The sequence below is a fragment of the Chenopodium album genome, chromosome 2 (genome assembly GCF_948465745.1).
Source record: "Chenopodium album chromosome 2, dcCheAlbu1.1, whole genome shotgun sequence".
Taxonomy (NCBI): Eukaryota; Viridiplantae; Streptophyta; class Magnoliopsida; order Caryophyllales; family Amaranthaceae; genus Chenopodium; species Chenopodium album.
The window spans coordinates 16,034,438-16,106,526 of NC_137835.1; the positions used below are offsets into that span (position 1 = coordinate 16,034,438).

General features: G+C 34.2%; 4 protein-coding genes and 1 pseudogene across 4 annotated transcripts; 3 read left to right on the plus strand and 2 right to left on the minus strand.

Moving 5' to 3' along the window:
* Nucleotides 1–14,556: 14,556 nt before the first annotated feature.
* LOC145569391 (secreted RxLR effector protein 161 pseudogene) lies at nucleotides 14,557–15,114 on the plus strand (annotated as a pseudogene).
* A 14,980-nt stretch (nucleotides 15,115–30,094) lies between these two features.
* LOC145569412 (fatty acyl-CoA reductase 2, chloroplastic-like) lies at nucleotides 30,095–35,130 on the minus strand. The gene is made up of 5 exons (XM_081628759.1): nucleotides 35,094–35,130; nucleotides 34,080–34,183; nucleotides 33,657–33,856; nucleotides 30,433–30,533; nucleotides 30,095–30,366 (listed from the first exon to the last, which is right to left on the minus strand). Exons 1-5 carry the CDS (start codon nucleotides 35,128–35,130, stop codon nucleotides 30,095–30,097), a joined length of 714 nt encoding a protein of 237 aa, XP_081484885.1.
* Nucleotides 35,131–45,262: 10,132 nt separating this feature from the next.
* Nucleotides 45,263–48,312, plus strand: LOC145583785 (uncharacterized). Its single transcript, XM_081640761.1, has one exon. The coding sequence runs from the start codon at nucleotides 45,788–45,790 to the stop codon at nucleotides 47,738–47,740; it is 1,953 nt and encodes a 650-aa protein (XP_081496887.1). The 5' UTR covers nucleotides 45,263–45,787; the 3' UTR covers nucleotides 47,741–48,312.
* Nucleotides 48,106–51,579, plus strand: LOC145569422 (serine/threonine-protein phosphatase 7 long form homolog). Its single transcript, XM_081628769.1, has 5 exons — nucleotides 48,106–48,202; nucleotides 48,443–48,543; nucleotides 48,706–49,513; nucleotides 50,341–50,661; nucleotides 50,749–51,579. The coding sequence occupies exons 1-3, from the start codon at nucleotides 48,106–48,108 to the stop codon at nucleotides 49,366–49,368; spliced, it is 861 nt and encodes a 286-aa protein (XP_081484895.1). The 3' UTR covers nucleotides 49,369–49,513; nucleotides 50,341–50,661; nucleotides 50,749–51,579.
* A 3,934-nt stretch (nucleotides 51,580–55,513) lies between these two features.
* Nucleotides 55,514–56,153, minus strand: LOC145569433 (uncharacterized). The gene is made up of 2 exons (XM_081628777.1): nucleotides 55,851–56,153; nucleotides 55,514–55,741 (listed from the first exon to the last, which is right to left on the minus strand). The coding sequence occupies exons 1-2, from the start codon at nucleotides 56,151–56,153 to the stop codon at nucleotides 55,514–55,516; spliced, it is 531 nt and encodes a 176-aa protein (XP_081484903.1).
* Nucleotides 56,154–72,089: the final 15,936 nt, after the last annotated feature.

Sequence of the window (72,089 nt, forward strand, 5' to 3'; positions counted from 1 at the left end):
ATCTAGATCCTCCTCCATCTTCTTGTCCTCCTTCTCCTCATCCAATCCTTCATCAGCCAGTTCCTCTAACTGTTTTTCAAGTTTCTTGGCTATCTTTTTAACAGGTTCCCCCTCAGAAGGTGATTTGGGGTTTGAAGAAACGGTTTCAGTTATTTGAGTGAGGGTTTCGATGGATTTCTCTTTTGGGGCCTTTTTGGATTTGGATTTTTGTGGAGAAGGGGTTAAGGTTTTAGTCTTTGATGGTGAAGCAGGTTTTTCCTTCAAGACATTCTCTTTTGAAGGAGTTTGTCTCAAGGGAACGGCCTTGATGGGTTCAGTTTCAGAGGGGTTGATTTCTGGTGTTGCTTGTGAAGGAGTCTGCTCAGAAACGTTCATAAGAACACCCTTGATTGTTTCTTGAGATTTTGACGAGGGGGAACTAGCCAAACTTGCTTTGGAACCTCCTTTCCTTCCTCCTTTCCTTCCAGTTCCAGCCTTTCTCACCATTGTTGCTTGTCTAAGCTTCGAAGAATTGATCTTGTGAAGAGAGAGAAGTTGAGAATTTTTGATGAATGATGAATAATCACGGAGCAAGGAAAGGGAAGCAAATATATAGCAAGAGGAATTATAGAGGCAATCAGGAATAAAATCAGAGGATCAGAAGATATTTGGAAGTTATTTTAATTTGGAAATAACTTCCATAAATGAACAACTGCCCATAATTGCAACTGTCAGAACAAATTGCCGTTGGAGGAAAATAACTGCCATATTTTAAAGATTTTAAAATCAAATGAGAATAAAAAAAATATTTTCTCACGGTTTAATTTGAAATTAATTTCAAAATTAATCCGTTTGAATGTGCTGCTGTTTCCTCTGCTGGTAGGGTTACTGAAACAGTTGCTTATCTGTTCAATATGGCCTTCAATCCTGAAAGTGATTAGCTGCAATATTGCTCACATAGAGATAAGCAATTAACATTGAGATAATAGACAGATTGCAAAGGTATGATGCACGCACACATTTAAAGAATACTTAATTAGCCAATCATTGGGGAAAACAACTGAGAGAGGTCTCTTAGATTGACCTAGTCAGACCTAACATGACTCTAAACTTGCAGAAAGACTCTTTACCCAATGGCTTAGTGAAGATATCTGCAATTTGTTCTTCACTGTTGCAAAAACTCAGCTCTACAAGACCTTTCTCAACATTATCTCTTAGGAAATGATGTCTTATCTCAATATGCTTTGTCCTGGAATGCTGCACAGGATTCTTAGAAATGTTAATAGCACTTGTATTATCACATAAAATAGGTAAATTTTCATAGAAAATACCAAAATCTTTCAACTGGTTCCTTATCCACAACAGCTGGGAGCAGCAAGCTGCAGCAGCTATGTATTCAGATTCTGCTGTGGATAAAGCAACAGAATTTTGTTTCTTTGATCCCCATGAAATCAAGCAGGGACCTAAGAAATGTGCCATACCAGATGTGCTCTTTCTGTCTACTAGGAATCCAGCATAATCTGCATCTGTGTATCCTAATAGTTCAATTGAACCACCTTTGGGGTACCACAAGTACAGATCATCTGTTCCTACTAAGTATCTAAATATTCTCTTGACAGCTTTTAGGTGAGATTCTTTGGGATTGCTTTGAAAACGTGCACACAATCCCACAGAAAACACTATATCTGGCCTACTAGCTGTCAAGTAGAGAAGAGAACCAATCATACCTCTAAACAGTGTACCTTCCACACTCTCTCCTTTATCATCACTGTCTAGCTTTGCATTTGTAGGAATTGGAGTTGCATATGATTTACTGTCTTGCAATCCATACTTCTTGATTAGTTCCTTTAGATACTTCTGTTGATGTATCATGATCCCATCAACTGTTTGCTTGATCTGCAATCCTAGGAAGAATCCTAGTTCTCCCATCATGCTCATCTCAAATTCACTTTGCATCAGATCTGCAAACTCACTACACAAAATTTGATTAGTAGCACCAAATATTATATCATCTACATATATCTGTACTACAATCAAATCAAAATTCCTGGTTTTGATAAAGAGGGTCTTATCAACCGTTCCTCTTCTATAGTCATGTTCCATCAGAAAGTTGGACAGCCTTTCATACCAAGCTCTAGGAGCTTGTTTAAGACCATAGAGTGCCTTGTCCAGCTTATATACATGATTTGGGAATTGACTATCAGCAAAGCCAGGGGGCTGCTCAACATATACTTCTTCTTTCAAATAACCATTAAGAAATGCTGTCTTAACATCCATTTGAAAGAGCTTGATGTTCTTATGAGCAGCAAAGGCAATCAAGATCCTTATTGCCTCAAGTCTAGCTACTGGGGCAAAGGTTTCATCATAATCAATGCCTTCTTGCTGATTATAACCTTGCACGACCAGTCTAGCTTTGTTTCTGACTATAGTACCCAGATCATCCAATTTGTTTCTGAAGACCCACCTGGTACCTATGACTGACCTGTTCTCAGGTCTTGGCTCAAGATGCCACACTTTATTTCTTTCAAATTGATTTAATTCATCTTGCATAGCCAAAACCCAATCAGGATCTTTTAAAGCCATCTTGTAGTCAGTTGGTTCTATATTAGATAAAAATGAGAAAAATGCACAAAAGTTTTCATAAACTGCTCTCCTAGTCTGAATGCCTTTACTGATATCACTCAGAATTTGTTCAGTAGGATGAGAAGATTTATATTTAAAAATGCTAGATCTAGGTGCATTCTCATTTAATCCATCAGAACCATCATGCATCCCTGGTTCATTTGTGCCATCAAATTGGTTTTGCACAGATGGACCAGTATGCTGAGATGTTCCCCCTACCTCCCTTACCTGGGTGGAAAACTTGTCCTGAAAGTTTTCTGTTCCCCCTGAGGTGTTGCTTTCTCCATTTACTTGGGGGCCTTCATCTCCATCCTCATGAGTATCCACTTGTTGAGGATCTCCTTCATTGTGACCAAGTCCTTCACCGGCAGCATCTGGTGAACCAGTATGTGAACCTGGTTTTTCTAAGGAAACATCAGTTGATTCTCCTGTAAAATACAAAAGTCCTATCTCATCTAAGTCATCAACCTGCACATTCTCACAACACATATTAAATTCATCAAAGACTACATGAACACTTTCTTCAACACACAAAGTTTTCTTATTGAATACTTTATATGCCTTACTGTGAGAAGAATAACCAAGGAAAACAGCTTCATCACTTCTTGGATCAAATTTATCCAAGTTGTTCTTACCATTATTATGCACATAACACTTACAACCAAAGGTTCTGAAGTATGCTATGTTTGGTTTCCTTCCTCTAAGAAGTTCGTATGGAGTCTTCTTCATTTGAGGCCTTAACATCAACCTATTTAACATGTGACAAGCTGTATTTACAGCTTCTGCCCAAAAAGACTTGGGAAGACAACTCTCAATGAGCATTGTTCTTGCCATTTCTTCCAAAGTCCTGTTCTTCCTCTCAACTACTCCATTTTGTTGAGGAGTTCTTGGGGCAGAGAAATTGTGAGAAACTCCATGTTCCCTGCAGAACTCTATGAAGCTAGAGTTATCAAACTCTGATCCATGATCAGATCTTATGGCAGCCAGTTGATGATTGATCTTGTTCTGAACCTGCTTTACTAATACAATAAACTCATCAAAAGTTTCATCTTTAGAAGACAGAAATAGAGTCCATGTGTATCTGGAATAATCATCAACAATGACACACACATATCTAGAACCATTTCTACTTTGGACTCTCATGGGTCCACATAAATCAATATGAATAAGTTCTAGAGGTCTGCTGGTACTGATAGTTTTCTTTGGCTTAAAAAAGGATTTGACTTGTTTCCCTTTAACACATTCTTCACAAACTTTATCTGCTTCAAACTTGATGTTAGGCAGGCCTATCACCAATTCTTGAGACCTGAGTTTGTTAAGAAGTCTAAAGCTGACATGTCCCATCCTTTTATGCCAAAGCCACTGGTCCCTATCAGAAACAGCACTCAAACAGATGGACTTGTTCTCAGGGATTTGGTTTAAATAAGTAATGTAAACGTTTTCATGTCTGAATCCCTGGCAGACAAGTTCATTTGTTTGCAAATTCACTATGTGACAAAGGTTGTCTTTGAACTCAACTTTATTACCTTTATCACATAATTGTGAAATACTCAAGAGATTATGTTGTAAACCATCAACATAATATACATCACTAATAGCATGGGAAAGTGACTTACCAACCTTACCAATTCCAAGAATGGTACCTTTGCTGTTATCACCAAAAGTCACCTTTCCCCCTTCATGAGCTGTAAGTGAGAGAAACTGTTTCCTATCCCCTGACATGTGTCTTGAGCAGCCACTGTCCAAATACCAGTAGGTATTGTCTCTCACTTCAGCCTGCACAGGAAAAATTCAAACGTTAGCTTTAGGAACCCAAATCTTTTTGGGTCCCTTTCCAACAACAGATTCAAGCAAGTCTTTTCTAACCCAAATCTGTTTAACATTTTTCTCATTTTTATCCAATCTACTTTTCCTGTTTTTACACTCATATTTCTTATGGCCATTCTTGCCACAATGATAGCACACATGCATGTCTTTCGCTAAGACATACTTACCTTTCTTATACTCCTGTAACCATGTAGTATCTCTGGGAGACCAGTTCCTCCTGTTCCCCTTCCCAGTATAACCAAGTCCCCTTCTACCGCTGTTTCCAGCAGTTAAGGTTAACTGGTTCAATGAGTTCTGGGATTGGAGGACTTTATCCATTCTCTTCTTAAATTCTATGAACTCTCTGTCCTTTAAGTTCATTTTCTCATGCAGGGATAAATTCTGGTCAACAACTATCTCAAAGTCAAGCTTAGCTCTTTCAAGCTCAGCTTGCAATTTTGAAATACTTGAATCATGCAAAACTACAGAATCACATGAATTAGTCTTTCTAAGCTGGGCTAACTCAACCTGCAAGCTATAAATTTTAGCTTCACATTCATCATGCATATTACTAGAAACAGTTTCAGAACCAGTACTTTTGCTGTCCTTAACTAGGACATATGCTTTATATAGTTTCTCTACATCATCAACTAACAAGTTGAATCCTTCTAACAGTTTAGACCTATTTAGAACACTTGCCCTAGATTTTATACTATCAAAGTAGTACAAGTCATCATCACTATAATCAAGCACGTTAATGACACAACTTGTAAACTGTTTCTCACATTCATCATCACTGTCATCACACAAACCCATATCAGATTTTATTCTCTGAATTTCAAGTTTGCTTTGATCTAAAGCAATCTCTAGTTCAGCCACTTCCTGCTTCAAGTTAGCACAGACACTTTCCAACAAATCACAACTTGAATTAGCAATATCATATTCTTTAGACTTTTCTTTAAACTTTCTCTTAAAATCATGATAAGCAATTCCAAGTTCTAAACATTGATCTAAAGCACTACTAGCACATTCCATCAAGTTTTCTCTATCATAAAAGAGCATATCCTTTTTGATCTGATCAATGTTTACCTGATGTTGATCCAAGGGGTGCTTCTTTGCCATGAGGCAGTGGACATCTGAGCTAGTTCCTCTGCTGTTCCTGGTACCTTCTTCTGAACTCTGATTCAGTATTGCTGTCATACATACATCTGACTGACTTGAATCATCTCCCTCTTCATCACTGTCTGTATCTCCCCAGACGGCAGCAACCATGGCCTTTTTGTAGGCCATCTTGTCTGCTTCCTTGGACTGGTTGTCCTTCCATTGAGGACAATTCTTCACAAGGTGTCCCTTCTCACCACACTTAAAGCATCCTGTTGCAGAGAAGTTGTTAGATTTTTTATTTGATGCATTATTAAACTTACCCCTGATGAATTTTCCCTTCTGGTTTCTGAAACTTCTTTCAAACCTTCTAGCCATCATTCCTATCTCATCATCCTCATCTTCGACTGTTCCCTTTAGAGCAATTCCTTTTGCTGGTACCTTCTCTGACTTAGATCCAACCAGCATTTCATGGGTCATGAGGGAGCCTATCAACTGTTCAACTGAAAGAATTGAAAGATCCTTTGCTTCATAAATGGCTGTAACCTTGGGAGTCCATTCACCTGTCAAACTTCTCAAAATCTTTCTAACAAGATCTTCATCAGTAAAGCTTTTACCAAGAGATTTTAAATCATTTACAATAGTCATGAATCTACCAAAACAAGTATTAATATCTTCATCCTTAAACATATTAAAAGATTCATATTTTGACATAAGTAAATCAATTTTAGACCTCTTTACCTCACTGGTACCCTCAAAGGCAAGTTCAAGGGTATCCCAGATCTCCTTGGCAGTGGTGCATGCTGAGATCCTGTTTGTCTCATTCTCAGCAATGGCCTGTTGCAGTATCGACATAGCCTTAGCATTTTTCTCCAGCTTTTTGTAATCAGTGGAGATGTATTCATCTTCAGTCTTTGGGACTAGCTTCCCTTCTGGATCAGACTTCTCAATGGTCAAGGGACCATTCTTAACAACCAACCAGCATTCATAATCAATGCCAATGATGATGTTCTTGATTCTGTTCTTCCACCATGCATAGTTCTTCCCATTGAACTTTGGTGTCTTGTTGTCATATCCCATAGCATTCATTTCCTGAGTACTCATGATCTACTTCTCTAGGTGTTACCCTTACAAGAAGCCGAGGCTCTGATACCAATTGAAAGTGCAGCTGGTACTCAAGAAGGGGGGGGTTGAATTGAGTACAGGGCAGTGTTAATAATTATTGGATTTTCTTCTCTATTTATGTAGGGGGACCAGGTGATGAACTGGTCCTGCAGCGGAAACAGAAAATTCAATAAATAATCAACACAAAGATTTAACGAGGTTCAGCTCAACTCTGAGCCTACGTCCTCCACTACCCTAATTACTTTTATTAATCAACTCTGAAAAACAAAAGCAATTACAAATGATCACACTCGTGATCCCCACACCTAACTCTAGGTGTCACTTCGCACTTGAACTCACAAGCACTTGCACTCACACTCGTAAATGCTACCCAATCACTAACCTCTTAGTGATTCAATACAAACCCTTTGTTTCCCTTTAAATGCTTCCACTCAAAGCTTACAAGAGATAATTACAAAACAATCCTTACTGTGTGCATAAATAGTTTGTAAGAGATGAACTAACTATTTCCCTTAGAGTGTATTTCGAGCTTTCAAAGATAGAGAAGTTTTTCAGAAAAGCTCACTCGAAATTCTGATCGAGTTTATGCTTTTATAAGGTTGGGAGATGAATTCTTTCGTGATCTTTTCAGATCATAACTTAGGTAAATAGAATATCTTTTATTTTGTAAATAAGAGATATTCTAAGATATTATTCTACTTTCCATAAATGGGTAGAATAATATATTCTAAGTTATATGCGAAATAATTCATCTCCAACTCTGCATAAACTGAACCAATTAGTTTAGTAAATATTCTCTAAGGATAGGAAATATATATTCAGAGAATATTTACTGAACTAATGTCCAGGTTCATGAAACAAGCTACGAAGCAGCTGTTTCCTAACCTGTTAGTGTCCTAGAGATCAGGTCAACTTTTCCTGATCTCTACAACACTAAATATTCTAAGTAAGGGATACAGATAGCTTACGTACAAACATCCATGCACACTTAACATTATAAAGACTACAAAGATTAACTATCCTAATCTGAGAGACTTCATAATCTTCAAGTCTTGACGGCCTTCCTTGATAGAACATTCTGATACATATTTCTTGAATGCTTTGATTCAAAAGGGCTTCATATTGCCTCAAGTACTTGGGATAGCTGTTCCTGTTCAAAATGTCAATTGATATGATATAAAACCAACAAGAACCAGCTAGTCAGCTGTTTGTCATCACTCAAAACCTTAAGTGACTCAACACCTTTTAATTTTCAAACTTATTATGTATTTACTTGATAAATGGTTATACTTTGCACTTATATTTATAGTATTCTAAATCAAATAATATTGTTTCCATGATTGGTAAAGGAAATCTTTGAGTATGGTTCTCAAAGAAAAGTACAGCATTTCTAAAATAGAATTTTCATAAATGACTTTTATAACAAAGTCCGAAAGGACGGTTGGACATCATGTATTCAAAATACTAGGTATTTTTGATAAAACATGAAGTATTGAGTTGCAAACTCAAATTGTCAATATTGACAACCAACATATCTTTTCGCTTAATACATAGATGAGTAGGACTCATTGATGTAGTAATTCAAGCGTGAGTTAAAGGAAAAGATGGAACTTTGTTTTACGGCGCATTAGATGCTTAATTATGCCTAACAAAGTATAAAAGTCAAAGACTCTTAAAGAAATGGTTCTTAAAAGATTATGAGATAAAGTATGATAAGAAATATAGGAAACGAGGAACAAAGAAAAGGAATGAGATTCCATTTTACTAAAGAATTCATGTTATTAAAGTTAACTTAGCAATTCATTATCTTCACAAAGTATCGGGTACTGCTTGAGTGTTCCACTTTGAAAGTAACCTCAAACTATTGAAGATAAGCTAAGTTATTGACTTACAAGTTAAGAATGAAGCAAGTGGTGCTACATCAGTTGTAAGGTCGTATGCTTTGTTTAAAGACCTTTAAGCTAAGGCTGGAACAAATAAATGGTTATTGTGTTCCATAATCAGCAATTGATCCGTTTACACACGGAAAGACTCACATTCAAAGTAAAAGCAACAGTTGCGAATTTATTTGAATTGCATGGTTATCCAAGCGTTGAGTCAAGAATGCTTGATTATAAACAAACATTTCCCTAACATGATAAACTCATTAAGTTCAAGTCATGGGCATGATTTGCGTTCCAAACATCTTTAGCAATGTCACATCGAAAAGAACGTACTCAAGGCTCTATTAGATAGGCTCTTGATAGTTGATAGATTCGGAATCGTTCTAAGACAAGCAAGTCTTACTTGTTGAAACCGACAAAGTAAAGAGCTATTGTTCTTGGTATAGACAATTGACTCTAAAAGCTAAAGAGGATTCATTTACTTCAACGTCTCACAAAGAATTTGAAAGAATATGGCTATATTCATCCAACGTAAACAAACTTGACCTTGAATAGTTCAAGAGTTCAGTGAAGTACAGAATCGACTTGGCAAGATATCAAAACATCTAGATTAGACCGAGCGATGTTTGCTTGAGCCAAGCGTGACCATCACAAAGTTATGAAATTAAATTTTCATAAATAACTCCACAAAGAACATAGTGTGACTTCACGGAGACCTCGATGCCATTTAAAAATGACTCGAACAATGATGGATCACATCCCTTCCTATAAATTTCTTAAGATTTGCACGAAGGACTAATGTTACACTAAACAAAATGCCGAAGCTAAGAAAGGACGCCATATTCAGTTATGGATAGAATTATCTTCTAAATGTCTTTTCAAGTATATGTCTAAAACTCTTAGCCACAGTGCGAGTTCATTGGCTCAGTGGGAGCTAAGTGACTCAGTGGGAGTTCACCAGCTTAGCAAGAGCTAGGTGGTTGAGTGGGAGCTTAATGGCTCATTAAAGGCTAATATAGCTCAAGTGGGAGCTAAGTATTTGTTTCATCACAACGAACTTTTACCCAAAGACAATATACATGTCTCTTTGTAAGCATTCAAGTGAGACCATGGGCATTACCTCCACAACCTAATTGAGAACATAGTGTTTGTTGCTCTAAGTGGTGTCTTTCTAGAAAGTAACACGTTTCCAAAACGACAAGTGGGAGGAAAATGAACTCGATGACAATCGAGCTTAGCAACAAACTAGAACTGAGAATCTCGGAAGACCTTAAAAGGGCTTCGTGAGAATGCTTGATCAAGAATACTCAAAAGGACTTTAAAAGTGCCTTAAAAGAAAATTCATTACTCACAAAACTTTTGAAAAGTTGGAGTAAGATCAATATAATAAAAGGGCTTTGGAAGCGCCTTGAAACTCAGTGGTTGATGCAATTGCCCCGTATAGTTATAGAATTCACCAAAGGATTGGATTGAATCCTATAAATTTCTATTAAGTTAGAAATAAACCTAAGACTTACAAGCATACTATTTACTTTTAGATAGTAAAGGAATAATGTCTTGTAACATAGCTACGAAAAATCCAAATTCCGAATAATGGTTAGAGGCCATAAAAAAAATCCGAGATAGACTCCATATTTGAAAATCATGTTTGAAACTTGATTAATCTGCATAAAGGGTGAAAGACCCATCGATTGCAAATAAGTTTTCAAGGAGAAAACTAACAAATGTGGAAATGTATATGCATACATAGCTTGATTGGATGAAAAGGATACAATTAAATTCACGGAGTTGATTTTAATAAAAACCTATTCACCAATTGGAATGCTAAAGTCTTTTCGTGATTGTTTTAGCAAAATTGCTCATATGAAATATGGCAAAATAGATACCAAAACCGCCTTCCCAAAATAGGATTTTGGAAGTGACTATGGAATAGTCTAAGGGTTTTGAAAATCTAAATAATGCTAGATTTGAAAGTAAGCTTAAGGAATCCGTCATGGGATTAAAGGAAGCATTGTATATAGGAATTGGAACCTGTTTTCTCATGAAGTTAATAAAAGGATTGACTCATGGAGCAACATAGAAAATCTTATGAATAAGAAGTTTAGTGGGAGCAAAAGTAAATTATATAAAGGTCCAATAAGAAGTCTATTAACTATGTTGTGAAATAACTATCACATGCTAAATGCTTAGATTTGAAAGTATTTTTGACAATGGACCAAACAAAAGACGATACTTAGTACGTATTGGGTATTAAGTTCTATTGTATAGACTTGATAAAATGTTTGAACGTGTAATGGAGTTTACCGTGTTAAACATGAATTGAAGGACTTTGAAAGACTTTCGACCCATATGTATAAAACAAAGTAAATGTTTGAACTAAGTATAAACTAGGCTAAATACTAAGTTAAACATGAAAGACTCTAATAGAGACTTTCAACCATATCACATAGCAAACAATTTAGCAAAGACTCTGTGAAACTGAATGAGCTAAAATGACAAATTGATGGAATAAGATTGAGAATTACTCTGCAATTTAATCCATCATGTATGCTGTGATATGGAATCGTCGCACGACTTACTTGCTTAGAGCATGTGAAGTATGTATGTAGTACCAATCAGCCTGAATCTAAGTAATAGATCGTTAGATTATAGCCAAGAACATCTAAAGTACTTGGATAAGTAACTGGATGAGTTCTTGACTTGTGTAAACAAATAAAATTTGAGAATTAATGTTGCAAGCACAAACCTTAACAAGGATTAGATCCTTAACAAGGAAGTCGTTTATAAGCACGAGCTAACAATAAGTCCTGGCTTGAGAATGGTAACATGGACGTGCATCCATGTTTAATGTGCATGAATTTAAAGAAAATTTCCATGATCACAAGTGATTAGGGTATCCCAAATCATTGTGATCCGTTTGGAATGAAACCCAAGCAAAACATCATCAGGAAGTCTACTAAAATATATGTTGAGAACATTGTTGCCTTAATGGCGGTAATAAAGAAGATGTTCTATGGAAAGTTCGTTGTTGAACGTTAATGATTGTAGGTTGTCAAGTTGAAAGTATCAATCATGAAAATGAGTGGGAGCCATCACTTGGACAATAAATCCTAAATCACATATAATCCATGACACTCTCAAATTTTATCATCTTATTATGAAAGTGATCAGTAATGAAGATGCTAAGATTAGCAAAGTAGTTATAACTAAACCTATGCAATAAGTGAACGACAACATTCACAATTGCATGAAAGAAATCAAGCATATTAGATATGGGTGTGATTTCTATAGATGTTTTATAAAGAGTGATACTCTTAAAACATTCGGAAAAACCATTTATCATAAGATGAACCATTCAGGTTTTGGAGTAATTTAAAATTTCATGCAATTTTTATCACTCCGTTTGCTATTTAATTATGGTTTAGAATTAAATAATGAGTCCATTCGATTCTTGGTTCAAAATAGGGTATCAAGACCAGTCTTGGTAAGGAAACACCTATTAAGTGAACGTTAAATATTATAATCGAAAATTATCTCTAATCGAGGTCATTTAAACGATGGGCGATTAATGACCAATTGAGATTAGTGTGTAGTCTGATTTATAGCACCGTTTCTTGTGCTACAAGGACATGAATGTCATAAATCATTTGCACAGGTATTGGTTTAGAACCATACTGGATCGACCTATGAGAATACTTTAAGAGATTAAAAATCGTCATAAGTATACTTCTCATTATGGATATCGGAACCTATTTCCTCGACCATGAGTATTGTGAGTTCTTTTGTTTGAGTACTAGTCCGCTTTGATGTTGTCAAACGTCTGCCGTAATAGGGGATTATAACGACAACACTCGGGCGGCTAGGTCCTTTCATTAAGAGGAGCTACATTACAAGACTGGGAATGTCCCCCTACTAAAATAAGGAAGATGTCTTTGTTGTATACAAGGCCTCTCGTAGAGCGAGACTGTAATAATGCATGGTCGTGCTCGGATGAATTTTAGAAATCATCTGTTTATTGACAGTCGGACTCGAAATCGAGAAACACTTCTGGACGTAATAAGGATGACGAAATAATCTAACCTTATAGTTCATGAAGAGACATTAAGCGACATAGGAAAAAGGTTGTACACTAAATGCGCACTTGTCCGGAAGGACAAGTGGGAGATTGAAAGGAATGGTGTCCTTCGAACAAGTGTACTATTCCGTTAGTGGGTTCAGAATTATTAGAGCTAATATATTCAGTAAGGTCAAGTGATCGGAATGCCTGGGTGGAGGCCGCTTCCAATCAGTAATATTAATGCATAATTAATATCACGGCTTAATCTTGACTGAACCCTTCGGGTCACACCCAAGCAACTAACGAACCGAAGCGACGAATTAATTATGAATTAATTAATAATTCAACCGAGTAATTAATATTTAGGCGTCGGGAATTCGAGCTTAGAGCGTCAAAACCGAACGTCGGAAGTCGAGTCGAAAAATGGTAAAAGAAGAGACATGAAAATAATAATAAATCAACAAAGACAAAAATACCCCTAGCATCGGAACACCGAGTGCTAGGGGGTATATCCGAGCTAGTATCCCGCACCTAGTGCGTGGCGTGCTGGCATGCTGCAGCTAGCAGCCCACACTAGGTGTGCGGCATGCTAGCAGCAACTCTCGGCAGCAGCAGCCCGCACGCAAGTGCATGGGTGCTGGCCGAGAGAATGCGAGCAGCAGCCCGCATTTGTGTTGCGGGGATGGCTGGGCCAAGAGAAGGGCAACAGAAAAATTGGAAGCCCACTTGGGTGCCTTGGTGCCCAAGTGGGAGTTGCCAAGTGGCGCAAGGTGAGGGAGAGAGTGGGGAGCAAGTTTGGTCCCCCCCTCCTCCAAATGGTCCTCACCTAACCTCTCACATGAGCTTGCCACTTGTTGATTTATTATTAGTTTGATTATTGATTTTATTTTAGCTTTAAAAATAAAATGGAAAAATCAAATTCTCCCACATTGATGGGAGAGCTTTTCACTCTCTTATTTTTCCTATAAATACCCAAGTTGGGGTATTGGAAAAATTACTTGAGTGAGAGTTGGAAAAGGCATCACCATTGTGAAAACCTTTGAACTCACTAATCACTCGGGTTTTGGTCGGGCCTTGCTAACTCCAAGGAATTGGACCGTTTTCGGTGGTCGAGTTGTGGGTGGACTATCGTCGGAGGCCGTCGTATTTTCGAGGCTAGCTTTCGAAGTAAGAGCCCCTTCCGTTTGGGCGAAGCACGCTCCAAATGTAATCATCTTATCTTAATCTCGTGATTAATTTATTTATGTTTATGGTTTTATTTATTGCGAGTGCGGTCTTGGTTTTGGGTTTGTTTTCGCGGTGAGTTAGACTCACTTAACCCCAACAGAGTTATGGAATATCTTCCACCAGGCAAGAAAGCATTGGGCTATAGATGGGTGTACAAGATCAAGTATAGGTCAGATGGTAGCATTGAGAGGTTGAAGGCTCGATTGGTGGTCTTTGGCAATCATCAGGTAGAAGGAATAGATTATGATGAGACTTTTGCCCAAGTGGCAAAAATGGTTACAATACGGGCTTTCCTTGCTATTGCGGCTTCAAAGAACTGGGAGTTACATCAGATGGATGTGCATAATGCATTCTTGCATGGCGACCTTGACGAAGAACTATACATGAAGCTTCCTCCCGGTTTTCATTCCAATTAACCTGGTATGGGTGTCGTTTAAAAAATCCCTTTATGGTTTAAAACAGGCACCACGTTTTTGGTTTGCAAAATTGGTCGCTGCTTTAAAAAGGTACGGATTTCTGCACTCCTATTCTGATTACTCTCTCTTCACTTACACTAAGGGGGATGTGCAATTGAATGTGTTAATATATGTTGATGACTTGATTATTTCGGGTAATGATTCCGCTGCAATTAAGTTGTTTAAGGGATATCTCAGTTCGTGCTTTCATATGAAAGATCTTGGTGTTATGAAATTTTTTCTTGGTATTGAGGTTGCTCGTAGCTCTGCAAGGCTATTTCTTTCGCAACGAAAATATACGATGGACATTGTCACCGACGCAGGGCTGCTTGGTAGTCCTGCATTTTCCCCAATCGAGCAGAACATCCAACTTGGACGTGTATCTAGGACAGTTTTGCATGACCTCGCTCCGTATCGTCGGTTGGTAGGTCGTCTCATTTATCTAGCAGTGACTCGTCCAGACCTTACATATGTCGTGCATATATTGTCTCAATTTATGAATGTGCCATGGAAAGAGCATTGGGAGGGTGATTTGAGAGTCGTTCGATATATGAAGGGTACTCCGGGACAAGGTATTCTTCTCCGTTCAGATAGTGAGTTATCTTTGACTGGTTGGTGTGACTCAGATTGGGCAGCCTGTCCACTCACTCGGCGTAGTCTCACCGGTTGGTTAGTTTTTCTAGGACAGTCTCCGATTTCATGGAAGTCTAAAAAGCAGCCCACGTTTGCTAAATCGTCCTCCGGAGCAGAATATCACTCTATGTCAGCGGTTACTTGTGAATTGAAGTGGCTCAAAGGGTTGTTGTTGAGCTTGGGTGTGCATCATCCAAAGGATATTCCTCTTTATTGTGATGGTTAGTATGCGTTGATATTGCGCATAATTCGGTTTTTCATGAGCGTACAAAACACATCACGGTCGATTGTCGCTTTGTATGTGATGCTATTCGTGATGGTTTGATTGCACCCGCTAACATGTCGACTAGGGAAAAACTAGCCGATGTTTTTACAAAGGCATTGGGAAAGCAACAATTTGACTATTTACTTGGCAAGTTGGGCATTCTAGACTTACATGCTCTTACTTGAGGGGGGTATTAGGAGAGAATATTGGGGATATATGATATGTATATTATAGTTAGGAAAAGATCTTAGCATATTTTTCCTAATCGTATCTTTAGGAACTAGACTTGTATATATGCTTTGCCTTGGATGTGAATGAATACACAAGATTATTCTGCCTACCTTTACAGTGAAACTTTGGAATATTTTATATCTCACAAATAATACTCCAAAGTTGCACATAACATTTAACGGAGGTAGTATATAACAAATTATTCCGATCCATTTATGAAGATTTATGCGGAATTGATATAGATGTCAATGTTTCGACTACAATCAAATGAATTAGAAGGAAATCATCTTCACAATTTCAATAGAGTGATATATCCACCCGTTGAATGAAACAATAAGGGTATAAAAGAGGGAATGAACAAATGCTCAACATACAACGATTATAGCTTTGTCAGTTAAAGGAGTTTTTGTATGTACTTTGAATTTGTTAGATTCGTTTATCTTTTGTATATGTTGTATATTGAATTAAGTTTAGAATTACAAAATTCTAAAGTGGTGTATATATAACTAATGAGTGTATTTGAGAAACAATTCAATTAGATGTTTCCTAAATTGGTGTATGTATGATGTACCATTATTATATGATTTCAAAATTAGTGTGCAATACATTAAAGAAAAATGATATGTAATCCACCTAGGATTAATGGGTACCACGCATATAAGAATTTAAAAGTGAAAATATTTGGTTATATTAATCATACTTAAATTATAAGATTCAACATGTGATTTTGTCATGTATTATATGCAAACCATATAAAATAATCATTACATTACTTAATACTCATTATAAATAAATAAATAAATATCTTATATACATACATTAGGAAACAAGATTCCATCTATCTATCTATCTATTAACCTATACAAAAAGTGAATTCATCCATAACACTTGTCATTACCTTGTAAAAAATGTTCCTGCCATTTTGACTTTTTTTTTTTTTTTTTTTTTATGCAAAATCTAAAAGTAAACTATTTATACTTTATGATTTTTTTTTTCCAGTTTAACAATCATATTCCATATACACCCAAATATTTCTGAATATCTTTAATATACTTTATGTAGTATTTTGTAATATTACTAGATTAGGTCCCGTGCCACGGATTAGGTCCTGTGCCACACACGGTAATTATATTTTTAAAGAATAATATTAACTTTTAAATATAATTGGTTATTTTACAAAAATTTTAAAAAATTAAAAATGTACACACTACTCTGATGTGAATTCTAATCAACAGATGAACAACTATTTTTACTACGGAAAAAATATGAATATTCCCTTAAAGTAACTAAAATATGTCCCAAATTATGATAATATTTTCTACTATAATCATAAATAATGTTTGTGTGGAAAGGTATATCAATTCTTTTATATTTATAGTAATATCTTTGTTATTAAGTTATATACGAAATTATTTTTGTATTAGATTTTATATAATAATTAAATTTTGAAAAAAAAAACTAAGGACACACCAGAAGATGACACGTGTCATTGCTGGTGTGTCTTTTAGTATATAGTTATTGATTGATTGATTGTAAAAAATATTTAACAATTGTGCATTGCACGAGATTTTAACCTAGTATTTTAAGTATGGAAAAAAATAAATGTTAGTTACAACTAAAAAAACATATTTTATTAGTTTCATATACTAGGCTTGTTCAGTATCACTGTAGTTTTCATTAGTTTCTTGGTTTTTTGTTCTTAACGTCACATGAAATATGTCATATAAAGAATAAAAAATTAATCTTTCTTTTTGAAATCGTTTACACAGAAAATTGACTATAAAAAAAGTGAATACTATTTTTTCTAGTTTTGAGCTTTTGGTTTTTTTTTTTAAAAAAAAAAGAAACAATAACGAATGGACCTCATTTTTACGTTGTGTTTATATTGGAGATATTCTAGTGTATCTAGGATATTATTGTGATATTATTGTGAATATTTTAGGAAACATATCTTGTGAAAAGTTATGATAGAATATTTAGGGTATTATTATCCTAGTATTATATATACATGTGTTGTGGCCATTGCTATGAATGAGAAATACAGAAAGTATTATTGATGAATTGTGCTTAGTTTAACATGGTATCAAGAGCCTAGTTAAGGTCTAAAAATTTTCCTTTTATCATACGTTCAATTTTCATAATTGACGCTCGATTTCTTGTGAGTCTGTGAGCAGATTTTCTACGTCCATATTTTTTTTCTTACCTTCACTAAGTCGTGAGTGATGACGAGTGGTGTCGACTCTGGTGGTTACGGTGGAAAGACTAAGGTGGACATGACTTATCACCTAGGTTCGAGTGATGGACCCGGGAATACTATTACTCCGATACAACTTCGAGGTGAAAACTATGATGAGTGGGCGAGGGCTATTCGTACCTCATTGAAGGCTAAGCGCAAATATAGTTTTAATGATGGAAGTATCAAGAAACCAACGGATAGTGAGAAATTGGAGGATAGGGAAGCTATTCATTCAATGCTAGTCTCGTGGATTACAAATACGTTATGGACCCTTCGATACGGGCAACGATTGGAGAGTATGATAATGCTAAACTATTGTGGAACAATTTGAAAAACCAATTTTGTGTGGTTAGTGGCACTCGAATTTGTCAATTGAAGATGTCCTTGGGTGATTGCAAGCAAGGAAATTAAAGACCTATTTGGTAGTTGTGTATTTTGGTCGAATTGCCAAAATTTGGGATGAACTGAACACGTATATCTCCGTCCCTTCTTGTTCTTGTGGTGCATGTACGTGCAATATTATGGCTCAAGTTGAAAAATTGGGCAGTAAAACTTTGTTCATCATGTTTTTATTAGGTTAGACGATGCTTATGGCTCGATTAGGGGTCAATTGTTGGCTCAGGATCCTTTACTATTAGTTGATAAAGCTGATTCAAATTATTCAAGCCGAGCACCTAAATTAAAAGGAGGTGAGGTTCGTGAAAGTCCTATGGCTTTCAAACTCCAACATGACACCACTGCTAAACCACAACGATAAGCGGGTGGCTCTGACAAATTGTGCAACCATTGCAATCGTACAGGCCATGATGAGACGGACTGTTATCAACTAAACGGTTATCCACCTTGGTGGGGAGACCGCCCCCGTGGAGGTAAGGGTCGAGGTCGTGGTGACTCGGGCTCTAGTAAGGGGGGAGGTCGATCAGAGGGTCAAAGTGCAGCCGACCAATAGGTGTGCGCCAACAAGACTGTTGGGCAGTCAGCTTCTAACCCCACGCAAGGCGGAAGTACTACATCAATAATGGATGGGGCTGCTCTTGCAGGTTTTTCTCCTACTCAAATTTAGCAACTTATTGATCATTTGAACAATATGAAACCAAAACTACAGGGTAAGGATCAACTAGGTTGGATCGTTGATACTAGCGCATCCAACCATGTGACTTGTGACTTGACTTTGATGACAGATGTGGCTAATGTGCAACACTGTCAGGTTGGCCTTCCGGATGGGAAGAGTGCTAATGCATCTAAGATTGGCACTGTTACTTTACAAGCGGGATTGAAAATTAATAATGTCTTATTTGTGCCCTAATTGAATTGCAATTTGATTTCTGCAACTCAATTATGTGATGAATTGAATTGCACTCTGCAATTTACTAACAAAATTTGTGTTATACATGACCTAATGATGAGGAAGGTGATTAGAGCAAGTGAACGAGTGGATGGAATTTATTATTTTTGTTGTGTTCCTGAGGTGAAGGCTTTGAATATAGATGGTGTTTGGTCGACAGAGTTGTGGCATCAACGAATGGGACATCCGTCGGGAAAAGTATTACAACACCTTCTAGTTGTGAGTATTTCTAGTAGAAGTTTTAAACATAAATCTTGTGATGTATGCCCTAGAGCAAAAAAAACATAGGAGCAGTTTTCCCAATGGCAATAATAAGGCAAGTTGTATTTTTGAACTCATTCATGTAGATTTATGGGGACCTTACAAGATTCAATCGACTTGTGGCTCTCATTATTTCTTAACTATAGTAGATGATTTTTCAAGAGGAGTGTGGACGTATTTAATACGAAATAAATCTAAGGTTGAATACATGTTTCTCAATTTTATTGCTTTAGTGAAACAACAATTTGATCGTGAGATTAAAGTGGTTCGTAGTGATAATGGCACAGAATTTAACTCCTTGAAAAATTATTTTTTTGCTAATGGGATCATATTTGAGACCTCTTGTGGGTATGCCTCAACAAAATGAGCGTGTTGAATGGAAACATCAACATATTCTTTATGTAGATCGTGCCTTGCGGTTTCAAGCTAATTTACCTCGCAAGTTTGGGGAGGTATGTGTGCAAGCGACATGTTATTTAATCAATATAACTCCTTCTAGATTACTTGATTACAAAACTCCGATTAAGATCTTGTTTGGTAAACAACCCTTCTATGAATCCATTAAGGTGTTTGGGTGTTTGTGTTATGCTCACAATCAAAGAAGCAAGGGTGACAAGTTTTCTAGTAGGAGTAGAAAGTGCGTGTTTTTGGGATATCGTTTTGGGAAGAAAGGATGGAAGGCGTATGATTTGGAAACTAAGGAGAGTTTTGTCTCTCGTGATGTGCAATTCGTTGAGGATGAATTTCCTTTTCATAATCTTGATGTTGAACATAAAGGAACTTCCCCATATGTGCAAGTTTCGGAGTTTGTGGGGAGTGATGATGAAAGGAGGAGCGAGGTGGAGAGTGTGTGTGAGGGGCATGAAGAGCAGCCTCGGGCAGAGGAGACCGCAGGTGGCCTGTAGCTTGAAGAGCAGCGTCGCGGCCAGCCTGCGGCAGGGCCTGCCAGCGCCCAGCCAGCAGGTGCTGGTGCGACAAGCTGCAAGGAGCCTAGCACCACTGCCAGGGAGCTGGAATTCTAGTGGAAGCTGGGTCCCCACACCACAGCAGCGCGGAGGCAGCACCTTCAGAGGGGTCGAGTGAGGGTGCGCTTGAGGTGTCCGAGCAAGCTAACAATTTAGACACTATGGGTAAAGACAAGTGTTAAAGATTCCCTTCGGTCAAATTTTGTGATTATGTGACACACACCATTCGGAATAAAATTCCATCTCCCCCTCACCGGCGTTCATCTGCGACATCTTCCTCAGGCGTTGTTTATCCCATAACACATTTTGTTGATACTCACCGATTTTCTGTGTAACATAGAAAATACATTGCAGCAATTACAAGTAGCATTGAGCCAAAAAAATTTTAAAGAGGCAATGAAACATGAAGGTTGGAGAAAGGGAATGACCGATGAAATTTAAGCACTTGAAGAACAAGGCACCTGGGTTTTAGAGGATTTACCTCATGGTAAAAAGGCGCTAGGGAGTAAATGGGTTTACAAAGAGAAGTACGATGAGCATGGAAATCTTCAAAGATTGAAGGCTAGACTTGTGATATTTGGCCATCATCAGGTTGAAGGTCTAGATTACAACGAGACATTAGCTCCCGTGGCAAAGATGGTGACTGTTAAAACGTTCCTTGCAGTTGCAGCTGTGAAGAATTGGGAAGTTCATTAAATGGACGTTCATAATGCCTTTTTACATTGTGACAAGGTATACATGAGAATTCCTCCTGGTTTTAACAAAAATAATTCTGAAAAAGTGTGCAGAATGAAGAAGTCATTGTATGGCTTGAAGCAAGCTCCTCGTTGTTGGTTTGCAAAATTGGCAAAGGCTTTGAAAATTATGGCTTTAAACAGTCATACTATGATTATTCCCTTTTTACTCTGACGAGAGGGAAAATGCAGCTTAATGTGCTAGTCTATGTTGATGATCTGATTGTTCTAGGGAATGATAAATCTGCCATGTTGTCATTCAAAACATATTTAGGGAACTGTTTCAAGATTAAAGACTTGGGAGTTCTAAAGTATTTTTGGGGCTAGAGATAGCCCAAAACAAGCAGGGATTTTTCATTTTCCAAAGGAAGTATGCCTTGGATATTATTACAGAATCAGGGATGCTTGAAGCAAAACCCGCAAATTTTCCAATAGAGCAAAACCACAGGCAAAACCACAAGCTCTGGCGGATGGTGATTTTTTCACTGATGTGGAGAGGTATAGACGCCTTATAGGACTTCTGATCTATTTATATGTTACTAGGCCGGATTTGGCCTATTATGTGAATATTTTATCTCAATTTATGCAGAGCCTGAGGGTTGAGCATTGGGATGCAGCATTACGGGTTGTGAAGTATCTGAAGAAGAGTCCAGGTCAGGGAATACTATTGAGGTCTGATAGCGCTTTACAGTTAGAAGGGTGGTGTGACTCAGATTGGGAAAGTTGTCCGTCATCCCGGCGTTCCTTGACAGGTTGTTATGTGTTTCTTGGTCTGTCTCCTCTGTCATGGAAGACCAAAAATCAACCCATAATTAGCTAAAAGCTCCGCCGAAGCAGAATATAGATCGATGTCTGCGGTGACTTGTGAGCCGAAGTGGCTAATGCGGCTTTTGGATGACTTAGGTGTGCGACATGAGAGTGGCATGCACCTTTATTGTGACAGTCAATCAGCTTTGTACATTGCGCAAAACCCAGTTTTTCATGAGCGTACGAAGCAAATTGAAGCATATTGTCATTTTGTGTGAGATGCTATTATAGAAGGCCTTATCAAACCTTCATATGTGCCTAGACATTTTCACAAAGGCCTTGGGAAAAGTCAAATTTGACTTTTTACTACGCAAGTTGGGCATATATGATCCGTATGCTCCAACTTGAAGGGGGTATTAGAGATATTCTAGTGTATCTAGGATATTATTGTGAATATTTTAGGAAACATATCTTGTGAAAAGATATGATAGAACATTTAGGGTATTATTATCCTAGTATTATATATACATGTATTGTGGCCATTGTTATGAATGAGAATTACAGAAAGTATTATTGATGAATTGTACTTAGTTTAACAGTTTAAGAGCAAGCGATGATCATCTTGTTCTCATTAGCTTTGCTCTTGTAAAGGTTTTAATAGGCTTAGTAGTCCTTATTGCATTAGCTTAAACACTTTTAATTTACTAGGGCAGCCAACGCGCGCGTTGCGCGCGGAATGGCTAGTCTTTGCAACTTAATTTTACTTGTCTTGTATTTGGACTTCACATGGAGGAATAAAAGACCGGTAAAAGGAATATATTTCTATTGCTTAGGCATTGTTGTTTTGTAGTCCTCCTAAGTTGAATGTTACGTGTGAAATATCTCGTATATTGAAAAAAAAATCTTTATTTTTTTAATTTGTATATGGTGATTCTTTTAATTGGAATACTACGTAGAGTTACAGTAGAATATAATGCTTAGGTTTTTCAATGATAATGCAGAAAAGGAACAAATGTTAGAATTGTTGTTTGTTTATTTTTGCAGTGTTGATATTAGCATTACTTAATTGTGGTGGTACAATACGAAATAGAGAAAGAATCATCAATGATGAAACCGAAACGACCAGTTCCTAATCCACCACAGAGGCTAACAATATTAATCAATGAGTTCATTTCATCCATCACATAGGCTAACGATATTAATCAATGAGTTCATTTCTAATTTAAAAGTACAATCCTTCTAGATGAAACCGAAACAACCATTTCCTAAAGCAGCCATCCATATATATATATATATATATATATATATATATATATATATATATATATATATATATATATATATATATATATATATATATATATATATATATAAAGATAGTGTGGAGAGAGAAAGTTAAAGGCTTTCAACAAAAGCTCAAAGGTGTAAGGAAATATAAACGGGTAAGAACAATTTGAAGTTGGACTGTTGGAGTACAAAATTACAAATAGGGGTACAAAGGTAAAACACATTTTGAAGGGTAAATAGGGGTACAAAGCTAAAATAACATTTTAAAGGGTATGAAAGTCCGTGCACTATTCATAAGAGCAACTTTCTACTTTTTATAAGGTAGGGATGCATGCAAATTAAATTCTATATCAAAATATAATAATCCAAGACCCCATGTATACGTTATGCCGGGTCGTTACATATTGTCTTATTTTGAAGGCGTGTAGATATGTTTGACCATGTGTTCTGTTTATATATATACAAGATGCAAGAATCATCACCCCCATATAAATTTACAATCACTATAATAAATACTAGTTTGTGGCCGTGCGATATCCGAATTTTTTTTATTGAATTTTAAGATAAATGTTTAATTTATATATCAAATTTTAAAAAATTTTCATTGATACAAAATTAATTAGGATTTGATGTGCTTTTGTGACGATTAGTAGACATGTAATGACTAATAAAAATGTTGGTGGAAATGTTCAATTTAATACATTAAAAAAAAATTAAAAATTAACAAAAAAAAATAAATAAATAAAATAAATGTTTAATGCCTCTTCTTCCCTCCCCCCTTTAATTTGTTCATCTTTTGTAGGTTATTTATCCTTATTCATTGAACCTACATTATCATTTGCATATTTATTAATCTAGCTGTCGTCTTATAGAACCTGGTCGAATCTAGCGGTCAGATTTTGGCCTAAACAGACATATATATACTATGATGAGTCTATAACTTAAGAGTTTTGGACGAGATGAAACAAGCTTGAGACCTTGAGTGATGGTTAAGGGTTTCACAAAAACAGACAATAGTATGAAGCATACAAATAGTGATGAAGCTGAAGTTAAACAATAATGTATCAAAAACTCACAAGATCTAGAATCGATTCAGGGTCAGCGAAGATTCCTTGAAGTTGTCCTCTTCCATAAGATAATATCATTGGATCCATCACCCTAATTTAAGTTTTCAATTATTCAATAGAAAAACTAAATAATATATATATATATATATATATATATATATATATATATATATATATATATATATATATATATATATATATATATATATATATATATATATATAGGGGAAGACTCTCGTGAGAAATTTTCTTATGTGAGAATTTTTCTTATGTGAGAACACTCTTTATGTTCTAAATTTTTACTCGCATGTTCTAAATTTTAAATCTGATGTTCTAAACTTTTCCTTAGGTATTCTAAATTAAATCAAATGTTCTAATTTAGTACTTACATGTTCTAAACCATAAATTAGTTAAGTTCGATGTCATAAATTTTAAATAACTTGTTCCAAAATTTTAACTTGTATGTTCTAAATTTTAAAACGTGTGTTTTAAGATTTTTAATTATATGTTCCAGATTTTAAATTGTATGTTCTATTTTTTTTACTCGTATGTTCTAAATTATTTACTCACACTTTCTATATTCTATATCAGTTTGTTCTAAATTTTTATTCACATGTTCATAATCTTAAATCATATGTCTAAATTTTACTCATATGTTTAAAATTTCATAAAGCAAATTTTATAAATTTTTAATCACTTGTTCTAATTCTTAAATCAGATGTTCTAAACATATTACTCACACAAATGTTCTAAATTATTACTCATGTGTCCAAAATTTTAATTTGAGTCACATGTTAGTAAAAATTTAGAACATGCGAGTAAAAATTTAGAACATGTGACTCAAATTAAAATTCTGAACATATGAGTGTAATAATTTAGAACATTTGTGTGAGTAATATATTTAGAACATCTTATTTAAGAATTAGAACTCGTGATTAAAATTTTATAAAATTTGCTTTAAAAATTTTAAACATATGAGTAAAATTTAGAACATGTGATTTAAGATTATGAACATGTGAATAAAAATTTAGAACAAACTGATATAAAATATATAAAGCGTGAGTAAAGAATTTAGAGCATACATGTAAAATAATAGAACATACGCTTTAAAATATGGAACATATAATTATAAATTTTAGAACACACGTTTTAAAATTTAGAACATATAATTTGAAATTTTTTGGAACAAGTTATTCAAAATTTATGACATCAAACTTAACTAATTTATGGTTTAGAACATGTGAGTACTAAATTAGAACATTTGATTTAATTTAGAACACCTAAGTAAAAGTTTAGAACATCAGATTTAAAATTTAAAACATAAATAGTGTTCTCACATAAGAAAAATTCTCACGAGAGTCTTCCCATATATATATATATATATATATATATATATATATATATATATATATATATATATATATATATATATATATATATATAATCAACCAATTTTTTTTTTCCATTTTTTTTTTTTTTTTTTTTTTTTTTTGACAAAGTCAACCAATTTTTTATTGATGATTAAAGATCCCTTTTGTAAGAAGAAATAGGCCTACCTCATTCATCGTATGCTGTAATACAAAAAACTAATACTTTCTGGTTGTTGATTTTTATCATAAAATGTTCTACCTAATTTTATTTGAGATGAAAACAATTTAACATAGACCCTCTTTAATTTAAACAACATATTGATCTAAGTTTGATTAATTTTTTTTTTTTTTATTTAACAAGCTAAGTGATAGACAGATAGAGTATATAAATCGATTATAAGCTTCATCCATCATCTTAATCTTTTGGTAAACATGGCAAACATGAATTCGAATCTATTAACATGGTAGTAATTTAAACATGGTATTTAGAGACATCGTGATACAAAAAAGCCATGAATTCAAATCATGCATCCACACCCAATCCCCACTTTCAAGTGGAATATGTTGGCTTGTGAGGGTGCGTGATAGATTATATAAAATATCATGGGGTTCAATCATTAGCTTAATTTTCTGGTTGAATTAGTCCATTAACACTAAGACTACCCCCTTATTACAGACGGAAGGTCTCCATAATGATATTGGTTGTAGTAAGTTGCGAATTTGAGTTAATTATGTCATCGTTAATGTGAAGATTAAGTAATAATTACATATCAATGTAAACAATATATTTTTTTTTTTTTTAAAAAAAAAAAAAACATATCACGTTTACCTGTATCCCTCAATCCATCCAGGAAATGGTTCTTTGATACTGCTTTCGACCAAAGTCGGACGAATGATGACTGTCGATAATTTTCCTTCTAGTTTGGTTATTAGCATCTCTCCCATAGCTTTTGTTAGTTGGTAAGTGTTTAAGCATCCATGAAGTTTAGCCCTATTTTATTCACAAAACCATATTCTTTAACAAAGTTTTTTTCATAATAATATTGATTAAAGTGTGACTACAATTTGCTTATAATAACCAACACAATATAATCAGTAAAAAAAATTTAAAGCCCAAGGAAATTTATGTCCTTATATATTTTTGCTCATCAAAAAACCACATTCGAACAAAAATTAGGTTTTGATAATATGAGGGTAACATATATATGTATAGTGTTAGTTCTCGTAATTAATTAGGTAATTAGAGGTAGAGAAAGATAACAAAAATTAGGTAATTTAAAATAAATACTTAAACATTTGAACAAATTAGGTACTAAATAATTTAAACACACATTTTAACCCTAAGTAGGGGTGTCAATTTGGATGATCGGATCGAGTCTCCTATGGTTGGGTCGGGTTAGGTTGGGTAAGTTTTTAAAGTTAAATCATACTAAATTATTATGTTTATGCGAGTCCAAATTTAAATCGGATATTTTTTGAATCGAGTCAGGTGTGCTTTTAACACCTCTAACCCTAAGGCCCTGCCTGGCAGATTGAGGAGAATGGGGTGTAAAATTTAAAGGGGTAGTAGTTATGGCCTTATGGGCTTGTAAGCTTGGCCTGGATTGAGTATAATCTTTTGGCTCTGTAAAAATTTCCCCTCAAATGGGGGTAATATTACCCAGCCCCCCCCCCCCCCCCCCACCCCTAGAATAACAGTTACCCGGTAACATTCCAACTTACCCATTTTCTTTGAAATTTTTTTCGTGGAGGTGGACATATGTTCCGTGCATCCGGTTTTCTTTAAAGAAAAAAAAAAAAAAGCGGCAGAATGAACATATAAATATTTAGTAAAGAATATATAGTTGTTTTATAAAGAACATATAGTTATATTATAAAAAGAAAAAAAAATCACATATGATTGTTTTGTAATGAATATATAGTTGTTTTGTAAAGAACATATAGCCATTTTGTATTAAAAAAAAAAAAAAAAAAAAAAAAAAAAAAAAAAAAAAAACCCAACTTTATGTTCTTTATATATATATGATAATATAATGTAATGAATATTATTTTTATTCAACAAAAAAAAAAAAAACAGAAAGAACATAATATAATACTTCGTATTTTTTAAAAAACATCTAGCTTTTCAATTTTTAAATGAATTATTTTTTCCATAATTGAAGAGTTTTGGTAATTATTTTTCAATCTCAATTAAGAAATTTGTACTATATTTCTTCATATTTTAATTTCACTTGTTTGAATTCTTTAGAGAGAGGAATATAAATCTTAGAGAGAGAAATAGAAAATTTATAGAGAAAAAGGAATTCTATTGATAGAAGACGATGGCTGAGCATTTAGATTGAGCTTTGTATGTAGTGCTTTTGAACATTGTTTTGTTAATGGAGTGATTATTAATGAAGGTGAATATGTGGATTTGTTAATCAAAGATCGAACGTACTTTTGTATGAAATTTTGTATCTATTTTTCATTAATTGTGTTATTTTAGATTTGAATTAGAGTATTTTGTAATCATTAAATTCATTGTTTATTTTCCTTTTTGATGAATCTAGATGTTGAATTTGAGAATAATGTGACAAAGTTTGAAGATGATGTTCTTTATAAGATAGTGTTATGTTCATTGTTATTAACAGCTCTATGTTCTTTTGTTGTAGTATTTTTCATGTTCTTTTAATATAGATGCTCAGAAATTATCACGTTTATTACATTTTAACAATATGTTCTTTTCACTTTAGGTATATGTTCTTTAATCTTTACAATTTTGTAACATGTTCTTTTCACTTTTTGTTATTTGAATTTCATTTTAGCTAAATGTTCTTTTCAGTTTTTGTTATTTTAATTTCATTTTAGCTAAATGTTCTTTTCAGTTTTTGTTATTTTAATTTCATTTTAGCTAAATGTTCTTTACATCTAATTGCATTTTCTTTGTTTCCTTCTTTTTGCAACTTGTTCCCAAATTCTCTTTCTTCCTCCAATCCTTCCATAATCCATATCCATGAAGTTGTAATCTGGATTCGTTGTGTTTTCAGATTTGGTATGTACAAATGATTTTTTTAAATTCAATAATTTATTAATTTCGATTTTCATTTATTATCAATTTACTTCAATTTTGACCTTGATTTTCAGTTATAAAAAAAATTGACTAATTAGTTTATTTCCAAAAAAAAAAATTACTTTAATTTTAAACTTGATTTCTTCAGATTTTTTTTATTGTAAATTTTGATGGCAGACCAAATTGAATTTTGAATTACTTTTCTTTTATGTTTTTTTTTTTTATAATTTTTCCTTTGATGAGATTTTTATGTGAGATTTTTTTTTTTTTTTCGTTTTTGTTTTTCAGATTATTACTGTGTATAATTTTTGGATGAGAATTTTTTAAGTGATTTTGTTGAAAAAAAATGTAAAAATGTGAGTGGTTTGTTTTGACTTCTTAATAATATTGTGATAAATTTCATGTTTATGAATCAAATTTTTATTTTATGATGTTATTGGATTAATCAAATTTAAATGACTTTAAGGAAAAAAAGGAAAAAAAAAAAAACTTATAATAGAAGGAAGGAATGTGCAGACTGAGTGCTCTGTATAATACCAAACACAAGATTAAAGGTGTATTCGGCAAAATATAGCTGTGAATGTAGTTGTAGCTAGCTGTAGAGGTAATTGTTGGCTGTCAACAAGCTGTTAGTTGTGAAGATAAATAATTAATATATGAGTGTTCGGTAAAGTAGCGGTTGATTAGCTTTTACATATAAAAATCAATATTTTAATTTTAAAACTATAGATTAAATTTTCAACAGCTACCTCTAATTTCAAAAGCTAATCATTCTAATTTTATATAATTAAAAGCTACCTCCACAACTAAAAGCTACCCTAACCACTACTTTGTCAATTGTTTAGTAGTTGTTTGACTTGGTCAAGTCAAACCACTAAAAGCTACTTAAAAGCTAGCGCCGAACACGCCTTTTTTCCCTCGTAATGAGTAATCTTGCGCCAAACCTACTATAAATGAGTCCCCTTAACAGTTTCCCTCCATTAATTACTTCACCCTAACAAATCCCCACCTAATCATTATTCCCCTAACATCTCCCCAGGGGCGGATCTATTAAGGTGCACAGTGAGTCACGTGACTCACCAGCACAAAAAAAAAAAAGAGAGATACCGCCTATTACAGATAGGCGGTCTCTTTGCTGCTTCTATTTGAGATTAGCCCACTGTCAGTTTTTTAAATATCAAAGAGACCGCCTATTAAAATATCAGATAGGTGGTCTCTTTGTTGCTGCTATTGCCACCACGTCATTAGAGACCTGTTATCTAGATAAAAGGTCTCTTTTTGTCAGAATAATTTTTTGCGCTGCTTTCATATTTCATTAAAGAGACCTGTTATATTTAATAACTGGTCTCTTAAGTTATCTAACTTTTTTTTTTTAAGTGAAAAATCATAAAGTTAGTTTAATGTAATAGTTTTATAGTATGTATTTTTAGATCCTATTTTTGGATTGAAATCATTTTGGTGAAATATAATTTTTGGATTGAAACGAGTGATCAATTATTAATGGTGACTCATAAGTTCGAAAATCCTGGATCCGCCACTGCATCTCCCTAAATCCAGGCAAGTCCTAAATATAAATAGAACTTATTTACACATTTAGACAAAAATATTTGATGCATGATCAAGTAAGAAAAATTTTGTACACCGGTACCTTACCTCCTATAGCCTAACTTAGCCATCTCTATTGACAATTTATGGTTGGGAATTTCTGAAGCCAATTTCGTCGCCATTTTTAGTTCAGTTTCGATATCCAAGGTTGTTGGCATGCTCACATTTGAGGTTGTGCTTTCTTTCATGGCTATAGGGTTTTCCATAACGACTCCTATGGTGTCCCGGTTGAAGGCGGCAGCAGCTATTGAAACCAAGAAAATCAAACCATTAGATTTCGCCCTTATTCTTAATCCAGTGGTGACGTTGTGTAACACTGTAACGTGACACATTTACTTATTTAAGAATAACATAATGATGTAGATCACATATTTTTGCATACCAGTTGATACATGTAGAAAAAGGATAAGTTTCCTACAATTCATTGCATAGTCAAGCAGTATTGAGAGTCCTTTTACATTGACCTCGAGGAGCTCGTCATACCTGTAATGATAGAACTAGAGAGACTTAGCAAATTAAGATTTACGATTATGTTATTTGTATTTTTTATGTGATAATACAGTAGAGGGGAAAAAGATTGTTTTTACAAAATATCTCCATGCATGTTTTTAGTTAATTTTGATTATGGATTTTAGAAAGAAAACCTAATCCATATCATTTTTCAGAAAGAGATAAGGTTGAGAAAATGTAATTGAAACTTAAGATTTTAAATCAAAGAAGTAAATTAAATGAAACTTTTTTTTTTTTTGAAGCAAAATTAAATGAAACTTTGTCGTCCAAGTCCGGTCTGTTCACATTTATTGAACTGAGTTGAACTGAACTGAACTGATTGGAGTTGAATTGAATTGAATTGAACTAAACTAATTGGAGCTGAACTAAACGAAACTGAACTGAAATGATTGGAGCCGAACTGAACTAAGGGGCTATTCACTTTAGCTTAATTTCAGTTCAGTTCTGTTTACTTCAGCTCCAATCGCAGTTCAGTTCAGCTCCAATTAGTTCAGTTCTGTTCAGCTCCTAATTTTCATCTCTCGTCATAAAATATTCGTTTAAGCTCATTTCAGTTCAGTTCAGTTCAATTCAGTTTAGTTCAGTTCAGCTTCAATCAGTTCAGTTCAGTTCAGCTTATTATTTTAGTAAATGTGAACATACCCTAAGTCATGAAGGATTTACTAACAATAATATCATTTTTTATAATTGAAATGAACCTTGGTCTAATTAAGTCAAGATTAGTGATATACAGAGTATTATCATTTGTTTTTGTTAAAGGGCCAACTCAATTAAAAATAACTTAAGCTATTGGTTTAAATGCAAGTGTGGATGACATGAATGCATGCAATTTAGAACTTTTCATATATACCAAACGCGATATTAATTGCACTTTGAAAGTAGCTGATGAGGAGCAAATGAGACATGAACTTGTGACCTTTGTCACTTTGTGTCACGTTAGCTCTAATGCAATGCTAAAGAACCAACCCATTCTAAAGTTAAGCTAATAGTTGAAGCTTAGGAATACAGTGGGTTGTATACGCTATCACTTTTCATCTTTATTATTGTAATTACTGGTGAGTCGTTTAGATGTAGAATTCTTGTTCTTAAAACAAAAAAAAAAATTAAAAAATAATTAATAAATAAATAAATAGCTTGACCTTATTTGTAATTTTGAAGACTTTAATTTTCGAGAAAATGAGCTAATTAGATAGCCTACTCATCTAATTAGGCCCCGTTCTTTTGAGCTTCTGGACAAGGTAGAGCAGATCAGATTTTAATAGAGCAGAGCAGATTGAAGCAGAGTCGAGCCGAGCAGAGTAGAGCAGAGCATATTTTATTTTTATTATTATTATTATTATTATTATTATTATTATTATTATTATTATTATTATTATTATTATCATTATTATTACTTTTATTATTATTATTAAATATTAATATTATAATTATTAAGTATTGAATATTATTATTATTATAATTATTAAATATTAATTGTAATTATAATAATTCAATATTAATTATTATAATTACAATTAATATTTAATATTATTATTATTGTTAAATATTAATTAATTTATTATTATTATTATTCAATATTAATTATTATTATTATTATTATTAAATATTAATTATTATTATTATAATAATTCAATATTAAGTTCAATTTTTAAGCAGAGCAGAGTAGCTCTAAATAATGGGTTCTTAGTTAGCTAAAAGGCATACATGATATACTTCGTTAATATTAGGATTATTTATACACGGAGTATCATTTTGCTTGCAGCCTTTTCTTTTAAACCCCTCTCTCTCTCTCTCTCTCTCTCTCTCTCTCTCTCTCTCTAACCCTAGTTCAAGCCTTCAAGGGGCTTCCATCAATCCATTTTTTGTAAGTGAAATTATTACACTTATTAGGTCATGTTCTCTTCACCTTATTCCAACAATAATATTAAACGAAAAAATAATTTATATTGTGTAAAAAACATATTTTCAACTTGGTGAAAATTAATTAAGTACAAAAAAAAAAAAAAAGTTCAGTTTTACTTATAACAAGGAAAGCTTTCCTCAACTTCCAATGTGGGAGTGCCTTACTTATATGGGGTTGATACCACAACTTTGTAGAGGCCTTTTGAGTGAGATTTTTATCCTACACCAAAGTAAATTCTTGAGAGCTAGGCCCAAAGAAGACAATATCTCTTAGTGGACTCCTATTAACCTGAGGTGTTACAACGATAGAGTATATAAACCAATCATCATACGCTTTAATTTTCCATTTAAGCTTTTGGCAGGGATAATCTTGACACAATGGCACTATTCATAAGCTAAGATACGAGAATAGTCAAAGTATTGTGATGGCAAATGTGTACACACAAAGTGAAAAAATCACTATGAAACGGAGAGAATATTATATACTCTCTGTGTCCCAAAATATTTGACACAATCAAACTTTGCGCATATGCCGATGCACTAGTTTGACCTTATTTTATATTATTAAACATAAAAAATATTAAAAAAAAAATAGTATATGACGAAGTAATCTAACAATATATTTCATGATAAATATATTTTTATTATATTAATAAAAAAATAGTAGTAGAACTTAATACAGGAACAATGAAAAAAAAAATTCCAATGTATCAATTATTGTAGGACAAAAGGAGTATATACAAGCCCTCAGGCTTAACAATTAGGCCAAGACTTTGGGCGTGTTCGACACTAGCTTTTGAGTAACTTTTAGGTAGCTTTTAGTGGTTTGACTTATTCAAACCACTACATAGAAAAAATTATGAGTTTTTGGGAATCTAGTGGTGGGGTAGAGTTTAGTTGTTGAAGTAGCTTTTGTGAAAAGTTAACATTATTAACTTTTGTGAAAAGCTAGGTAGCTGTTGAATTTTCTTCGATTTTTTAGAATTTTACAGCTAACAGCTAGTTTATCAAACACTCATACTGAATTATTTATTTTCACAGCTAACAGCTAGTTGACAGCTAACAGCTATACATACAGCTAACAGCCACCATCACAGCTAACAGCTACCTCTACAACTACATTTTGCCGAATGCGCCCTTTATCGGTAGATATAATTACTTTGTAGATGAAATGTAGGGAAAGAATGTGTAAACCTCTCATGCCATTTGGTATTGCCAGCAGTATTAATTATACTGTCAACTTGATCTGCAATGACAGCAGCCACGTCGCTATACATACCAAGACAAGGATCACAAATATTTCCAACTACTGGAACTAGTTTGCTCTTCATGAATTCCTCGTATTTTCCTCCATGCATTTCTTTCAGCCGTTTGAATAGTTCGCAGTCTATGATCTATTCACATAATAGAATATAAAATCGCGTTCAAAGTTATGTAATATAATCCCCGACATTTGAAATTAATAGTAACAATATAACATTGAGTCATTATAATGTAATTTAAACTAGTAATGAATGAGATAAATTAATATACCTAAATTATACCGTAGAGGGGATAAATTAAAAATGACAATATATAATTATGAATTGATTTTAGTAAGAGACTAATTGCACTTACTTCAGAGTTAACTCTTTGCGTTGCCGCTTCTTCATTTTTAGCCCTCATCAACAAATACACCTTTTGTACCTCCGGAACTTCCCGCAACAGCTTCTCAATAAAAACTGGTTATGCATGCCATACGACACCCACAAAAATTATAATTCGTAAATGTTAAGTTTATTTGCTAGTATTGCTACTATTGCTAGATGTTTATTGTCTACCTTTAGCATCACCCCATAAAGAATGGAATACACATGACTATTTACGCGATTACACTCATCGACAAGATTGGTCGTTAGTAGTTCATATATGTCTTATAATTATAGCCATACACTTTGACGTGCGTTTTATTTCATTTACATAATATTTTTTGTTCCTGATAAAGTAAAAAACACATTCCTAGGTATGATAAAATAAAAAAACACATTCCAGGTATCAACCATCAGCTTAAACTTTTGATTGACTTAGTCCTTTAACATGGTATCAGAGCCAACGTAATGTAGAGGTCATGAGTTTGAATTTTATCCACTCCTCCTTTTAAAGTGGAATATTTCGCACAGGGTATGCGGGAGATTCATGCTGCATCCACATTTCAAACCCAATGGACTCTCATATGAGGGGGCGTGATAGAGCATAAAACATATTCATAGACCTCAACCATTAGCTTAAGTTTTTGTTTGAGTTGGTTCTCTTACATGGGTTCAGAGCCAACATGACACTATCAGTAGCGAAACCACCCTTGTGCATGGTGGGTCACGTTACCCAACAAAAAGAAAAATAGTTTATATATATAAAACATTACATCAAATAACCATTAGTGCTCATCAGTTTAGTGGTTAAGGCCTCATAACAGCTCTCTATAGTGGTCATGAGTTGATCAATACCCACGAGTGGCAATTCCATTATATATATATATATATATATATATATATATATATATATATATATATATGAACACGCATTCATAGTTCTCACTAGGTAACTTGTTGATATTTATTTTTTTATTTATTAACTTCATCCCTCAAATCTTACCTTTGTAGTTCTCATTAGGTGACTTGTTAAAGCTCATCGTTCTAAACTTTTTTGTTATTTTATTGGTGGTTTGTCATTATCCGTCACAAATCCTCCTCCTAACCTACAAGATATTTAATATTTGTAGAGTGGTTTTTTTATTAGCTTTTAGAATATATATGCATTAATTAAATAATTATTGATTTGTATGCAATTGAGACGGTGAAATCATGTATCCGACACTGGACACAGTAGACACAGGTTCAAATCTCATCCACTCCTCCTTTCAAAGTGGAATATTTCACACAGGGTATGTATGAGGCCCATGATGCATCCACATTTCAAGCTCAAAGGGCTCTCATGTGACATGTCTTAATTAGATGTCTAGATCAATTTGCTCTAATATGGGCACGAATATACGCAATCGTTTATTACCAAATCTTCTTTTGACATGATTTATTACCAAATCTTATTAAGCATAAAAGACAGAATTTAATTTGGAAAATTAGAAAATTACTGTTATTGAATTTTTCTTTTATAGTTATTGACTTTGCAATAGAATTTCTCCACATTAGGATTTTGTTTTTTGGATAACGGCAATTTTCTACTCATAGTATTATCTGGGAAATGCGTCTTATTAAGTAGGATTGCTTTTTTAGTTAACAAGATGAAGCCGGATGCACGGTCCGCATAAATAAATATATATATATATATTAGGTTAAAATCCCGTGCAATGCACGGCTGTTAACTATTTTTGACAATAATATTACAAAATACTACATAAAGTATTTAAAAGATATTCAGAAATATTTTATTTGGGTATATATGAAATATAATTGTCAAAGTGGAAAGAAAATATCATGAGGTATAAATAGTTTACTTATAAATTTTGCAAAAAAAGAGAAAAAAAAAAAAAAAAAAAAAAAAAAAAAAAAAAAAAGGTGAAAGGCGGGAAATTTTTTCACAAGGTCATGACAAGTGTCATGGAAGGATTTGCTTTTAGTATATATATATATATATATATATATATATATATATATATATATATATATATATATATATATATATATATATATATATATATATGCTAAAATTTGTTATATATTTAGATAAAATTCCTTATATTAAAAGATAATTTTTTATATTTAATTAATTTAAACCGAAAAATCTCATTCGTCAATTTTGCTCACGTGTCATTTAAATTATTTAATCTAAAAAAGAAATTAATAATCTCGTATTTAATTGGCTACCACTAAAATTTATTATCTTACATGGCGCGCTAAAAATATTAAATCCTATGTTGCTCTCTAAAAACTCGGGTAAAAATCCCCTTTTTACATAATAATAATAATAATAATAATAATAATAATAATAATAATAATAATAATAATAATAATAATAATGTTTGTCTTTTTACATATTCTAATTGCACAATTTTGATGCTTAATTCAAATTTACATTTTGTGTTTGTAAAATCATATACAAAGTATAAAAATATTTACTGATACACATTAAAGCAAATCTAACAAAATTAAAATAGAATTTGATAATCGACAATAAAAATATTTTCCTTTTACTACAAACTATGATAATAATAAAAATATTAATATTGTGATAATTATTTTTTTTCAAATTGAACTTAGCTAATAACTAGCTAGGTAAACTAAATATCAAAAAGAGAAATTAATTACCTTTAGCTATAAAACCAGTGGATCCAGTGATGAAGAAATTCTTGTGCTTAAGGAATTTAATTATTCCTATGCCATTAACTTTTGGATGTTCATTTGACATGGTATTGGTTAATTATGGAACTTAGGAGGTTAATAGAGAATGGCTGCGTAAAGAGGAGTATTTATATGTTTATTTATTTTTTTTTATGGGTGAGATTTAACTTAATCTACGGCTGTATATATAGGCTTACAGCGGTATGTTGTTAATCTGTTATACTACTGTGCCTCAATTGCAACACTTCTAATTTTGCAACATTTTTATTGAAAAAAAAAAAACACTTAGTTAGACCCAAATGGGTAGTTCAGTAGTTCTACACTCTTAATATTATGACTTTGACTCCATACTTTAATTTAAATTTCAAACATCTGATATTATCAAGTAAATATATAATCTTTGAATTTGGCTATGTTTTGTTCACCTTATCTTTGCTTATCTAATCATTTCTAAACTTATTTTTTTATTTGATCTAATTCTGACTAAACTCCGACCTTATATTATATGGGGACTTATTAATTAGACCAATTCCAATGATTAGCTAATTCTCAAATTAGTTTACCATGCCACATAAGCTTTCAAACTAATTATCATTTTACTTACTTTAAGCTCACTCAAACTATTAGCTTACTATCTGAATAAGCTCCACTTAATTAATTAACTTTTTTGTATTTCATTTTTACTTGCTCTATTTTGACAAGTTTTTTCCAAGCAATCAAATTAGTTCAACCATGCGAATTTGCTTGGCCAACTAATGGCATACTATAGCTCAAATGGTCATGCTAGTAGCTAGGTATTATTTGATTAAAATTTATAAGCAAGTTTCTAGATTGATACAACCATTGAAGTTGCTCTTGAATTTGTACTAATGTGTATTTTTCCGTCATGTTATTTTCATAATTATTTTATTTCATCACGAAATTAATGATCGATAAAAAATTGTAAATAAAGCTATAAGGTCTAATTTCAACATATTTTTCAAATTTGATCATAAGGTAACAAAGAAAGTGAAATAAGTAAAATCTTATTACTTTTATTGTAAGATTTCATATTTTATTTCAAAATTTTAAAATATTGATGGTCACAGTTTTGTATCGGCAAATACATTAATTGTCAAATATTGCTAATTTGATTAAATTGAAGGATGTATATGCAAAGTATCTATGGTACTTATATATTATGAAGTATGTAGTATTAATTAGTTAACCTTATTGTTTACATAAATACATTGCTCTCCTTGTTAGTCTCGTTTAAAATATTGCTCATTTTCCAAATGAAATATTAAAAAAAATATACTACGTATATAATATTTGCAAATCAAAAGACACACGTATAGAGCAAAAGCACAAAACATCAAAATAAAAGCACAAAAATTATATTAGAAGTACATTGATACTCTCTCCTTTCCTAGCTCTTACCGTTTGGAATTTTTTTTTTCTTTTATTTTTGACAAGTGACATTTGGAATCTAAGCATTGTACTAGAGCAACTTTAATGGTTGTAACTAGTGATTTACTTGCAATATTAAATAATCCCTAGCTACTAGCTTAACCATTGGAGTTAGAAAATGCAATTAGCTTGGCCAAGCCAATTAGAGCATCTTCAATGGTAAGCTAATTGTTAATTGTTAAATTAGCTTGCCATGCCACATATGATTTTTAGCTAATTTTCTTTGTAGCTATTTTGTACTTCAATGGTTAGCTACTAGCTTACTAATTAAATAAGCTTGATTTTCTCAATTAGCTTTATAAATTTAATTATTTTAATATGTTAATCTCCAAAAATTTTGCAAACTTTTTTCTCAAGGACTCAAGCAAATTAGCTTATGCTTGGCCAAGCTACTTGTAATTTTTAACTCCAATGCTCAAGCTAGTAGCTAGAAAATTTTGAAAATTGCAAGCAAGTCCCTAACTATAACCATTGGAGTTGCTCTTAGCTTGCAAATTAGCTTTGTCAAGCCAATTTGCTTGGAAAATAACTTGCTAAAATAAAACAAATTAAAATAAATAAAATGAAATTTATTTACGTAAATTAAGGAAGTGTGGTCCATTTAAATAGTAAGCTATTAGCTAACCATTGGAGCTAAAATGACAATTAGCTTAAAAGTTTATGTGGCATGGCAAGCTAAATTGACAATTAACTTGTCATTGGAGTTAGTTGCTCTAAACATGTTAAGAGAATTTTCTAAATTTTTTTTACGGGATTTTGTTTAATTCGGCTAGATATATTAGTGCTTTTAGAATATCAAACTCTTACACTTATTCGACAAGTTAGACTAGTCATTTTTATTTTTTTTTTTACATTTTGTAAAATTCAAACTTAATAAACTCTTATCCACAATGGCACAAATGCACAATCATGTCACTAACAACGTACCTTTTTTGTAGGTAAAGAGAATTCCGTTGTAAGTTGAGAGTAAATGGGAGAATCTACTTGCCTGAGGGTGAGAATTGAACCTCTCTTACAGGAGGGAATGGATAGCTTCCCACCAAATAGGCTAAATTTGATTCTCAACTAACAGTGTACTTAGTTGCGCTGGATCTATTAGGTATCTTATACTACGTATAAATGAAAATAGGATAGTACATCAAGGTGCACCATGCGCATAGTCCACCCAAAAGGCAGAAAGAACATAATGTATTTTACAAAGAACATATCTATATATGTTTAATAATATGTTCTTTTTTTCTTATCTTGTTTAACATATGTTGATTGAACAGGAAGGTAAAACAGCGTCAGTTTCATAATGAGACCTTAACGATAAAAAATGGCGATAATTCTTGGGTGGAAGGACAATCGGAGGTGGAAAAGGTAATTTTAACTTCTGTAAAGGAAATTTTTAATCCGGTCATTTCTTAGGGTCATGGGGAGGAGATTGATCTCCTTCTTCGACAACTGGAGCTGCCTCAGCTTTCATTGGATGATAAATGCTGGACAGACCTTTCACAGATATGGAGGTTAAAAAGGCAATGTTGGATATGCACTGTTCTAAGTCTCCGGGTCCAGATGGGTTCACAACCAATTTCTTTCATATTTACTAAGAGGAAGTAGGGGAGCTAGTGGTGAACAGTGTCCAATAATTCACGAGATCTGGTAATATCCTTAAAGAATGGAACCAGTCTCAGCTGGTGTTGATCCCAAAGGTGAAAGTCCCTGAACTTGCCAACCAATTTAGACCAATCAGCTTATGCAACACGGTCTACAAATGCATCTCCAAGTGTCCGGTCAACAGGTTGAAGAAAATTTTCCTAGGTATTATCTCGGAAAAACAACAAGCTTTCATCCCAGGGAGATATATGGAGGACAATATTTTGTTAAGCCATGAACTTATGCATCTCATTAATACAAAGAAAAAGTCAAACTTCACAGCGGTTAAAATTGACATGTCAAAAGCCTATGACAGAGTGGATTGGCTCTTCCTCCTGAAGGTCCTACAGGCCTACGGATTCTCTGATCACTGGATTAGAATGATCTCATAGTGTATCTCAAAAGTGAGCTTTAAAGCTGTCATTAACAGGAAAACTTCTCAGCATTTTGTCCCTAACTGTGGGTTAAGGCAAGGAGACCCTCTTTCTCCTTACCTCTTCATTTTCTGCATGGATATCCTCTCAAGAATGTTGATCCTGGCAGAGGACATCAACCAATTCAAAGGTTTGAAGGTTTCGAGAAGATCTCCATCTATCTCCCATCTTTTCTTTGCAGATGATGCAATGTTGTTCTTTAAGGCTGATGAGGAGTCTTGCTTGTGTATTAAGGATATTCTCCAAAGGTTCGGAAAAGTCTCGGGTCAAAAGTTGAATTTGCAAAAGTCATTCATTAAATTTTCTCCAAGTTTTGATAACAATAAGAGGTTAGCCTTGAAACAAATTCTTTCTATGCCCGAGACTGATAATATGGGGATTCACCTGGGGGCTCCTATTGATATTCAAGGGAGGAAAAGTCAGTCTTTCCAGTTTTTGGTTGACAGGATCTTGGAGAAGGTAATTTCATGGGCTTATCTCCGTCTATCTTAAGCGGCTAAGTTAGTCCTTATCAACACCGTTCTGGTTAGTATCTCGGCTCATGTTATGAAATGTCTCAAACTGCCCCAAAGCATTGCCAACAAAATTGACTCTCTCATCTCGAGGTTCTGGTGGTCGAACAAAGGGGGAAAAGGTATGCACTGGGTAAACAAGGCTGTTATCCAAGCCCTCAAGGGCATGGGGGGGGGGGGCTAGGGATTAGGGAAACCTCAACCCTCAATGATACCCTCCTTTTCAAACAATCAACAAGAATGCATCTCAACACGCAACTTTTACTGTCTAGCTAGAGTGCATAGAGGGTTCCACCCTGGTGGGATTCAACATACGAGTAGTCCTTATGTGAGGAAAGGGAACCCGTTAATGGGTAGGAAAAGCCTCCAAAAGGCCTCACAACGCTTCAAGGATGGGTTTGCATGGAAGATTGGTAATGGGAAGGAGATCAGGGCTATTAGTATGCCGTGGGTGAATGGAGAAATTCCAATGGTTAACTCAAATCAAACTTTAGGAGCCGCTCGGAACTGGAAGGTGGAGGATTTTATTGACTGGAACACAGGCAAATGGATCGCGGGAAAGGTTAGGCTTTGCTTCAACTGGAATAGTGCAAAAGCAATTTTGGCCATGGAACTTACCCACAAAAAAGAGGATGATTTCACTTACTGGAAATTTCACCCCTCTGGGAGGTACACGGTCAAAACAGGATACTACTATCTTGCTAAAGATAGGGGGGTTGACTGCTCCTCCTTCTCAAATAAGGAACATGAATTCATGAAGCTGGTCTGGAGAATGGACATTCAGCCAAAATGGAAGCTTTTCGAGATGGACATTCAGCCAAAATGGAAGCTTTTCCTATGGAGACTTTTTCACGACGGGGTTGCAGTTAAGCTTAATCTGGCAAATAGAGGGATACCTGTCGATTCAACATGTGATTTTTGCAAATTGGGCATGGAAGATAGCCAACATCTGTTTCGTTTCTGCTCTCTGGCAAAAGAGGTTTGGGAGGTCTCCTCCATTCCCATTTTCCATGACTCTCCTGGTCCCAGCTCCTTGAGGAACTGGATCCAGCACTATATCCTGCTCTTTTATAGCGAGGATGGGAAATTTAGTACTCATAATGCTTTGTTCATTGCAACCTTATAGGGGTTGTGGAAAACGAGAAATACAAGATGCTTCAAAAACGCCAATGGAAATGCCGGTTTAGTGGCAGAATTCGTAAACCAAGGAATGCAAGACCATGAGGTCTTCTTACATAACAGGAACCATGATAACACTGAAACAACTCCAACCATAACTAACCCAATTTTACCTCCAGGTTTTAATCACGTACACCTGGGAATGGATAAGACTGGGTTTGACAGGTTCATAATGGAAGCAGACGGCTCTTGGGATAAAAAGACTTTAAGGGCAGGAATTGGATGGGCAGGTAACGTGAATAACCTGGGTGATATGATTGTAGAAGGTGGAATTTGTGGAGCAGCCTCATCAGCCATACAGTGTGAAGCTTGGGCATGTCTCGAAGCTTTAAAATGGGCAAAGGCTCAAGGAAAATAGGGGATTCTCCTCCTATCAGACTCTATTTCCCTTCTTAACAGACTGCAAGACAACCGAGGTAAGGATGTTTCGATAACTTGGTTGATTAAGGAAATAAGGGAAATCGGAGCCACCTTTCCTCGATGTGCAATCCTAAAGGTCCCAAGAGAACAGGTACAGAGGGCAAACGACATAGCTAGGAGGTGTCGTTTAACGTTTTCTAGTTTTTTTTAGTTGTTTTTTTGCCTTTGCTCTTGTCAAAAAAAAAAACAAAAAAAAACAAAAAACAAAAAGTATGCTCTTGGAATTTGGCTCGCATGTTCTTTGAGGTAATGAGCTACACCCAAGACATTATGTTCTTTTAACATATGTTATTTTGAATTTTGAATTTTAATATTTTAATTTGATAATGAAATCTTGAATTATGGAAAGTTGAATTTTTGGAAAAAAAGAACTATTTTTGGGGAAATATTATCTTTGGTAAAGATTTTTGTGTTTATGTGTAATTTTTCATGAAATTTTAATAAAGTTTTTATAATGTTCGTTTTGTAATGTCTTCATTTTTTTTTAGTAATGCATGTTCTTTGTAAAAAATGAACAACGGAATGTTCTTTCCACCTTTTTTTATTTAACCGGGTGCACCATGCGCATGATGAATCCTAGTGCACAGATCATACATTATGTGTAAATGACATAAGCCTCAATGGACAAAGTTGTGCCAAGCATTAATTAGGCAAAAGGTTATACAAATCAAATAAATACGAGAAATACTTGGTAAATCATAACGAAAGAAGTGTGACATTGACCTATACATGGATGAATAGTGACGTTAATGGTGCGAATGCTATATGCTTTAAACAAGCAAGACTTGGAGTATTTTCAGCCTTCAAATTAAGTGAATGGTACTACGTATGTTAGTACTATTAGTGGACCTATTTGTTCTAATCCATAATAATGGTTGATTGATTTAGTCCTACGGCCATCCATTCAAAGAAGCAAGCTTTCCCATCTACATGATTGTCACGCGATGCCTATGTACTTGCAACGTTTTCGACTACTGGCTATGCGATGAACCCATTTGACACTTGAGGGCGCGTACTTGTCCCATGTCCTAGAAGGAGAAAGGTTATGGAGCCATATACATACTTCTTTTGGAATTAGCATCATATATCGACGTCGATCACTTAATTACCTAGCCTAGCCCAAAGAGATTAGATGTTTACATTAATAAAAACATCAACATCTAAGTTAGATGAATGCCTTGTTTGGCAAATAATTAAAATGTTCGTTTTCATATTGGTTAACTGTTTTTAGCTTTTTTCAACATCTGAGTTAGATATATGTCTTGTTCAATAATTAATTAATTTACTAGTTTTCACATTGACTTTTAGCTTTTGAAATTAAAGTGATTAACTATGAATTAAAAAAATTATATGAATAGCTATAAATTAAAACTAGTTTTGTGACCTGTGCGATGTCCGGGTTGTTTATTGAATTTTAAGATAATTTTTTAATAATCTATATATCAAATTCTAAAATATATCAGTTTTAACCGATTAGTACATAATATACATATTATAAAGGTATGTTTTACACTTTGAACTACCTCCTTAGCTCAAAACAAATATTATGATACTCCCTCCGTGTTTTTTTAAGTGTTACAGTTTGACCGGCATATAATTTTAGGCAATTTAATTGACTTAAATAAAATAAGAGGTAAGTGGGGTAGTAGGACTGTTGGAGTATAAAAAATTGTAAAAGGAAAATAGTGGGGTTAATAGTTTATTGAAAAGTAATGAATGTGAGAGAAAAGATATAATAAAAAAAATAATAGTGGGTTTGGGTGGGGACAATCAGAGGAGAGAGATATAATATTTTAATGTAGTTTTTTGCCAAAAAAGAAAGTGTAACACTTAAAAAACACGACCAGAAACGGAAAGTGTAACACTTAAAAAATCACTGAGAGAGTATAAAAAATAAATTTATGTGATAATTTTTAGAATTATAATCTAATAATTTTTTTTGAATAGAATTATAATTCAATTTGTACCTCTGAAATATTGGTATTTTATTGAAAATAAAATTCTAAACTAACAGTTTTATCCTAAAATTCTATCCAAATAGAATTCTACACTAATTTTTTTTTTTATCCTATGAAGTCTATTTAAATATGTCCAATGTGTTGCAACACTTGGCGAAAAGTTAGAACGTCAAGTGTCACTGTCTCGTGGTCTGGCTAAAAGTTTAGCTTTATATATTACTTCGTATTAGTTACTCCCTCCGTTTTTAAATGCTTGCTCCACTTTCCCTTTTCGGCCGTTTTTAAATACTTTCTCCATTTCCTTATTTGGAAAGCTTTTACAATATTTAACTCATTTCTCTCACCTAGTGGACCCAACAAATATCATACTTCATTAATTTCATCTTCTCTTTCCTCCAATTTCATTCTCCACTACTTTTGCTTTTTACAATTCTTTATTCTTCCACCAACCACACTACCTCCATATTTTATAATTTTCTCCAATTTCTCCTAAAACTCCGCACATGGAGAAATGGAGCAAGTATTTAAAAACGGAGGGAGTATATAATAATATGTTCAGCTTTACCTCAAAAATAATACTACCTCCGGTTCGAACGATTTCCGTAGATATTGCTTAATTATAAACTAATTCCCTAATTGCGTTGGTTTAAAAACTAATTCCCACGGTACTGTCCACGTAGGACTGGTACAAGGTTCGTATTTTTTTTTTTTTTGGTTCAACATAGAACCGCTAATGGTGATAGCGGTTCTATACAGTAGAATCGTATAGAACCACTAACACCATTAGCGGTTCTTAGATAATAACCGCTAAAGTCATTAGCATTTCTTTTCTAATTTAATAATATCACACCTTTTTTTTTGGAAAAAAAATAATAACATCACACCTATAATATTCTCACGAAGAACAAAAACAAAGGAGTGCAGTATCATCCAAACTCCACAACACGACCACCGGACTTCCTTGCGGCGACCACCAAACTTGACCACCACGGCAGCGGTGTACGAAGACGTCCGTACGACCTCCACGACAGCGGTAATGCACATAATTTGTCCCAATTGTATATTTCAACCATCAATTTGAGAGGTTAGCCCTAATTTTCCCTTTTATTTTTTTTTCATTCATCATGTATATTGTAATTTAATTCCTAAATTAATTTGATACTAGGTGTATGTATGAGCGTAAATTTCTAAAATTTCATGGTGATAATGCAATATTTTATGAGTATAATTTGATGCTTTACTTAAGTGGTGGAATTTGTTCATGTCAAGCTCTGTTCTAGTAATTTGGTTCTTCAAACAATATCATTGCATGCAATAATTCATTAATTTATGTATTATAAGTTATATATTTTAAAATTGTGGTTTTGTGTAATTTGCATGTTGGAATTCTTTATTTAGAATATGGAGATGTCAAATTTCCCTCTACTCTGTTTTATGCGCGGGGAACTTGTAGAAACAGGAGGTGACGTGTCATATATTGGTGGGGAGAATAGATTTTTGCTAGTCAGTAGTTCTATGGGTTTCTCGGAGGTTCTAAGTAAGATATATGAAGTTGCGGGGTGTGATTCTCGATATTTTGAGTTGAAGATGAGAATGAGGTATTCTACACACAACTCATATGCAGCCATTCGATTGAATGATGATAGCTCATTAAAAAACATGTGGGCTGCTGTAAGACAATATTCAATGTCTAATATTCAATTGTATTTAGAATTTGTTCCCAAGCAAGCAAGTGTGGTAGATAACACGGGTTCTTTTCCTACCGTTCAATATTTTTTGGGTATGGTCCCAAACTCGCCAGGAAGAATTCCTAATGAAGGGAGGGTATCATTTACAAGAATGCTTACCGATGATCATTATGTTGTTGATCATTTATCGGATGTGACTTCTCCAACACCCTCACCTCAATCAAGATTTGCTTCCTTTGGTGATTATAATTCATTACACCCCGAGCTAGATACGCTAGGTGATGATGTTATGGTGGATAGTGATGAGGGTGAAGATGATGATGTAAGAGAAGCTAATGAGATGCTTATTAAGGAAAGTGCACCAACATATGATTTTAACAATGTTCCAGATGTAGACCCAGAAGTGCTTGATTCTTGGAGAACTTGGTCGGGGAACAACAACTTTTCTCTTCGGGGTGAGTTTAAAGTTGGTCAAGAGTTTGATACTTTGCAACAGTTAAAAGACGTTGTTAAACAGTATTCTATATCCAAAAATCAAACTTTTCGAGTGAAGGAAGTGCAACCTGAAAAATATGTTGTTGAGTGCATAAGAAAGGAAAAGTGCAAACGTCCTTGGAGGTTGCGTGCAATCAAGTTACCAGCACTTCCTACATTTAGAATTGTGAAGTACGAAGGACCTCATGCAAGCACATGTGTTGGTGAAATTAATAATCTTGACCATCCCCTTTTGTCGTCTGATTTTGTGTGTGATGTTATACTTGATCTCATACGAGCCGACCCTTCTTTAAAAGTTTGTGCTATAGTGCAAGTTATTAAAGATCGATTTCAATATACCATAACATACAAGAGGGTTTGGTTAGCCAAGCCAAAGGCAATCACTACTATTTTTGGAGATTGGGATAAATCATATGAAGAGTTATCCAAATTTATGCAAGCTTTAAAAGAGTCAAATGAGGGTACAGTGGTTCATCGGTGTACGACACCAACATTAGACCCTTCTACTCATGTGTTCCAGAGAGTTTTTTGGGCATTCAAGCCATCTATTGATGGCTTTAACCATTGTCGCCCACTTATTACCATTGATGGCACCCATCTTTACGGAAAATACAAGGGGACACTTCTCATTGCCATGGCCACAAATGCTAATTTTCAGTTGTTTCCTCTTGCTTTTGCCGTTGTTGAAGGTGAGACGGGTGATGCATGGGAATGGTTCATGTTATGCATACGGCAATTTGTTACTCAAAGAAAGGGTCTTTGTGTCATTTCAGATAGGCATGCCTCGATTTTGAAAACAATGACCGTTGTTGGAAGTGGATGGGAAGAACCACATGCTCATCACAGGTTTTGTATTCGTCATCTAGCCTCAAATTTCAACTCCAAATTTAAGAATGCTCACTTGAAAAACCTACTTGGTCGTGTCGCGGATGCACGTCAAAAGAATAAGTTCATACACTACTTTAACAAGATTTGTGAATTGAAATTGGAAGCACGTGAATGGTTGGCAGAGAAACCATTGTATAAGTGGTCAATCTATCATGATGGTGGTTTTAGGTACGGCATACGAACCACAAATATGTCAGAGTGCTTCAATGGGGTAATGAAAGGAGCTCGTTTTTTACCTATTACTGCTTTAGTAAAAATGACGTTCCATAGAGTGAATTCTTAATTTGTGATTAGGCGTGGTTGGGGTAAAAGAAGATTGCAAGAAGGTTATGAGTACAGTGAAAAGGCATTGAAAACTATCGATGATAACTTTAAAAAATCAGCAGCACATAAGGTTAATCCTTTTGATTATGAGAAGGGCTTGTTTGCAGTTGAAACTGGTTGTGGTAATCGAGCTTCTGGAAAAGGTGGTCATGTTCATACTGTGAACCTATCTAAAAGGACTTTACATGTCAAAAACTGACCATCTATATGCTTCCATGCTCTCATGTTTTAGCTGTTTGTCGACATCGAAGCTTATCATATGCTGATTTTGTTGACCCTTTCTTCAGAACAACATAGTATAGGGATACTTATAAGAATACTTTCATGCCTGTACATGATGTTTCGAGATGGCCTCCATATGTTGGCCCTAAAATTGTTGCTCCCCCTACTCAAAAGCGCGCCCCTGGACGCACCCCTTCAAGTAGGTTTCGAAACGAGATGGATGAAAAGATACGAGCAAAAAAGCAATGCAGCATATGTCATTTTCGAGGGCATAACAAGACCACTTGTAGATATAGGAATAGCAGTCAAATTTCGAGGCAAATCAATTTTATTTATTTTTAATAGTTTACATTAGTCAGCATGCTTGTGTTTAACATTCAATTGTAATTATACAATATGCAGTCATGTGCTAACCTATTTGCATTTATTTTGAATTCAGGTCAAATGGTCCACTCGGGCCCCCTTGACCGTTCCGTTCTTATTTACCAAGAGGGTCATAGGAGTGAGGATGTGTGGAAAGGAGTAGCACGAGGAGATAAGGTATTGTCATGTAGGGAGCATTTATTTTCTTTGACTCGGAATTGGGTAGTAGATGATCGAATGTTGAGTTATGTTAAGCAAGCAGGCTTCTATGGAATGCACAGACTATGATGTTTTGTAGGTCTTGATCGACCTCTCATTACCGCTTTGGTTGAGAGGTAGAGACAAGAAACACATACATTCCACTTGGCAATTGGTGAGGCAACTATTACTTTAGGGGATGTGGTCGTCTTGTTAGGGTTGCGAGTACACGGTGATGCTGTCATCGGATCCACTTCTCAAAAATGGTCTGCACTTGTAGAAGAATTGCTAGGAGTTATGCCAGGGGTTGATGATACAACTCAGAAGCCAACACTCAAGGGCTCTGCACTCAGATTATCTTGGTGGAGGAAAAACTTCTCAAACTTGTCCCCGGATGCTGATGACCTTACAGTGCAGAGATTTGCAAGAGCATATATACTTATGCTTATGGGATCTGTTTTGTTTACTGATAAGAGTGGTGATGCAGTTCAGCTTATTTACTTACCACTTTTGACATATCTTCATACAGCAGGAAACTATAGTTGGGGTAGTGCAACGCTTGCCTTTTTATATAGGCAATTATGTCGAGCTTGTAGACGTGAGGCAAAGGAGATAGGAGGACCTTTGTTATTGCTTCAGTTATGGTCATGGGAGCAAATACACATTGGTGTACCAGCAATATCTCGACTTCGGCAGGCCGACAATAATCCTCCAGAGCAGCAGCCTGAGGATGTAACAGATCCTCAGATACTTGGCTCTCAACATATGAAGGGCATTGACCCTTTAGCATGCAAGTACATCTGATTCTAGTTATAGGTTCTGTCTTTTTTTAACTTGAGATTTTTACTCTAATTTCAGTTGGTTACGTGTATACTTTACGCGCGTAGAATCAGCTAGCGGTGGCCTTTCATATTACAGGGACGCATTGGATCACCAAAGTGATGATCAGGTATAATTTTCACAGACTACTAGCTTCCCTTTTTCTTTCCTCTTTTTTTGTTGGTTTATTACTAGTTTTCTGTTGTCAGATGCTATGTATGTTTTAGCAACTTTTAATCTTAGAATTTCTGATGGTTTTAACAATTCTCTACTTTGTCAGTAGGTTGTAGGTCTTCTTACATTTCACAAGATAAAGATTGATACATTTTAGTACAAACAGTTAAATAGAAACTTAAAATACAATGCAAACTTCTTTATTTTAACATATTTGTAGTCCTTCAATTCTTATTTCTTAATGCAGATTCGGTATAGGTTCTTATATTAATTCCAGCATCATATGAGCTATGATAAGTCAGCATCATATGAGCTATGATAAGTGCCAAACTTGTTTGCTGAACCCACTTAATGAACAAAATGTTGCAATGCTAATTTATTACTTTTATAATGCTTTAGAGTAGTTGATTCATCTGTGGTTATATACCAATTATTTGTATATTTGTTTACTTTCATAAAGCAGGCTACATCTTTGTTTACTTTTTTTTAAAACCAATTCTTTGTTTACTTTATTATGCTGAATATTGACAACATAGAGGCTTGAGCTTAATTAGAACCATTCTTGAAGCTGAAATGCATAGTTCCAAATATTTAACGCAATAATACAACTATTTTAAAACGATAGATGTACAATTTGAATGTCATCTCTTTGGTGTATGCTTTTAATAAATGACATGGCAATCGTATATGGAGGATATTCTTTCTTTACTTCCGGAAATATGTCGAAGCGATACACATGTGTGGCGTACTTACTCACCATTAATTTGTTTTGACATTATTAAGTATCATCTTCCCGATCGAGGGATGCGACAGTTTGGATTTGACCAACCTATCCCTCTTCCGTGTAACACGAGTGAGTCACTTCATCGTATTGATCGTAGAGGTGCAAAAAACAAAAATTATGTCAAGATCCATGCCAAGTATTTAGAAGAGTGGAATAAGCGAGAAGATAGAGTTGTTGGTGGCACTTTGGCCAAGGGTCAAACAACAACATTGGATGCCTATTTAGCTTGGTATCGGACAATTACAAAGCTTATTATCACTCCGCCGGACCAAGAACGTCCTTCAACTAAATATCAGCCCGCCTCTAATGAGTTTGTGCTTGTAAGAATTACGCAATGGTGCTTATGTGATTTTTTTTTCTGATGACAATTAAAATTTAAAGAGCTAACTATTTTCATTTTTATCTAGTCTGAAACAGTTGCTAAGGTTGTGAGAACGTGCACTCGTGTGGAAGAGTCTACTTCCGATTTGCCCGTTGATAAAGCTTTGGAGTTGGCATTGCACACCTTACAAAGTTTAGCAAGTTCCTGCACCTAGACCTTGCATACAGTTGGCAAAGCATACATGCTCCATGATGTAGGTGTCACCACTCAATCAACATCCTCATTAGGTATCCTTGCTTCTAGGCCACCACGACACCTCCCTAATTCTCCTACTCCTGCTCCTACTGATACTTCTATTGCTGTCACTCCTACTATTGCTGCTGCCACTTCTACTACTACTCCTGCTGCCACTTCTACTCAAGCTGCTACTGCCACTTCTTCTGCTGCTACTGCCACTCCTTCTTCATTTGCTACTGCCACTCCTCCTCCTCAATGTACTCCTCCTCTTTGTCCTCCTACCTCACCACTTACTTCTCCCATATCACCACATACTACGCTCAGCCCATCTTCATTCTCTTTGAACTACGAGTCTTCTCCTCATCAATCTTGTACTCCCAAACTACAATTAACATACCTAATACAATCACGCACCTTGCGTTCTACTATTTCACAGCTATCACCCAATACAGAGGTTAATGAATCTGCATTTGGATCATCGGAACATCATTAAAAGAAGCAGCGTGGATCCTAGGTGTTAGATAGCTAGAAGCACTTTTTTGGTCTTAAATTATATGTAAATAACATTTTATTTATATTTTGATGAACATATGTTTAGTTTGTGTTGGAGAAAGGCATTAGGACTTTTGATTTGTATATAATAAACTGGATAATCTTTGCTATTAACTTTGTCTTGGATGAAGGCATATTTGTTAGTTTGTCACAGGTTCTTTATATTAGGCATTATGCCTTTTAATATTTTCAGGTTCATATTTTTTTGGAGCACACTTACAGGTTTAAATAGCAGTTTTAAAGTGGTAGGCTCACAAGTAAAAACCGCTAATGCAGTTTGCAGTTTTACTACAAAAAACGCTAACAGTATTTGCGGTTTATATGTCAGCTTTGCCAATGGTGTTTGTTATTTAATTATTAGAACCGCTAATGGTGTTAGTGGTTCTATACGATTCTACTGTATAGAACCGCTATCACCGTTAGCGTTTCTATGTTGAACCAAATATATATATATATATATGAACCTTGTACCAGTCCTACGTGGACAGTACCGTGGGAATTAGTTTTTAAACCAACGCAATTAGGGAATTAGTTTATAATTAAGCAATATCTACGGAAATCGTTACCTCCGGTTCATTTTAGTTGCAACAATTTCCATTTTGGGGTGGTTCATATTACTTGCAACAAAAAAAATTTCCTTATTTGGTAACTTTTGGCCTGTAAAATTACATATATGCCCTTACTTTTTTCTTAATCTATTTTATTAACACTCCTAATTTCATTTGCATAGTTTGATGATTTAATTAATTAAATTAACTACTCCCACCAAATTTACCCCCTTCCCCTTTAAATTCCTTCATCTCCAACCACCTTCATTGAATCTGCATTCAATTCTAGAAAATGGTTAGGAGAATTAAATTCTGGAAATTTTTTCCAGAAATCACACCCCCCCCTCTCAAACCCTACCTCTTTAAATCTCTCTCTCTCGTCCTTTCTTATTCTCTCTCCTAAAAAAAACTGGGATCTTTCCCCTTTCTCTCTCTTCATCTTCTGGGTTTTTTTACGCCGATTCACCCCATTTCACTCTTGAAATGTCTTCTTCTCAACCAAAAATAATAGATCTTGTAAGCCATGAGTCCCTTTCTTCTGGATCCACACGATCCCCACCTAAACCTGAGGTAACCACATACATACCTTGTCGTGGTTCTGGGGTGATGAAGCCGCTCCGTCGTGCTTCTGTAATTGCTAGGAGGAAGATTGTTGAGGCGAAGCTTGCTGAATACATCTCAAGCGATGAGGATGAGAAGCCGTCAAAGGTTTCTGGGTCCAAAAGGCCGGTTCCGCCACCTCACAGCTGATGGGCGTTAGAACGGTCGCACATTCCATACTCAATAAAACACATTTATTAACAAACACCTTACACACCAAGCATAATGATAAGTAAGAGTTCGGTCCACAAGGAACGGGATATGGTTGCTAAAGATCTTAACTCTTAAGCTAATTCGAAGTCTATGTCAATTGGGGTTCGTCAAGTAGACAAACAAACTATGATTCTAAATCGATGGATTAAAGATACTAGGGAATGGGATCCACTCAACCAAGGCAATTAGGCAAACGGGGAGTAAAATAGACAAGGTATAGCAAGGACAATATGTAAAATCAACCTCATGCAATGAGAAAACAACTCACACTACTAAACTTAGATTCCTCATTAGTCTAGCAATAGATGATACATAATCAAATTGCAATAAGTAAAGACATACTCAATTTACATTCCCATGTCAAACTAAGCATATCATGCTATCAAGCTCCTAAGTCAAGGGTAGCTAATCCTATCATGAAGAACTAACAAGCAATCTCATATAATCAATTTAATTGCAATACAAACATCGTCAATGCTTCTCCCACATTTGCATAATTAATCCAAAAGGTTGAGCTTCACCCAACCCCTAGCAAGAAGACTACTCACAACTCATGTTTATCAACATGCAAACAAGTATTAGGGTTCTAACTTCTTCAATAATTGGGGAAAAGTGATTAACAATTGAAATAACTATCATCCAATAACAAATAATTATCAAGAACTAAGAAGATTTAAATATCATGCAAGAACAAATAAGACTAGAATTTGAATGGAGAAAAGTAGAAGGAAGTTACTAATTAAAGCTTGGAAATGTTGAATACAAAGTGTCAATTCTTGAGGATGAATCTTGAAACCAACTATTACAATGATTAATTTGATGAAAACTAAGCTAAATTAATTAAAAGGAATGTTTCAAACTAAGAGAGATATCTGAAAACTAGGCTACTGTTCGCTTCCCTCAAATGAGCTAAAGGGGAGGTATTTATGCTCCCCGAAAAACATAGGGAAATCCGTAAAAAAAAAACGGATTCCCAGCGAGGAGCGCCCGCTCCACAAAGAGCAGCGCCCGCTCCGTTCTGATGCACGCCCGCTCTTCCTGCTTCAGTGGGAAGTCAGACTTGAAAGTAACAAGGAGGAGCGCCCGCTCCTGGTAAGGTGCACGCCCGCTCCCCTGTTCTACAGCATAGGCAGTCTTCAAGTTCAAAGGAAGGATCGCCCGCTCCTGGATAGGTGCACGTCCGGTCCTCACAGACTCTGCATTTGGGCAAAATGTTGCTGAAGTTGGGGAGCGCCCGCTCCAGGGGAGGTGCACGCCCGCTCCCACTGGAGCGGGCTCTCCCTTCTTTGTCTTCGAGAAATTAAAATTTACTCCATGATTTGAGTGCTTGTTAAATTAAAATATAATACATGCAAAACATGGACAAACACAAGTAAAGAAGGGGCGAGGCCAAGATACAACATTTTCATTCAAAAACGGTTACAAAGAGGGGAAAAGATTACAAAATCGGGTTTAAATCAACATTATAAGTGGTCAAATAAACCACTTATCAACAGCCCAGATCTGAAGGTTGTTTCCACCAAAGAAGGTGGATCTGCTGCTGTGATGGCTGTTCCAACTGCTTCACCGCCACCAGACGCTAATTCTAAAACAGGGTTTCTTTGTTCCAGGAGCTGACTGCCGGAGAAGTTCTTCAGCCACCCGCTTCCCATCCCATGATGGGTGGGAGTACTTTTGGGACTAGCGCTGGTACTAAGCGCTTGAGAGGCTTACCTCCAGGGGGGCAGGATCCAGATGACGTACTGGAGGCTTACCTCCAGATCTACTACCCCCAGTAGTCCCTTCCCCCATACTAATTGGGCAGTGCAATTTATGGTTAATTATGTTATTGATGAGTCCCCTGTTCTTTGTTATGCCTAGTCTGATTTTGTTGGTTGATTGGGTATGTTTTGATGTGTTTCCTGTTATGTTTGGATATGTTGTTTGGGTATGAGTTGTTGGTTGTTTGGGTATGAATTGTTGTTTTTTAAATGAATTGTTGAGTCCTCTGTTATGTTAGGATATGATGTTGGGGTATGAGTTGTTGGTTGTTTGGATATGAATTGTTGATTTGGATATAAATTGATGAGTCCCCTGTTATGTTTGGCTATTATGTTTGGGTTTGAGATGTTGGTTGTGTGCTTCTGTAATTGTTTATGGAATATGAACTGGTCTGTTGGCTGACTTGAGGAGTTGTGATTGTGTGTTGGTTGACTGCTAGGAAGATTTTGTTGATGGGTCCCCTTTCTATGATGCATTGAATCCCATCCAAATGATGAAGGGACTCATCTGATAGCTATTTGAGTGTCATGGCTGCTCTAGTTACCTCTGATTGAGGTTTCTATTGAGGTACCATAACTCATTGATGCCTTGAAAGAGAACTGTAATCCTTTCTGATGGATGATTAGTACCCAAAAAAGGTTGTGTTTCCATTAATAACAAAAGGTTGTGATTTTTACAAAACCAAACTAAATTAAAGTAGCATACAAGACTACCTAAGAATGTTTACATTAAGTATTTACCAAAATACACCTAACCAATACCAACAAAAACAACAAAAAAACATGTTAAGATTGTACTGGTTATGTGTGGCAGTCTTTGGCTCAGATGGTTTGATTGTGCTTCCTTATATTCTTCAATCTGCATCTACTTCCATTTGAAATTCATTTGCACTTGTACTTGGGATTGTGATTGAATCAAGATAGGAAACAACCTCTACAATTATTCCTTGTCAACTTGAAGCAAATCTGGTAGAATACCTTGCCTGTCTAGACTTCTTTTTTTCATGTGTGGTGTTATGTAGTTGTTTCCTCCTTTTCTTGTTAATACCTCAATCATGCATGACTGAAGTGTAATCCAACTGTATTTGTTCAACTCTAGATCAAATCCTTTGAATGCTATTTCAACTTCTTTGATGAGATCATCTAAATTCTGAGGGAATGACTGATACTGCAGTGATTGAATGACATTGAATAGTCCTAAGTCTGGAACATTCATGTCTGGTGATTGAGCTGGTTGAAAAAATAAATTGTATGTTGAATCCATATGCTTGACATGCTTCTTGAAATTCTGCATCTTGTGGTATTTGGTGAGGCCTAGCATTGTCCCATTGAATAGTTATGTCCTTGGGAAGCTGTGGTGGCCATTGTTCATGTATTGTTGGCAACACATGATTAAGTAGCATGTCCCTTATTGCTTCCTTATTAATACTCTGGACTGCCTTAGCCTCTATGGTTCCCTTGTCTCTGTTTTTACTCTTTTTCTTTGCTTCCTCGTACTTGACAAAAGGGAAAAGACCATACTTCCCATCATGTAATAACTGTTTGTTTGCATCATACAATGGTTTCCCAATCATGCCCATAAACATAGCCTTTATCTTGAACCTTTTGGACTATTGTGCTCTGTATGGATTGTCTTTTGCTGGAAGAAGGTAGAATGTCCTTGTTTCTGGGTTTATGAAAAAACACTTTTCATAAATGTGTATCCATTGTTGCATGTCTTCAAATGAAGGGTCCTCTTCTGCTGGAATTGGGGTTATGTGACTTAGAACCCATTTCAGTCTTGCTATTTTATGCTGGTCAGTGAGTGCTGGTTTGTTTGTGCTTGTGTGTGTTCTCAGTCTACCCCTTTTCCTTAACCTGTGAATAGCAGACTTAGAGACATGAAGTGCTACAGCATATCCTCTTTCAGTTTGTCTTTTGTACAAAGGCACTGATGTTAAGAATTCATCAGTGTACTCCTTTTGTTTTCTGCCAACAGTACCTATTTTTTTGGTCCTAACATCTACAACATTGCCTTCTAACATGTGTTGCTTAATTACCTTAAACCATCTTGTTGTTGTTGATCTATGCACATGATGCTTTCTGGCCAAACTAGATAAAAATCCTCTTGGCAAAGAGTCTCCCTCCATATTGAGCATGATCTCATCAACTAATTGGCGCTTCTCTTCTACTGTCATTTCTCTGCTTTGTCTGCCATACATATGCAGTGGACCATGTAGTTCACCATCATCATCTACATCATAACCAGCTTCTTCTTCTGAGTTGCTGTTGTCTTCTTCAGTTTCTTCTTCTGTGAAATAATTCCATGCTGCCATTGTCTGTTCCTCATTGTACAGTTGATTTTCATTAAAAAAAAAAGAGTTCTTCAAAGAACTCTGCCATGAGTCCCTATCCTTTTTTTTCAGGCTGTCTGAAGGTGATGAAGTGGTGGCTAAAATTTTTTGGATGGTCTTCAACGGAGCCTAGAAGAAATGAACATGGATGCTGCTTTTGTTTAACTTAGCACTATGAATTTAGGCTAATTATAAACTAATTGTAGGCTTTTGTAATTTGTAGTCTGGTGTTTTGTAAACACTGAATTATTCACCCTAAACCCCCCACCCCCCAACCCCTCCCTGATCTGTCTTTTGGTTGATAAACAAACTGTTTGTGCATTGGAACTTCCCCTTTTTATAAGGGGAATTGATTTGAATTGTTAAGAAAACAGGTTTTGGGGTATTTTGGCATACTTTTTGAATTTCCCTTGAAAATTTGGGAGGGAAACTCGTGGAAAAAAAAAAAAGGGGGAACTCCCTCTTAAATTGGCTGGAAATTTGGGAGGAAATTCTCAACCATGTGAAAAGTCATATTTTTTTGGGTGGGAAAACTCCACCTCACCAAAATTTCCCACTTGTTTTACTTTATTAAAAAAAATGGGACCACATGCTTTCCCTCCTTTTTAACTCCCTTAATTACTTAATACTCACATGCATTAAGCCCCTTAAAATTTTTGCCTAGGTTTGCGTAAAGTTGTACTTTGTTGCAACTAAAATGAACTGGAGGTAGTAATATGATTAGCATTATTAAGGGTACGCTAGCTAACTTGAAAAAAACAAAAAAATAAATAATAGAAGAGAAAAAGACAGAGGTTACTTTTAATACTTGGCATGTTGGCGATACAACTTCCATCATTGTGGACTATTGCTAAGATCAAGTCTTGATTGGACAATTGCAATTAGGGGTGATGTAAGGAATATTTCAAGCATTACCCCAAACTTGAACCCCACTGTGATCATACACTTAAGCATGGTGGCGTCCAAAGGGAAGGAAGCTAGAGCAAAAGAGTCGCCAATAAGTTTTAGGAACTTGTAAACCGTTCACGAGGTGAAGGTTACACCCCTTAACAATCCAAGAGATCGTTAACTCCAATAGGTCTGGAACCATGACTGGTAGTTCGGGGATGAAAGTAAAAATCCAATCTAAAAGAGATTGAACCTACCCTAATAATGAGTAAAGCACAAATACGGTCTCTAAACTATTGTATTTGTGCACTTTTAGTCCCTCAACTTTCATTTGTTCACTTTTTGTCCCTCAACCACCACTCTTGGTGTTTATGACCAAAAAGTTGAGGGACCTAGCCTAGTCAGCAAAAGATTAGGGACCATGACTCATTTTTTTTTTTATTGTAAGCTATTAATAAATTAATATTTATTATTAATACATACAAACTTTGATTAAAATAAGTTCATTAAAATGAAAGAAAACTTTGATTAGTAAACTAAACACCACCAACACCCTTGTAACCACTTTCTCACCACTACTTAGATCTAAAACGAACCCCACTAAAACCACCAAAAACCCACGCACCCAACCAACTCGCACCACTAGCAACGAACACCCCCCACCACCCTCTCACGATCTCACCACCACCAAGATCTAATTAAAACCCCACATCACTACCCCTAAGATCGAAACCCCACCTCATCACCACCAACCGAAACCCCACCTCACCGCCACCACCAACGAACCAAAACCCCATGTCACTAGCCACCACCAACGAACCGAAACCCCATGTCACCAACCACCACCAACGAACCCTACATCACCAATCACCAGCCACCACCAACAAACCAAAACCCAAACTCACCACCAACAGTAAATTAAAACTCCACCTCACCACCACTTAGATTTGCAACTAACCCATTTACCATCGCTAAAATCGTAACGCACAACCACCAATACCTTACCCTTATTGGTTAAAAAAAATCATCGAACCCTACCCTAATTGCGAGTCGAAAACTTTGAAAAGAAAAAAAAGGAGGCGGCGACGAACAAACTAGGTGGAAGTGGCGGCGACTATGATGTAAACGGGTGGCGAATTAATCGAGTAATAATGGTGGTGGTGTACGTAAAGGTTGTGAGAGAAGAGAGAGGCATTGTCTGAGCTTGGCCTAATATTTTTTTTTTTTGGTTGGGAGCCGCCATTGTCAAAGGAGAGGAGGAGTTGTAAGCCATGGGACTATGGAAGAAGGGATGAGAGAGAAAATTGGAAGGGGGGGGGGTTAGGGAAGAGGCGGAGAGAGAGACTGGAAGCCATGAAAAGATAAAGGTTAAATTTAATTTTATTTTTTCAATAAAAATAATTGGTGATTTTTTTTTAGTTTTATGTTTAATTACTTCAGATTTTTAATTAATCTAAAAAAAATTAACACTGTCCAAAAATAAGAAAAATGAATAATACAAAGATATTTTTTTTTAAAAATAAATTCTGACAAAAATAAAAAAGAAAACCAAAAAAAATAATGAGTTATAGTCCCTAAACTTTTGCTGACTAGACAAGGTCCCTCGACTTTTTGGTTAGAAACACCAAGAGTGGTGGTTGAGGGACCAAAAGTTCACAAATGAAAGTTGAGGGACTAAAAATGCACAAATACGAAAGTTTAGGGACCGTATTTGTGCTTTACTCCCCTAATAATAGGCCTCTACTTTATTCTGATCGTATTCATGTGCGCTTTCTGACTAACATGCAATCAATAGGTTTACCCTAAACCTGTTTATTTATGTTGGTTGAATATTAATGCACAAACAAAACTATTATTGGCGATCACTTGAATTGTAATCAAATTAACCCTAAACAAGATTATTAATTATCTTATTAAGCGTGATTACAAGTACAAATTCCCTTTAAACATGCATAAAAGGCGTGATCAAGCAATAACAATAAATATCAAGCAACATAATAATAATCATAATAATAAAGCATCATCATAAAATTATAATCATAAATCATGTTAAAGCATAATATTAATAGCAAGATCCTAGGCATGATACTAACAAGATTAATAACAAACCCTAGCATGTCACTAAACAATAAAGATCAAATATATAGCCCTAATAACATGATACTAACATGAATATTAGGAAAGAAAATATTGGAAGCATCACAGGAATCACAATTGTCATATTTGATATAAGCAAATCACTCTAAATATCATACTAAGAAAAGCATCCTACCATGATACTAGGGATCAAAATAACAACCTAAACATGATTTCTATATCATAATAACAATGAAAACAATTAAAACACTTACTTGGATGCCTCGTATCTCTTTCTAATAACAAAATACATACGTTAGTAACTTCAAGGAAAATATAAAATCAAACAATTAAATTAAATAATTGAAATAGAGATTAAGAAGTTTAGACTAGATTTGGGACCAAACCCTCATAAATCAAACCTTTCACGTTTAGGGCGAAGACAACTTCGAACTTGGCTAGGTATGTCTAGATCTTGTGAATGCGGAATTTTGCATGCAAAAGACTAGTTTAGAAGAGAGAGAGAGAGAGAGAGAGAGAGAGAGAGAGAGAGAGAGAGAGTAATCAAGAGATTCTTGATGAGAGTTGGTGAAAGAGAGAATTAGAGAATTGATGGAAATTGATGATTGAAAACGGAGGTTTTAGGAGGCTATTTATAGAGAAAATCAGCTGGATGTGATAAAAAAACGAATCAAAGTTTCAAAAAGAATAAAAAACGATTGCAGCGTCAAACACGCGCATGGCGCCAAACGTTGAGCGCAGCGCCAAACGCTAAATCTAGCGCCAGACGCTAGGCTTGGCGTTCGGCGCTGCAAAACAGTTTTTGCAGATATTGTTTTTATCATATCTTTTGATCCAGAAGTCCAAATAAGTCATATAATATGTCGTTGGAAAGCTCTTGAAGTCTAATTTCCAAACCAATTAAAATCATATTAAAATATTTTGTATATAAAAAGATATGGCCGAAATAGTGGAAGGGTGTCAGTTTTGGATAAAGTTTCATATCTCATTCATATTTTTTTCGTTATAACTCGGATTTAATATTATAATATATCATTGGAAAGATAATTTCAAGATCGATCCAACCATATAAAATTTGGATAATAATTATGAGGCACGAAAATAAAATCTGAATATATTCCACTTCGTACAAAACAAGGATTCTCAAAAGGAGTAGTTTTATTCAATTTCAAACTCTCTGAAACATAATTATCAATCCTAACTCTATCAGGATTTAAAAGAACATTCTAGAGTATTCTAGAATACTATAATCAATCCTAATAGCTTTAGAAATGATAATTAATAATAGGCCCTCCTCTAGATCATTAGGCCGCATATAAAAACCAAATTGGGCCCAATTTAGTATTTTGGCCATAACTTCCCCATTACTCATCGTAACTGGGCTTATAATATATCGTTGGAAAGGTCTTTTCAATCCCTATCCAACTACACTATTATTGGACCCATATCATGGACCAAACTAAACTGGAATTCACTTTTTTCAAAAATAAGGTAAGAAAAAAATATTTTCACAGAAAGAAGAGATATTTTAATAAAAACATCCTCATCACTAGATTTTTCACACTTTCGCTTTATTCGATAATTAAATGACATGAAAGGTATTCATCACTGGATTTGGTTTTGGGGAGACACATTTGGGTGTCTACAGGTGAACACCGGACCAAACATGATCCGGTCTGGACCTAGACTGGTTTACAAGGAGCGAAAATGGACCTGAATCTACCGGTTCGGGTCTGGCGCGGGTTCAGGTCCGTTTTCCGATCCATGTGTTAGACAATATGAATATGTAAAGAGGAAATACAAGTCAATAATTGATATCAACTTGGATTGTTGATATCAGGGGCAATACGGTCTTTTACGCAGTTAAATGAAAGGCACGATTGTCCATGCGAATAAACCAAGTAATTTCCCGTTTTATTAGCCCCGTTCTAAAAGTGTTGAAGGGTAACGTTGTATTTGACGGAGAGAACAATGTTAAGTCGGCGTTAACCCATTTTATTCCACCTTCCCACTCGCCATCCACCACCTTCAACCATAACCCTAGTTAGTACTAAATCGGAGCATCGTAATCGGAGGATTCTAATCAGCATTCCACTACCATTAATGGAGATATAGTCAGCTGCAATGTACAAATCAAAGATGGCGACAAAATTCCTACCCTTTGGGGTTAAACATGCCCCTTATTTCACCCCTTAATCTTAGGGTTTTCGTTTATTACGGCGGCGAAGTCGTCGGAAAATGGTGGCAGTGGATTGGACGTGGCTGAGGAGTTGGCCAGAGAAGTAGATCTTGACTGGCTGGTCGAGGAGTTGTTGAATAGCCAGGCTAATCGCAAATTTGATGACCAGTTGTTCGGAGTCGGTGGAGTTGTTCAATTAGCGGGGTAATCGCAAAGTTGATAACCAGTTGCTGGACAGTCGGTGGAGGAGTTGCTCAATTGTAATGGTGAATTGTATTTAAATTTAACTGGTTGTTTCTCTCTCCTACTTTGTTATTCTCTCTCCTCCTCACCAAGTTTACCCAGATATCATTAGAATGAAGGAGATGGCGTCAAATTTGCCGTCCAATTAAGACCCATTACACTATTGCAATAAAATATTGCAGCTACGGAGTCCTAGCACTAGTAGAAAAATACAAAAAGGCAACCCCCAAATGGCACCGGTTCAGACCAAACCGGTGCCAAAAATCGCCCTAAAAATGGGCGGGATTTTAGACTAAGAGTAATGGCACCGATTCAGATCGAACCGGTGCCAAAAATACAAAGGGCACCGGTTTGAACCGATGCTACTGAACCGGTCCATCCTTTTAAAAAAAAAACGGAGCATTATTAAACCCTATTTCCTCTCCTCTCCTTCTCTCTCCTCCATTCCCCCTAAGTTCTATCCCTGCTAAAACCTAAGTTCTTCCGCCTCCATTCGTCCCCCATTTACTCTCCTTTCCTTCTCTCTCCTCCTTCTCTCTCCTCTCTCTCTCAAATCGGCGCCTGCATTTGGAAAATTTTCCTTTGACATAGCCTTGACTTCAAATTTGGGTTTACACCCTTCCTAAAATTTTCCAATATGTTCTTCGTTCATATTCTCCCTTAGATCTGCAGCCGCCGCCGCCACCACAAAATCTCTTGTGGGATTTTTTTTTCCATTTTGGTTTTCTGGGTTTGTTTTTTTTTTCGATTTTAAGATTGACTTAAAGATTTTAAGATTGGTTTTCTGGGTTTTGCTTAAAGATTGACTCACTCGTTTTTCGTATTTGTTTTTTTTTTTCGATTTTGCCTTTTATTTTCGATTTTGGTTTTTTATTTTTCGATTTGTGGGATTTTTTTTTCGATTTTGGTTTTCTGGGTTTCAATTTTGATTTTGGTTTTTGATTTTGGTTTTTTTTTTTCCGATTTCTGGGATTTTGATTTTGATTTTGGTTTTTTGGTTTTCAATATTGATTTTGATTTTTGATTTTGGTTTTTGTTTTCGATTTCTGGGATTTTGTTTTTTATTTTGGTTTTTTGGGTTCCAATTTTAATTGGTTTTTTTTTCCGATTTCGATTTTGTTTTTTTCGAATTTTTGGTTTCTTTTTTCGATTTCAATTTTGGTTTTTTTTTTCGTTTTTGATAATTTCGATTTTGATTTTTTTCCGATATTGATTTTGATTTTTAATTGGTTTTTTTTTTCGTTTTTGATACTTTCGATTTTTATTTCAACTTGAATTTCTGGGTTTTTTTTATTAATTCTTAAGCTTATTTTTACCAATTGATTTTTTTTTCTTTTTTAATTAGTGCAGGTACAGATTATGCAAGAATATTGATATGTTCATATTGTAATTTTCTTTTTGATTTACTAGTATATTATAATTTTTTTTATGATTTATAATGTAATTTTTTTTATGATTTATAATGTAATTTTTTTTTTATTTATATGTTAGTTGTAATTGATCTATATTGTAATTTTGGATTTGATTATGTATTGTAAATTTTGGATTATATATATTGAAACCAATTCGATTTTTGTTGTGATTGTTATATTTTTTTTTTTGAGTTGATAGATTTAATTGGTAAGTGAAAAAAAACAAAAAAAAAAAATTATTTTTTTGGACATTTTTGGCACCGGTTAACCGGTGCCAAAAGGAGGATAAAATTTTTTTTTTTAGTATTTTTGGCACCAGTTTTGAACCGGTGCCAAAAGGGGGGTAATTGGCACCCCTCACATTGGCACCGGTTCAAACCGGTGCCTTAGGCCGGGTTTGAACCGGTGCCAATTTCATTTTTTCACGTAGTGTAGTCAACATTCCACTACTTTACAAACACATGTCAGAAAAAGTTTCAATTATTTACGATATTGCCATGATATCAACATAGCTTGTTGATATCTGATATTAATGGCGACTAGCTCAACATGTAAATATTTTAGTGTCTATAAGACCATAATTAGCATTGTATGATTGTAAAGAATGTAAACCCTAAAAAGGTATATATATTGGCAGATATCAATAATATGCCTCCAAGGAGAATTCTCCCATCTTACAAGGTATCAGATTCAAACGATCCTTGCCCTCTCTTTTACCTTAATCTCATTCACCATGGTTTTTGATGCACCATACACTCCTCCTCACAACCGACCACAGGTCACTCCTCCTCGTCCCCCTCCTCCTCCTCCTAGTGGTCCAGTGTATCATCCGGCTTTGGCCGTTACAAACATTCGGCAACTCATTCCTCTTATGATTGATGGAGATAAGGTACAATATAATCCATGGGCGACTCTCTTCCGCAACACCGCAAGGGCTTACACTGTCCTTGACCACATCAATCCCTCGATCCCCAAGCCAACGGATGTCTCCATTGATCTGTGGGAACGTCTCGATGCTATTGTAAAGCAATGGGTGTATAGTAGCATCTCTATTGACTTTATGTTAAAAGTTCTTGATGATAAGCAGTGGCGGATCCAGAATTTTCGAGATGATGAGTCACCATCAATTATCAAAAATGAGGTTTCGGTTGCAATATTGGTAACGGTCATGAATTGCAATAACGAAAATGATGCGGTTATCACGAAACGGGTTGCGGATGTCGTGTCTAAATTTTAATTAGTAATTTGATATTTTTTATATATTTTAAAACCATATTCTATGGTATATTATTATTACTCTCTCCGCTTTTTTTGGGCCCCATTGATCATTTTGGCACTATTCATTAAACACATTTGACTAATGTTTATGAATTATGCACGTATTAAGAAAAAATAAAGTTTTATGGGTAATTATTGAAATCGATTCAATTAGTAGATTATTAATATTAAAAATATATTTATTTGATCAAAATTTTACCTCAACATGTGTGTCATGTTATTATGGGATACTTAAAAACAAACATAAGGAGTATTAGGCAAAACCACCCAAGCAGCTTACAACTTTACAAGTACGAGTACTAATTTCTAAAGCCAAAAGGAGAAAAAAAAAAGAAAAAAAAAGTGTATCAAAATGTAAATGTCAGAATTTTAAAAGCTATTGCCTAGTAAGAAATAACTTTAAATTCCTACTCTACTCCATATTCGGTACTTTTTCCTATGCTTTCAAAATACATTAAAAAAAGTTTTGCATTTTAAATTAAATAAATAGTGGAGTGGAGGTTATGGACCTATAAAGTCTTAGACACCTGTCCTACACCTATTCTAAAACTCAAATATTGCATAATCTATTCATCTTCTACCGTTCTACCCCATACTTCAAAGATCTCAGCCATGGAGCCACTGTAAAAGAAAAGAAAATAAAGGGGGAAAGGCTAAAATTTCATTTCATTTTTTGGTGCTGCTGGTGCACGTGCATCACCATGCACACATGTAGCTCCGCCCCTGATGATAAGGCGACTGCTATGGAGACTTGGAATCGTCTCCGCAATATTTTTCATTAACCCATCACTTGTTGATTCTTCAACCCTAAATTATAGGGCCATAATATTAAATTTGGAACAAATTAACGATCTGGATATGAATAAAATTTTATTAATTGAAGTTTTAAATGCATAATTTAGGGAAATAATTGAAGTACCTGGTGGGCTAGTGGGTTGGCGAGTGTATTTGATTCGAATTTCTAGAAATTTTGGTGCCCTAATTCCGTCAAATAAATCATCAGAATTTGCAGATGAATGAGGATTTGATGAGTGTTTGAAGAATGATTCAATCTTTTTCTGCATTTCTTCAGATACTTCAAAACTATCAATCAATTTCTTGCAAAAGTCTGGTAGAGTTCGGATTTTGCTGAATATGCAGATTAGTTTGGATCTTTAGTTCCCTCCATTTTGGGGTATCAAAAAAATATGTTTTCGCACCAAAACGTTCAATTTTTTTTTTTTGGAGTGTTGTATGACTTGTATCTTAGCGTGCCCCCCAATCCCCCATTAATCTTGCCTGTTCTTATATACTGAACTGAATTGATTGGAGCTGAACTAAACTGAATAAAGCCGAAATGAATTGTTTATGAGAGAAGTAAATTAGAAACTGAACTAAACTGAAATTAAGCTGAAATTCAATAATAATTTTTGTATCTAAAATATTATATTGGTGGTTGTTTAATGGTAAGATTAGATTAAATGTTTAGCCACAACACCCCAAACGATGTCAAATTGTCCTAAACTTTTTAGTTTGAATTTTAATATAGTCATATAATGCCTTTTGATAATGTAAATGTTTAAACATATGATATCATATCGCTTATTTATATAATAATATAGTTTTGTAGTTTTATTTGTAGTTAAATATCATTTATGTTATTATTAACTTTTATTTTTTTTATTGCACTTAAATTTATTTCTAATGAACTGATTGCCAAACTAGATTATTTTTTCTGATGATGGTAATAGTATCGAGTTATAAGATATTTATTAAAAATTATGAATAATTTTGTATATATGAAATATTAGAGGTATATCGATATTAAAACACAATACAACATTTTAATCTTAAAAAAATCTATTCAAAATTTGCTTATTTAGCATCCAATTATTTGTCACAATAACACTTATTTTGTCACCTATGTGGCTCAACGCTTGGCGAAAAAATAGAATGCCAAGTGTCGATGTCTCGTGGTCTCTGGCTACGAGACCAACTTTATCTTATTAGTGATATAATACTTTAGATTGGGCTAGGTCAAACCTTAACATTTTTTTTTTTTGAGAGTTCAAACCTTAACATAGTATCTCATGGATGCTCGAATGAATCCTAAAAAAAAGCAGCGAACTTATTGGGAAAAAGCGGATTTTTCGGGTTTTTTTTTTGTTGAGTTTATATTTTTAACTAAAAATGATGCCTTTTTAGACTTACGCAAACTCGTCCTTTTTTTGGCCGAGCTAGCAAGAAGGGCCATATTTGATCAACTCTACTTATTCTCAAAGATTAACAAAGTTTAGAAATTTAATAGTAGCTTGATAAATACTCGTTTGTCTATGGAAATGTGTATGTTCAATTGAAAAATATTAGGAAAATTATCAGAAACAACCTGTTAAAACATCATTTTGTCAAAAACAACCTTTATTAGGAAAATATTAGGAAAATTGTCAGAAACAACCTAAACCTACTTTCCAACGTTCACTAATCACTATCGTGTGCTTGGCTTGCAGTTTTCAAACCACAAATAGCAAAAGTGCAATTTGTCTTACGGTTTGGCGTGGTCTAAACCGCACCTTGAACATCCCTAACTCCATCCAATCAAAGTGCTTTCATTTGTAGCATCAATTCATTATCTTATGCGCAATAATGAAATTGACATACAAGATCAACTTCGTTCAAATGGAATACAACTACAATGGTGTTGCTTGCAAACATGTTTACAAGTACCGACAATTACAAAGGATCTTTTGTAATCACAAAATGCTTTGAACTATTCTCCATCTCGACTCGAATACTTTGACCTTCTCCTTTCAGCTTGAAAACTTAGGTCAAAGTAGGAACTTTCTTAGACACATAATCGTATCTTCCCCAAAACTTAAGGTAAAAGTACAACTCGATTGACTTGATTTGAATCTAAAAATAGATAAGAAATATCAACAGACTTTTTAAACTGAGCCTAAATACTACCTCCATTACAGGTTATGTAAATGTGCAACGATTTAACATAAAGTAAAAAGGAAAAATGTCTAATCATTACACATAACCTGTAACGGAGGTAGTACATTCCAATAAACTCTAATATAATCCAAAGCCTATTCCAAGCCTTTAGAATAAACCTTGTTGGGCCAAACATACATCTGATCTCGTTTACATAACTCAAAAGCCCTACTATACAAACCCTTCACATGGAGCCCAAAGCTACCCGCGACAAATTTAAACCGACTTAAGTTTGTGTGTTATGCTTGTATGTTAAGCTTTGAGACTAATTTAACAACATGCAACATAATGACTTTTGCACGTTAAGGTTGATTCAACCAAATAATAAGTTAGTACCTCATTACATCAAACATTCTTTTAGTTACCTTTTTCTTTTAAGTTGATGATTATGTTGGAGACAAGCAAGTCATAGACTTAATAGTCTATGATTATCCATTTCCTAAATCTCCCTTCATTCGTTCGTCCATTAAATTTTATTTCATTGTACCTTTCACGTTCTCTAATACACGTGTTAAAAACAGAAATATATTCAATTTCATAGGCGTAAAACTTTGATTTTCTAAAATAAGACATTAAAATGCACATGACTATCTTATTTCTATAAATAATTTATAATTCGTGGTCAAAGTTTGTAAAGTTAGATCCAAAAAAGTGCAATGGGACAATCTTTAAGATACAGAGTGGGTATTAGTTATTGATTTGTCATACTCCTTGTTAGTAAGTATATCTTTGGAAAATTGGCTCTCAATAACCTTAACTATTGCTCGTGTGCGCAAAATAATACGACCTAAGGTACTTGCTCTCGATCACCAGCTATTCAAATATTTATGCAAAATAGTACGTCAATTATTGGAATGAGAATATTAGGGAATATTCCGTTTAAATTAATATTTTATATTAAAAAAATAATTTGTATTTCAAAAAAATAAATATGATATTAAATAAAAACGATAAAAAATGCCTTAATTTGCCAGTAAGGAAAATTATTCAGTTAAGGTATTGGGGATCACGCCAATCAAGCTATTTCTAGTTTGTTTTTTTTTTTTCCAATTTGACCTCAAATTTGAGTCTTAAGGGCCAAAATGACCTCCAAAATCTTAACCGAGCAATTTTCACGGCTCAAATAAAGTATGCAAACCAAGACATTTTCTTACAAGTAAATCAAAAGACGTTTTGGTCTTTTCTTTGGTTAATTTTGAACTTAAAATTGACCCGAGCCAAAATTTCCATCAAAACCTTAACTTATATTTTAGAAAATAAAGCACGCAAATTAAGACAAATAATTGCCTGTAAATAGAGGAATTTCGGTCTTTTTTTTTTTAATTTTGACTCAAATTTGTCCCTTAAAAACTAAATGACCTCCATAGCCTTAACCAATTTTCACGGCTCGTAAGTGAAAAACATAATTTGAGGAATTTCCTTGCTTGCAAAAATGAGACATTATTTCTAGTTGTTTTTTGTCAATTTCAACCTCAAATTGACCCTTAAAAACCAAAATGACTTCCAAAACCTTAATTGACAATTTAAGTAAAGCCGACGGATGAGATATAAGAATTTGGCCACGTTGATAAAAAAAAATAGTGATTTATTAGATTAAAATTAGGATTTTTTGACTTTTACCACCAAAAAAAATCAAAAAAATGTTTTTTACCACCAAAACTTCTAAAACTTTTATTTTACCACCAAATAAAAAAATAAAAGTTGTTTTTTACCACCTGTCGTCAAAAACCTAACGAAATTTTCTAAATTCTTCGATTTTCGTGTCAAGCACAGGCTCTTTAGGGGTTTTGGGGGGCACTTTAGCCTTACAGGTCCAATTTGAGGTCAGAATTAACAAAAAATGATCGAAAATGCCTCGTTTTGCGTGTTTAAAAAAACCTCGATTTGCGTGAAAACACAAAACGAGGAATTTCCGATCATTTTTTGTCAATTTTGACCTCAAATTGGTCCCAGAGAACCAAAGTGCCCCCCTAAACCTATTAAAAACATCTTTTGCGCACAAAATTCGAAGGAATTTTTTTTAAACCGTTAGATTTAACGGTTTTCTTGACGTTTGGTGGTAAAAAACAATTTTTCGAAATTTTTTTGGTGGTAAAATCAAAGTTTTAGAAGTTTTGGTGGTAAAAAACATTTTTTTGATTTTTTTTTTTTTTTGTGGTAAAAGTAAAATTATCTTTTAAAAAGTATAAAATCATCTTTAGATATTAGGATTCAAATAATTTAAAAAAAAAACTAATGAATAAATTATGTTTTGATATTACAAATTAAATTAGTAATTAAAAGATTATACTAATAACAAAAAAAATTAAGATATATTGAAAAACAATAAACATAAACTACATACATTCAAGTTAAAAAATTGTGAAAAAAAAAACTTCAACTAATGTATTTGAAAAGTGATAAAAATACAATATATGATTGTAATAAAATTAAATTTATATAAGAAAGATAATTTCACCTTAAAAAGTAAAATTGAAATAAAATCACTTTTAATTATTATAAAAAATATTCAATTTTGGATTAGATTTAATAATAATGTAATAAGAAAAGTGATATTCTTTCAAAAAAAGAAAATTGATATAAAAAATTTACATTAAAAATAAACTAATTAAAAATATAAACTATGTTCAATAAAAAAAAAAATCAATTTTGGATTAGATTAAAAAATCATAAATTATTAAAATAAAATAAATCCTTTTTTTTATCTTGCAAATAAAAAAACATCCGCTAATCATTTATTCTATTAAAAAATTAAATATTATATTAACAAAATTTATCATATTCAATGATAAAAATTTATCACCACTTTAAATTTAGCATTGCTTTTTAATCCTATATAATCAATCTATTGTTAATCTCATAGGCCCGCACAAATATACATACAATTTTATGAGAATCTCAAGTGCCAACAATATTTACAGGCAAAGAAGCATATTTCAGAAGTTGAACATCATAAAATTCTTGGTTTAGAACTCAACGATAGACACAAACAGCGATTCATTATATTTTATTTTAGTATTATAATAACCAATAACGTCAATTGCCACTTAACTAACATCAACCGATAAGGTCACATTATAAATTACTTTCATTAAAATATTATATGGTTTAAAGTAAGAAAATTATCTTTTCTTGAAATAACCTCAACGGATAAAGCCACATTTTTACAAAAATATAATAAAAAATTATCTTTTTTGATAGATAATAGTAATTCAATTAAATTATTATATGGTTTAACTAATAAAGATAACTTTTTTTTTTTTAGATTTATGTATGAAAAAACAACCTAAAAAAATGTATGAAAAAATCAGGCATCGCATGGGCTTTCATCTAGTATATATATAAAGGGGAGTTTTTATAGAGCCACGTTAGATTTAATTTTCTTATCGCCATGTAGGATTATAAATTTTAGTTGTAGCCAATTAAATAAGAGATTATTAATTTCTTTACCATTAAATAATTCAAATGCCACGTAAGCAAAATTAACGAATGAGATTTTAAAGTTTAAATTAATCAAATGCAAAATATTATCTTTTGAGATTAGGAAATTTATCTAAGATTTTAAAACTAATATAATAACAATTTTAATCTCATAAATATAAAAAATATTTTTTAACAAACCGTGCATCGCACGAATTAAATAATATCATGTATTATCTTTTAATATTAGGAATTTTATCTAAATATATAACAAATTTTAACACATTAATACCAAAAAAATTATATAAAAAAAAAAATCAAACAAACGGTGCATCGCACGGGCTTCATCAAGTAAGAAAATATTTATTGGGATTTTTTTTTTTATTGTAGAAAAGGAGAGTTAAAAAGATGTAATATCAAGTGTTTAACAATTTCATTTGTATCTAACGTCAAATAATCACATACCTATCTATCTTCCTAGGAGAGAGACAATTAATGTAATTTTTATTGAATCTTCTGGTGCGTGGTGCCGTGGTGTAGTTTCGACCACGCATAATGTATAAGTATTCGACATAGGTTTTATTATCTTGTAACAAAATAGAATTAAGTACTTAATAGGTTTGAACTTTTTCTTGCTAGCACATGTGCTCAATTCTTTTTCAATCAAGTGAATGTCCAGATATCCAAATTGTC

Bases quoted from the DNA above. Each gene is read 5' to 3' on its own strand.
- LOC145569433 (XM_081628777.1), bottom strand. From the start codon at position 56,153: ATGGGCATGATTGGGAAACCATTGTATGATGCAAACAAACAGTTATTA. The intron at 55,742-55,850 runs GCATGTCAAGCA...CAATCACTGCAG, and splicing joins AAGATGCAGAATTTCAAGAA to TATCAGTCATTCCCTCAGAA.
- LOC145569412 (XM_081628759.1), bottom strand. From the start codon at position 35,130: ATGAGCTTTAACAAGTCACCTAATGAGAACTACAAAG. The intron at 30,534-33,656 runs GTTTACACATTC...CTATCATTACAG, and splicing joins AATACCAAATGGCATGAGAG to GTATGACGAGCTCCTCGAGG. The intron at 30,367-30,432 runs GTATGCAAAAAT...GTCACGTTACAG, and splicing joins TTTTCTACATGTATCAACTG to TGTTACACAACGTCACCACT.
- LOC145583785 (XM_081640761.1), top strand. From the start codon at position 45,788: ATGGAGATGTCAAATTTCCCTCTACTCTGTTTTATGCGCGGGGAACTT.
- LOC145569422 (XM_081628769.1), top strand. From the start codon at position 48,106: ATGCCTGTACATGATGTTTCGAGATGGCCTCCATATGTTGGCCCTAAA. The intron at 48,203-48,442 runs GTAGGTTTCGAA...TTTTGAATTCAG, and splicing joins CCCTGGACGCACCCCTTCAA to GTCAAATGGTCCACTCGGGC. The intron at 48,544-48,705 runs GTATTGTCATGT...GTTGAGAGGTAG, and splicing joins GAGTAGCACGAGGAGATAAG to AGACAAGAAACACATACATT.